This window comes from Euphorbia lathyris, chromosome 9 (assembly GCF_963576675.1).
Source record: "Euphorbia lathyris chromosome 9, ddEupLath1.1, whole genome shotgun sequence".
NCBI classification, from domain to species: domain Eukaryota; kingdom Viridiplantae; phylum Streptophyta; class Magnoliopsida; order Malpighiales; family Euphorbiaceae; genus Euphorbia; species Euphorbia lathyris.
The window spans coordinates 23,941,245-24,013,333 of record NC_088918.1 but is presented as its reverse complement, the minus strand read 5'-3'; the positions used below and the strand labels follow the sequence as shown (position 1 = coordinate 24,013,333).

General features: G+C 39.0%; 3 protein-coding genes across 7 annotated transcripts; 2 read left to right on the top strand and 1 right to left on the bottom strand.

The window, feature by feature from the left end:
• Nucleotides 1–22,262: 22,262 nt before the first annotated feature.
• Nucleotides 22,263–24,471, top strand: LOC136206670 (acyl carrier protein 1, chloroplastic-like). Its single transcript, XM_065997814.1, has 4 exons — nucleotides 22,263–22,422; nucleotides 22,930–23,037; nucleotides 23,630–23,752; nucleotides 24,113–24,471. Exons 1-4 carry the CDS (start codon nucleotides 22,372–22,374, stop codon nucleotides 24,239–24,241), a joined length of 411 nt encoding a protein of 136 aa, XP_065853886.1. The 5' UTR covers nucleotides 22,263–22,371; the 3' UTR covers nucleotides 24,242–24,471.
• Nucleotides 24,472–27,677: 3,206 nt separating this feature from the next.
• Nucleotides 27,678–31,210, bottom strand: LOC136207117 (protein CANDIDATE G-PROTEIN COUPLED RECEPTOR 2). The gene is made up of 6 exons (XM_065998397.1): nucleotides 30,684–31,210; nucleotides 28,956–29,147; nucleotides 28,482–28,644; nucleotides 28,282–28,384; nucleotides 28,111–28,192; nucleotides 27,678–28,001 (listed from the first exon to the last, which is right to left on the bottom strand). The coding sequence occupies exons 1-6, from the start codon at nucleotides 30,987–30,989 to the stop codon at nucleotides 27,924–27,926; spliced, it is 924 nt and encodes a 307-aa protein (XP_065854469.1). The 5' UTR covers nucleotides 30,990–31,210; the 3' UTR covers nucleotides 27,678–27,923.
• Nucleotides 31,211–46,611: 15,401 nt separating this feature from the next.
• Nucleotides 46,612–59,664, top strand: LOC136206598 (coiled-coil domain-containing protein SCD2-like). 5 transcript variants are annotated; one of them, XM_065997713.1, is made up of 16 exons: nucleotides 46,612–46,926; nucleotides 47,025–47,335; nucleotides 47,466–47,774; nucleotides 47,931–48,083; nucleotides 48,168–48,472; nucleotides 48,772–48,847; nucleotides 49,040–49,084; nucleotides 50,662–50,763; nucleotides 50,853–50,913; nucleotides 56,619–56,732; nucleotides 56,894–56,982; nucleotides 57,605–57,665; nucleotides 57,925–57,963; nucleotides 58,076–58,116; nucleotides 58,238–58,364; nucleotides 59,396–59,664. In XM_065997713.1, exons 2-16 carry the CDS (start codon nucleotides 47,030–47,032, stop codon nucleotides 59,467–59,469), a joined length of 1,902 nt encoding a protein of 633 aa, XP_065853785.1. In that variant the 5' UTR covers nucleotides 46,612–46,926; nucleotides 47,025–47,029; the 3' UTR covers nucleotides 59,470–59,664. The 5 variants fall into 5 exon arrangements, with proteins under 5 accessions (XP_065853785.1, XP_065853784.1, XP_065853783.1 ...); XM_065997712.1 differs by having other exon boundaries at nucleotides 47,865–48,083; nucleotides 50,686–50,763; XM_065997711.1 differs by having other exon boundaries at nucleotides 47,865–48,083.
• Nucleotides 59,665–72,089: the final 12,425 nt, after the last annotated feature.

Sequence of the window (72,089 nt, the reverse complement as noted above, 5' to 3'; positions counted from 1 at the left end):
TAACTATCAACTATATTTGGAGTTTTATGTATATTTGGATAATTTGGAGACTCTTAAGTATTGATTATGATCTTTCTATTTCACGTCCGATGCCGCTTGAGGTCGTCTAGGGTCGGGTGTAACACTTGCACCGATGGCGGGACCGAGCTTTCTACTGATTTGCCGGATCGGGTAAGAGATCATCCGGAAATGGTTAAGAGGATGGAAACAAAAATCTCCAAATTCAGGGACTACGTCATGAATTTGTCGGTTCATTCCGATATGATGACCTCCGAGCTAGCGCGGGCGATGGCTCGTGTTGCCAGGGTTCCCGGGGAGCACCAGCGGATGGAAGGGGTGTTAAAAATGAACTTGGGTCTGGAAACCTTATCGGCGCTTGGTGTGGTGGGTTTTTCTATCTCCATTGTTTTGCCTAGGTTTAGCCTTCATTATCGCGGAATTGACTTGTGTTATTTAATGTAGGCTATCCATAATGCAACCAGGGTGTTTGACATATGCGTGAACGACGATCAAATCTTCCGTGGCATGGAAAACGCTTTGCGAAAAACTGTTGACGAGCTGGAGGGTGCGAGCAAGAAATTGGTAACAGCCGGGGAGCTTCTGGAACGTCGCGAGGCCGAGATCACCGTTTTGTTCGAGAAACTGAAAGTAGAGACGGCCGGTCGAGTGGAACTCTCCAAGAAGTCGACACATGATGCCAAGGAGATCCGTGCTTACCGGGTGTTACTTAAGATGGCCGTTGTGTGGACTCGCCGGGTGTCAACACATTTGAAGGAGAAGGTCGGACAGGCGGATATGCTGGTGCTGGATCTACGCGCCCTGGCAGGTCAACGTGAGGAGAAATTGGTCAAGATGGACCCTATGATGCTGATCGCGGCTGCTCATTCTGCCGGGTACGCGGTTCCTCCGGAGGTGATCTTCACTCCGAACGTGTACGATAAGGCTGCTCAATCGAAAGCTGTGGAATTCTGTGCTCGTTTTCAGAAGAAAAAATAGTTGATAGGGTTGGTTTCTAGCTTTTTGCTGTTTTCAAAGTTTGTAATAATTTCCCGTACAATCCGAATCTTTCTTGTGATTTTGTGGTATTCTAATGATTCATTCTGCATTTTGATTTGATTTGAGTTTGTTGTGATATGTCTTTCAGTCTTTTCTATCCTTGCTATAAATGGGGGCCGGCTTTTTGTGAATCTTGCGTCTTTCCTCTTTTTTCTCCTCTTTTGCTTAACTAACCTGTTCGGAGAATGTCGCTTCGGGACGTTGTTGATCCAGCCCGCGTGTTGGAGGTGCAAAAGGCAATATCGGCGATGCCGCATCCCTACGTTTATTGTCCGCCGAGTGAGGATCATGATTTTGAACGGAAGGTTAGATATTCGTCCTCTGTTTGGATGAAACGGGACCCATTCTCTCAAAGAAGGAAAGTGGAGAGTGAGAGCTCCGTTCCACATACTGGATCTGTCACCGATTCCTGTGAGGTAGCTATTAGTGCGCTCTCTTCGACCGAAAAGAAGGTCTGGTCCCATGAAGGTATCGGGTATCTTTAGCCTGATGAGACTGTCGCTCCGGTGCTCAATCCGCATCCCTCCTGGATAAAAAGGCTTCTGGCTGATGAGATGGAAAGGATGATTAACTTGCCTCATGAGACGGAGTACCGGCGAGTAGGGCACCATGCTTCGCCGACGCGTCCGTATGGTCCGACGTTCGTTGATCCTATCAAACCTTGAAGTGTGGTTTTTCTGGAATTTGCTAGGCAAGGTAGCCTCGGTCCCGTTCCTGCTAACCTTAACCACCGTGTTACCCATGTGGGAAAAGCATGCTTGTATCATAGGCAGAACGGCCATAACATGGATGAGTGTATGGACTGGAGAGCTATACATCAAGATTTGATGGATGAGGAAGCTATCCCAAACCCTGACCGTCATTGTTCTTCCTGAATGAATGCTGGATCTCTGTATGTGTTGTTTTAGTCATAGATGTACTTGTAATGGCTATGTTTGTAGCAATGTTATCAGAACCGGACCGGACATCAAACCGGATTGATGACTGGGTCACGGGTCACTTGGTCGGACCGGATGGCTCGGATTGGTTGAACCGGATGACGTAATAAATAAATAAATAATATTTATATACATTAAATATATATAATTAATTTAAAATTATTTTTATATATTATATATATCCAAAATAAATTATAAACAATTTTAGTTTGTTATTTTTTTTAATTTGACTTTTAAATATATAATAAATAAATTAAATTCAGAATAAATGAAATTAAAAAATAAAGGGCTGGGTCGAATTAATTAACACAATGAATGAAAATTATTAAAATTAAAAATATTCATTAAGATTTAAATATGTAGTAATATCTTTTCATATAATAAGTAATTTGTATACTTTTAGAAGGAGTTATTATTTGCATGATAAGTGTGTGTGTTTTTTTTTTTTTTTTTTTTTTTAAAACATGATAAGTGTTTTTAAGTCAGACAAAATAGAGAATGATAAGGATAGGGTCTTATTTAAGTGTTTTTTTTGGTAGATCCCGCCCTAATTAATTCGCCCAGCCCGCCTTTTAAAATTCAAATTCTAAAAATACCCAGCCCGCCTATGTTTCAACACTGGAAATTTTTTTTAAGAGACCCGGGGTCACACCGGGTCCCGGGCTGACCGCCGGATCAACCCCGGGTCTCTCCGGTTATTTCAATATTGAAATAACCGGACAGGCTCGAACCGGTTTCCTGGCCGGTTCCCGGTCGGACCGGCCGGTCCGGTCCGAGCCTGATAACATTGGTTTGTAGTAGGAGCGAGCTTGTTTGATCCCCAAGTTAATGTGTTTGACCTAGTTGCGTGTTTCTGTTTTATTTGATTTGTTTAATAGGACTTTTCCGAAAATTTATTTTGAGATCTTTGATGGTATTATGATGCGGAGAACTTTTGCACAAATAGATAATCGTTATGGATATGGGATGTGCTTAATGACTCTGAAGGCGATCGAGATGCTCGAGGAGCGAAGAGCGTGCTAGAGCTCTATTCGCTGAAAATCATCAACAATATGGGATTTATTAGATGATACCGAGGGCGTTCGAGACGCTCGAAGAGCCTTATGATAACATTTGAATGTTGTATGAGCGGAGAACGTGTTAGCGTTCTTCTCGCTGTGAATCGTTAATAATATGGGATTGTTAGATGATATTAAAGGCGTTCGAGATGCTCGAAGAGCCTTATGATAACATTTGAATGTTATATGAGCGGAGAACGTGTTAGCGTTCCTCTCGCTTTGAATCGTTAACAATATGGGATTGTTAAACGATATCGAAGGCGTTCGAGATGCTCGAAGAGCCTTATGATAACATTTGAATGTTATATGGGCGGAGAACGCGATAGAGTTCTGCTCGCTGAGAATTGTTAACAATATGGGATTGTTAGACGATATCGAAGGCGTTCGAGATGCTCGAAGAGCCTTATGATAACATTTGAATGTTATGTGGGCGGAGAACGCGATAGAGTTCTGCTTGCTGAGAATCGTTTAGACGACAAAACGAAAGCATCTTTATTAATCATAATTCTCCTTACAAGCTATTGATAATACTTCTTCAATGTCTGGATATTCCAGCTATTGTCGTAGACCAAACCGTTTAAAGAGGCGATCTTGTAAGCTCCATTGTGGAGAACAGTGTCGATCTTGTATGGTCCTTCCCATGATTGGCCGAGCTTGCCTTGAGCTAACGGGGACTGTGCTGCTGCGGCGTCTCTAAGCACAAGGTCTCCGACTTGGAAAGTGCGGGGCAGACTCTCCTATCGTGATAACGCGCTATGTTCTGCTTATGGGCCGTGATATGCAATAGAGCATTAAAGCGCTCCTCCACTAGTCGGTCGCTGGCGTCCGCGAGCTCCGCGCTGTTGTCGACTTCTTCGAAACTGGTCTGTCGGGGGGAGCGAAAGATGACCTCAGATGGTGCCATTGCTTCTGCCCCATAAGCGAGGAAAAAAGGAGTGCGTCCTATTCCCGAGTGAGGGGTGGTGCGGTAAGACCATAATATCACCGCAATGTGGTCGGGCCATGCCCTGCCTAGGTCGGATAGGCGCGTTTTGATTCCTCGTAGGAGCGTTCGGTTGTTTACCTCGGTGAGGCTGTTGCTTTGAGGGTGCGCCACCGATGTGTACCATCCTTTGATGCCCCATTCCGCACAAAAATCGCGGAGCTGACTGCAGTCGAACTGCCTCCCATTGTCAGTGATAAAGGAGTGAGGGACCCCGAATCGGTATATGATTGTTTGCTTGAGGAAACCGATTATGTTATCGGCGGTTATCTTGGCAATTGCTTCAGCTTCGATCCATTTGGTAAAGTGATCGACTGCCACTACAACGAAACGCTTTTGTGCTAAAGCCATTGGGAAAGGGCCGAGCAGGTCGATGCCCCATACCGCGAATGGCCAAGGTGTGATAATGCCTTTGAATGGAGCCGCCGGGGCGTGATGAGTATTGGCGTGTAGCTGACATGCCTGACAACTGCGAATTAGACGCATTGCATCGGAATCCATGGTCTGCCAGTAGAGCCACTGGAGTCGGGCCTTCTTCGCAATTGTCCGGGCGCCCTGATGCGAGCTACAGACGCCCTGGTGAATTTCCTTAAGATAGTGATCCCCCTCCTCCTCGGATATACAGCGCAACCAGGGATGTGTGGTGGATTTTCGATAAAGTAGGCCATCATGCAATGCATAACGCCAAGAACGTCGGACCACGAGGGACGCCTCCGTCCGATCTGCAGGGAGTGTTCCATCCTGAAGATATCTTATAATGGGACTTCTCCATCCTCCAGCCACGGCGTTTGTTGAGTCGATCTGCAGCGAGCTTTTGACGTGAATAGCCGGGGCCCCGGCGATCTCGATGAAGATGTGCGGGTCCTTAGACTGTTTGCCTGCTACAAGAGCGGCGATAGCATCCGCCTCCTCGTTCTTCTCTCGCGGCACTAGTATGAGGTCAAGGGTTACTCCTTTGGTCTTTAGGTTATCGATCAAGGATGTGGCGAGGGCCAAATACTGGCACATCGTCGGGTCATTTGCCTTGTAGGTGCCGCTGATGTGGCTGACGACCAGCTTTGAGTCCGAGTATATTATCAGCTGCCCGTTCACTATTGTTTTCGACAGTCGAAGAGCTGCGATCAAGGCCTCATACTCTGTCTGATTATTTATTGTTAGGAAATCGAGCCGGACGGCGTACCGTACGTGGAGATTGTCGGGTCCTTGAATGGCTATGCCAGCGCCCGCTCGTCTTGGAGCGCAGGACCCATCGATGCTCATAGTCCAGATGTCGCTGGCGCGAGATGTTGCTGCCATTGGTTCGGTGATTTGTGAGCCGGTGAACTTGATGATGAAATCGGACAGTACCTGAGCCTTGATCGTCGTGCGGGGCTCAAACCGTATGTCAAATTGGGAGAGTCGAACGGACCAGTTGGTGATTCGATCGGAGACCTCTGGTTTTTGGACGGCCTTTTTCAGTGGATAATTGGTTCTGACCACAATCGTATGTGCTTGGAAGTATGGTCTGAGACGCTCTGAAGCTTGAGTTATGGTGAACAGAGCCTTTTCAACCTCGGAGTATCGGGTTTCAGTTCCTTTCAGCACCTTGCTCAGAAAGTAGATCGGGTAAAGCTCCGTACCCTCTTCCTGAGCTAAAATGACTCCTACTGTTTCATCGGCGATGGTGAAGCATAAGTGAATGTCTCGCTCTGTTTTTGGCCCTGACAGCAGTGGGGGTGTGGCGAGGAAAACTTTGATGGCGTTGAACGTGGCCTGGCAGTCCGTAGACCACCTAAAGGGATGCTCCTTCTTGATTGCTTTATAAAAGGGCAAACACCGATGTGCCGAGCAGGAGATAAAACGTCCCAAAGCGATGATCCTTCCGTTGAGTCTTTGATCCCCCTGCAGGTCGCGCGGGGGTTCCATCGCTAAGATTGCCTCGATCTTTGCGGGGTTAGGCTCGATGCCTATCTCCGATACCACGCAACCCAGGAACCAATGGGATCTGCTGGAAACCAGCGATGGCATCAAACTAAGACAAGATCTTGCGACCAGCAGTTTGATCAAGGAGCTGATCTATGTTAGGCAGCGGATAAGAATCCTTGGGGCAAGCTTTATTAACATTTGTAAAACCTACACACATTCGGTATTTTCCGCTGGCTTTCTTTACAAGTACAACATTAGAAAGCCAGTCCGGATAGTTGACCTCGCGGATAAACTTTACAGCTAGGAGTTTGTCGATTTCTGCTTTTACTGCAACCTGCTTGTCCCTCGCCTGCACCCGCATCTTCTGCTTCAAGGGTTCGACAGAGGGGTTGATGCTCAGTTTGTGTACTGCTTGTTCAGGCGAGACCCCCGTGATGTCTTCGGTGCACCAAGCGAACACATTCGCATGCTCTGTCAAGACAGCCTTGATTTCGTCGGCCAAAGGGGACGCGAGCCAGGTCCCAATTTTCACTGTCTTGTTGTCCCCAAGGACACAGTCATCGACTGGCTCGATGGGCACAGGATTGTAACCCCTCATGTCCATTATGCCATCCTCCAGGTAGAGCGTTGTTCGAGGCTGAGTCGCCTCCCACTGCAATTTTTTGGCCAACATGCGATCTCCCCGGATGGTGATCCTTCCATGCTGAAGGGGCAAAGTCAAGCATAATCCGAAGACATCAATCGTGGCTTTCAGGGCGGCTAGCAGAGGCCTGTCGATGATGGCGTTGTAGGCCAGGGGGATATCGACCACCACCCATTCTGCGGTGTCCTTGATTTCCTCGACCCCTTCGGTGAAGACAGTCGGTAATGCGATAACCCCCTTCACCGGCACTTCAATTTCTGAGAGGCCAACCAAGGGGAAAGTCCCGGTCCGGAGGGCAGTGCGAGTATTCTTCATCGCACGGAGTGCTGTCCAGGTGAGCAAGTTCATCGAACTTCCTGTGTCTACTAACACTCGGTGTGTTTTGAAGCCGGCGATGTTGATGGTGACAACAAGAGCCTCCAAATGGCTGGTCCGGAGTGGTGGGTGTACCGTTAGGGTCTGTCCGACTGCCTTCCTTTTACGGGAGCATTCTGGTGGAGCGGAAAGCGCTGGTGCCCCTTCCCTTATGACGTGTATTTCCCCATGGTACCTTGGTCATTTAGGCTCCTCTGCTCGGCCCGCTTCCCGCCGCTTCGGGCTCTGCTCCCTTTGCCTGATCATCTTTGGTGGCGCGCCCTGCTCCGTGATCCGCTCAATCTCCTTTTGTAGCTGATAGCAGTTTTCCGTGGAATGTCCGGAGGATTTATGATATTTGCAGTATTCTTTTTCCGTACGGGTCTTGCTCTCGTCGCCGGATGGAATTTGCTGTGTGAACCGGCGAGGCTAATTCTGAGCTGCGTAATGCACCTCCTTGCCACGGGATCGATCTCCCCTACGCTCCAAGTTTGCCCGCTCGGTTCGAGCCGAAAAGGGCATTGGGGCCTCCTTGCGGGTTCGGGCCTCCTCTCGTACCTCCGGCATCGGTCTGCCTTTTTCCTGCCTGTGCGTGTCTCCCCTGGCCTTGTCCCTGTCTGACTCCTCGTATCCGGCGGGTCGGTCGCAGTCATCATACCTGACGAAAGTCTGTGCCATGGTCATGAGTTCTTCGAAAGATCTTGGCATCTTCCGGAAACATTTCTGCTTTAGAGGCTCGCATGAGGTCCCTTTTGCCAGGGCGTCGTGTACCACCTCCAGGTTGAGGCCCTTAACTTGCGAGGCCATATGGTGAAACCTTGAGAGGAAATTACGCAGAGGCTCAGTTGCTCGCTGCTTGAGCCCGTTGAGGTCTGAACTGATCTTCTTAACCTTCGCCGCTGCGGCAAACCGGGAGAGGAAAAGATCTTTCAGGAGATCAAAAGAGTCAATTGATTCTGGAGTAAGTCCTCGGTACCACTCTTGCGCACTGGACGAGAGCGTGGTCGGAAAGACCTTGCACATGATGTCCTCGTCCTTCGAGTATAAGTTGATGGTGCTCATGAATGAGGCTACGTGGTCGTTTGGGTCCTCGGTCCCTGAGTACTGGGATAGTCGGGGAGCTTTCCAGTCCCGCGGAACCTTGTCTCGATGATCCTCTGCACCAGTGGCGTTTTGCTGGAGGTGATGCTCCCTCCTATCACGCCCCCGAGGGCCCTTTTGTCTAGAAAACGCTGGATTTTTAGTTCCAACAAGTCTTCGCTATTCGCGGCTGAAGTCTCCTCGCGCCGCGCTCCGCCCTCGCTGGCCGCAACGGCCCCGCCACCTCTTCCCGCGATGACCACTGGCCCCGCGGCCTCCCCTGGCAATGTTCCTTCTTTTTGTACTTCCGCCGCCTCTTTAAGGTATTGCTAGATTTTGGCGTTTTCCTCCTGCAAACTCCTTTGTTGGTCTATGATCTTCATCTGAGCTGCCGTATGAATCGCCTGGGTTGTCTGAAAACCCTGGATTGCACTAAGAAGTTGAGTGGTGTTGTAGGTCTCTTCTTCTTCAGGGCTCACTTCCTCCATCAGTGGTCCTAGGTTTCTGGGGGAAATTGGATTGTTCGGGGTCATACGCTCGGCGTGCGTCATGGAGCTAGTTGCTCTCGTTTCGGGTACTGTAGTCGGGGCAGATTCAATAGGGGTCTGCATTCTGTTTGAAGCTCCGAGGTCACTTGTATTCCACGATCACCGCACCAAATAATTAGGGAATGCGTATACAGTGATCCGAGCCCTTGCCGGAGAGGTCTGATGCTCTGGACTTTTGTCTCTGCGCCGGGAAGGGTCCCTGTGGGCACTCCGACGATCAAGACAATTAGTAGTTCAAGAGGGTATCTTAATCAAATGAATGAGAGTGAGAGTATATTACCGTCCCTATTTCCTTGTCTGAGCTGTGTATTTATAGAGTGTGTTTGGGCCTTGGGCTTCTAGTCACTCTGGGCTCTTGGGCTTTTGGGCCCTTGGGCCTTTCTCGATATCCCGGATCATTTAATATATATTATTTCAAGAAAAACGTGATAATGGTAAAAAAAAAGAAGAAGAATAATGAAAACACGTAAAAAACATGAGAACGATTAAAACGTGAAAAAACGTTAAAAACACGAAAAAATGAAAAAATGTGAAAACACGAAATATGAATTTTAATTATTACCATAAGTTTTTCATGTTTTTTCAATTTTTTGCATTTTTACCATTTTACGTTTTTCAATTTTTTCGTATTTTTACAATTTTCATGTTTTTAACATTTTTCACGTATTTACTATTTTCTTGTTTTTTTCCATTTTCTAGGGTTTTTTTATGTTTTTCGCATTTTTCATGTTTTCGCACTTTTTCCGTTTCCCACCTTTCAATTTTTTACAATTTCACGGGGTTTTTTTTTTTTTTTTTTTGCATTTTTACCGTTTTTCATGTGAAATATGAATAACAAATATGAGAGAGATGCTTTTGGAATTAAGAAAAAAATATTAGTTATGGAATAGCTATTCCTAACTTAAATTATGGAATCTCTATTCTACCGATTATGGAATACGAATTCCATGTAATAGTTATTTCATAAAAAAAAAAAAATGAACCAAATGGTAGAATGTAGATTCTATTCAATAAACCAAACATGTCCCGGAAACTTTAAAATTTATCGATTAGATCCTTAATGTAGAACTGTCAGTTCAACTCCTCTTTCAATTGAAATAAAAAAAAAAAAATTCAGTTTTTTTACATATATTTTTAGTTTAATTTTAATGCTATTTTTTAATTTTTGCCACGGGTTCAGTATGATACGATACAACAATTGAGTTTTATGGACTTAATAAATCTAGTGGATTGCACCTTGGTCCAAAACTTAAACTCACTTCTTAAATTTTCATAAGTTTTAAATAATCTTCTATTTTTATCTAATTAGATTTTGTAACTTTCTAATATTTGTCTTATTTAGTAAATGGTTGTTAGTTTATTACCTTTTTGATTAGCTGATTTGATTAGCCGATTATATAAATTTATTTGGTAAAATTTAACTGATTGTTAATAGGTATTTGTGTAAAATGATAAATAAGAATATGGTAAAGCTTTTATAAGTATATAATCATGACGAGTTGTAGGATAAGCAACCCTAGACAAATATTTGGGTGGTGGAGGTGCCATGTTGAGCACATGTTTGAACAAACGATGAGATTGAAGGATGACACCAATACTCATTCTCCAAGACCTATAATTTTATGGAGACAAGTTGATATGGATATTAATATAAGATGGAGAATGACATAGGAATGAGATAAAATTGGACGGGGTGGTAGAATATATTGCAGATGTAGGTGGAGGACAATTAGACTGTTGAGGGACATGAGATTGATTGTAATAATATTCGTTCAGGGGAACCTAATGGATGGAAATTTGGCCTAGAAATTGTAACAGGTAGAATTGGTCCAGGGTGTGATTATAGAGATAAAACTGGAACACGAGGTAGATACATAGCCTAAGGTGGAGTGTGAGGTCGAGGATAAGAGGAAGGAAGCTGCAAGATAAGAGGTAATGACACTCGGGACGAGTCTATAACCGTGACTGAGTCTACCATATAAACTTAAAGACTCTTTTAGACAGTGATCGATACTTCCTTGATTAATATCTATATATCATTGAGTATAAATATACGACTATCATAACAGTCAACTATTATTGAATTTCTAAGAGATAATTACAGAAAATGTCCTGAAATCTAAAAGGACTAGAGGATAATAATAAGACATACATAAAACATATTAACAAGATATTAAGAATATTAGTTCCATGCTTAAAAGAAAAAATATTATCTCCAACAGTTTTTGCATGCATCAGCCAAGGGAGGAACAGTTCTAAGGGGCAATTTTTTAAAGTCCCTAGAAGGATTGGACTTTTTTTTCATTTAACACGCTAAAACGGTGTTGTTTTAGCAATGCTAGAAAATTAAAAGTGTTCAGTTAAATGCTATTTTTTTTTTAGTTATCAATTTAATATAATACTAGTTTTTGGCCCGTGCGATGCACGGATTCATCTTAACATATAAATATTAACAAAAAATATAATCTAATAATTACAATTAATGATATAAAGGTGCTATATAAATTAAATATTATTATTTTATTTTCAAATTTACTTTAAATTAACTTTTTATAGATAAATATAATAATATAATATAATTAAAATTAGGGTAATTAATTTATTAGTCCCTATATTTTGACAAAACACACTGTTTAGTCCCTGTATTTTAAAAAACACATGGTAAGGTCCCTAACCTTTTTCTCAGTGAACTGTTTAGTAATTCCATCTGTTTGTTAGATTTTTTACCGCTTATGACTTTGAAAATGACTAAATTACCCTTTACTATTTACCTTCAAACTTCAGAAGAGGAAATCCAATTTAGAAGAAGAAGCTATTTGTATGGAGAACAAGAAAAAGAACAGACCCAATGCTTACGAATTTGAACGTTTAAGAAGAAAATCAAGAAGAATAACACTCAAAGTTGATTTCAGATTCATTAGAGTTTAAAGGAAAGGAAAATAAAGGAAAAGAAGAACGCAAATCCAATTGACTAACAAAATCTTCATGAGAGTCTAACGACAGGGACTAAACAGTTCAAAGATAAAAACGTTAGGGACTAAACAGTTCACCGAGAAAAACGTTAGGGACTTTACCGTGTGTTTTTGAAAATACAGGGACTAAACAGTGTGTTTTGTTAAAATATAGGGACTAATAAATTAATTACCTTTAAAATTAATATATTATATATTATATTATATTTTTTATCAGTAAAAAATAAGGAAGTGACACCTCAACATTAGAGAGATTTTAGGGATTAATTTAAATTCTGTAGAACTCTTAGATATAGTACGGATAAAATAATCTTTTTTATAGATAAATATAATAATATAATTAAAATCAATATATTATATTATATTTTTTATCAGTAAAAATGGAGGAAGTGACACCTCAGCTCCATCGTTACTGTTTTATATTATATATAGATAGATACACAGAGAATTAGAGAGATTTTAGGAATTAATTTAAATTCTGTAGAACTCTTAGATATAGTACGGATAAAATAATCTTTTTATAGATAAATATAATAATATAATTAAAATTAATATATTATATATTATATATTATTTTATATTTTTTATCAGTAAAAAAGGAGGAAGTGACATTTCAACTCCATCGTTACTGTTTCTTTCAATAATAAAAAAAAACTCCATCGTTACTGTTTTATATTATATATAGATATAGATATGCGGAGAATTAGAGAGATTTTAGGGAGTAATTTAAATTCTGTAGAACTCTTAGATATAGTACGGATAAAATAATCTTTTATAGATAAATATAATAATATAATTAAAATTAATATATTATATTTTTTTATCAGTAAAAAATGAGGAAGTGACACCTTAGCTCCATCGTTACTGTTTTATATTATATATAGATTTTTAAGGGATGAAGATCAAATTTAACACTTACGTGTTTTAAGAGAAGTGAGGATTTAGTATTAATGTATAAAATGGTGCAAATTTAACAACAACGTTTCCAAACAAGATAAAATTTAGTCATACGTTATCGAAAATTAGAAAAAAACCGGTTTTTATTTAAGTATTACTTCAGACCTTCAAAATATCAATTGTGTTTAAGATATTCAGTAAATTTTAATCACAATTTTTTTTGTCAAACTGTTTAAACTAGTTACGGCGTTATTAATATAATTATAAAAAACCAATAAGAAAATGTATGAAACTGCTTCAACTTATCGACAAACTTGTTTGAAAGGTCCACAGTTAAATAACAACTAAACCAGTCTTTTCAAATTTTCGATAGTGCAAGGCTAAAATTGATATTGGTTGGAAACGTTAGGATTAAATTTGTACCGTTTCATACGTTACAGTTAAATCTGCACTTCGTTTAAAACGTTAGGGTTAAATTTGACCCTTATCCCTATTCCTAAAATTAATTTAAATACTAAACTTTTGAATCTTAAAATTAAAAATTTGATTTTGATAAAAAAGTTAATAAGATAAAAAAAATCAATTAAAGTAATTAACAAAGGGAGTGTAAATATATACCTAGTAGCCAATAGTAATTTTATTTTTAACATCCAAAATAATGCAATTTTATTTCTAACGTTAGCAACAAAGAGAAAATTTATCTCTAACATTAACAAATTAGATCAATTTGAGAAATAAGTCATTAAACTATCTTGTTATCTACACTTTATATATACGTCATTTCATTAATTAGTAACATAACACAAACGTATAAATAAAGTGAAAACAAATTAAAAGAAAAACTATTGTATTTTGTACAAATACGATAAAAATATATTTCATTAAATTTAAAAGTATTAATCTCCAATTTAAATACTAAATCACAAAAAAAAAGTGAAATCTTTTAATTGGTGCAGAATAAATACATGTGCTTTATAATGACGTCTGACCAACTTGTCAATATTATGAGTTACTCTTAACCGCCAACATTAAGATTAAAATTGTACTATTTATTAAGAATAGCAACGGGTAGGGTCCCCGTGGGTAGTGTCAATCCCAAACTCTTACCCGTTTATTTTTTAATTATCCGTACACGTCCCATTACCCTAACGGGTATACTTTTTGCATCTTATACCCGTCTCATTTAATTCGCGGGTACCCTTACCTGTTAAGAATCAATAAATAAAACAAAAAATATTACAAATTTAACAAAATATAAACCTAATAAATCATTAATCTAAAAATTGAACAAATTGAAACTTAATTAATAAGAATAAAGTAATTTAGTGATATCACTCAATGGTTGAAGAACAAAAGGTTGAGGTTCAAATCTCACATTTACATAAAAAAAAAAACAATTATATCTTTTAAATATAAAAGAATGATGACGGGTAACAGGTACCGAGTATCCTGGGGGTATTTCCATCCGTCTCATTACTCTAACAGGTAATGGTTTTGATCTCATATCAATCTCATATCCTTTTATACACGGTATAAGTAGTCCCATTAGGGTTTTGTAGTGCCAGGTACCCACGGGTACAGTATTACATCCCTACTATTTATATATCATGGACAAAATTACTCCTACCCATCAATGTTAGAAATATTTTTATATTTTATCCTTTAATAATAATAATAAAAAAATTCAAACAAATAAAAACTTTTTAAAAAAAAAACTCCATAAAATTCAAACCCATGAATTTTTACACCAAAACATTCACCTTAGACCAATTAAACAATCTTAAAATCTTACAATGAATCTACATCTTCATTAAGACCCTTTATGAAGCCACTAATTTTGGACCACAATTTCCTCCGCCGCCGCCGCCAGTACCGGTGGTTAGGCTTAATTAGCCTTACACCGACACCCCTATTCCATCTCTCAATTTCTACCCATTTTCTACTTCTTTTGGATTAACAAATCACTACCAGTTTTAGTCATCAATTCTTAGTTAGGATGTCATTTTCAACTAGTACAGTATTCACTGATAGTCATATTTTGTATTATTTTTTTTTTTTAATTATCTGTGCTATCCTAGTATCCTGATGGATATATAATCTTTAACTTTTTCGATTTTGAATTATTTGAGACTAAATTAGTATAATTTTATAAATGTTGAGATGTGAAGTTTCATTATCCAAAACTAAATTGGTATCATTTTATAAATATTAATATTAAAATAATGTTACTTTATTCGTTGTGATTAAATTGATACTTCCCAAAAAAAAAAACATTAAAGTTATTTTGATATTTATTTCTAATTTAATTGACTTTTTATTTTTCTTTTTATAAGAAAAGAGAATCACAAGGATATAAAAGCCCATGCCCAATGAAAGCCCATAACGAATCAACGATGATATAAAAGCCCATGCTCAATGGACACAAAAAGAAGAAAGAAAGGGAAGGGCCGAAAGAACCTGGTTGAACATAGCTCAATAAATGAAGATGTTATGTTATGTTATATATATATATATATATAATAAAATGATAATCGTGTCGTTCGTATTGAGTTGGTTGGATTATCTCTATAAATAGTGTTGTCGTGTTTAAAAGTATTGCCCCTACGTGAATCTATAAGGTTCAAATACTATGATCCTGTTTGGGAATTAGCTGTTAGCTGATTACATTAGCTGATTTGACCAGCTGATTCGACTACCTGTTTGTGTAGACCTGTTTGATAAAAATTAGCTGATTGATAATAGCGGTTTGTGTAAAAAGACGAATAAGGGCATTAATTTTAATATTGCAAAAATATATTTAAAATAATTAGGGTTAAAGAAGTCCATTAATTTTAATATTGCAAAACGCTAATTGAAAAAGCTCCTAAAAGAAGCTTTTTCTTAATTAGTGTTTTCATCCCAAAACTCTCTCCCAAACCTCTCTCCACCAAACACTCCAATCAGCGGTTTCAGTGGTCAAACCGCTAAAGTTTGTCAAAACCGCTCTTTTTATCCCAAAACGCTCTTTCCCAAACAGAGCCATATTTTCATACAATTTAAAAAGGGTTGTCAAATCATAAAAGTTTACTTAGGTATTAGAGCTGGTTAGTCGAATTCTGACCTCTCTTTTGACCCTGCTTTTGTCTTATTACATGATTTGATTGATACTTTTCAGGTATAAAATTAACTTGTGAGAATGACTTTGTCTCTTTAAGAATATTAGTAACAATCACATCCATCCAGTTGTGAAAAGTTTCTTCTCTGCAAAGAAGACGGATAGCAGATAGAGAATCTGATGCAATCTGAACTGAATGAAACACAGCTTTACGAACAATACGAATTGATGATAGAATTGCCAATAATTCTCCATGCAAGGCAGATATCACCAGTGTTTTGGAAATCGGACCGGACCGACCGGTCGAACCGCGAACAGTCAAGTGTCCGGTCCGGTTTTAGCTATACAGGTTCAACTATATTAAACCACATCAAACCAGGGTTGAACTGCGAACCGGTGTTGAACCAGTGAACCGGATTGACCCTGGTTTTTTGCCATTTTTTGAAAAAAATATTGAATTAAGGAAAAAATTTAAAAATTAGGTAGAGAACAACCTCTTTAATAATTGGTGTTAATTAATTTAATTTTAATCTTAATATTGTGTTAAACTATGGGTTTGATTTTAGATGTCTGAATTTTTAATTAATGTGTTAAATTAAGGATTGGTTACCGATGTGTTAATTTTTATATTATCTATATGATTTTTAATTTTTAATTAATATGTAACTTAAGAATTGTTTATTATATGTATGAAATTTTTAATTTTATGTTCAATGAAACATCATTTTATTTTTTTTATATATATTTATTTATTTTTTTATCCGGTTGAACCATTCCGATTGAACCGGTTGAACCTATTGAACCTTGAACCAGTTATCTCACCGGTTCAACGTCCGGTCCGATTTTCAAAACATTGGATATCACCACACTCAAAGGTCCTCCATCCGATAGAGCTACGTAACTTGTAGAATCACGAACAATTAAATCAAAAGCGTTCTTATTAGACCCGCAAAAGTAAGATGCATGACAATTAAACATAATTGTCTTTTTCAACCATAATAAAGTTTTTCAACCATAAATATAATATCTTTTTCAACCACATTTTGAAACCATTTTAGTCGCATTATGAAATTGAAGGTATCATTATCTCGAACACTATTTAAGACCATAATTTCTATAACTTAAAAAAATGAATTGGTTGCTTATAAAAGATTAATATAATAAACTAATTAATTAAGATTGACTTAAGGGGGCGTTTGGTTCGGGGTCTTTAGGAATGAGAATGGGAATGGGAGGGTTTCATTCCCTTTGTTCTTGTTTGTTTAATAAAAAAATCCATTCCCTTTACCCATTTTAGATTATAGGATTACCCCACTTTAGGTTAACCCATTACCCCAAATCTTGTAGGGAATTGGATTCCCTTTCCCAATTTTTTTTGTTCTTTTTATTTTATCGAACCACAAATCTCTGAAATTTATGAAATTACAGAATTTCTGAATTTTTGAAATTTTTGAAATTCTAGAATTTTCAAAAAGTCCAAAATTTCTGGAATTTCTAAAATTTCAGAATTCCCGAAATTCCAGAATTTCTGGATTCTGGAATTCTAGAATTTCTGGATTCTAGAATTTCTGAAATTCTATAATTTTCAAAATTCCAGAAATTTTTGAACTTCCAAAATTTCTAGAATTTCAGAATATCTGAAATTTCAGCATTTCTAAAATTCCAGAAATTCTAGATTATGGAATTTCTGAATTTCCAAAATTCTAGAATTTCCGGATTCTGGAAATTCAAAATATTTGAAATTCCAGAATTTTCGGATTCTGGAATTTTAAAAATTCCAAAATTTCAAAATTTTTAAATTCAAGTTCCAAAATTTCCAGAATTTAATAATTTTTGAAGTTCAAGAATTTTTTGAAATTCTAGAAATCTGAAAGTTCAAAAATTCCAAAGGTTTGAAATTGCATTCCCTTTCCTAAACATAACCAAACACATAGGGGAATGCTTATTCTTTTCCTTTCCTTTGGTTTCCCTTTCTTCATTCCTTTTCCCTTACCTCATGTGAACCAAACGCCCCCTAAATTGTAAGGATTGTTTAAGTTAGAGATCTCAAGTTCGAGTTGTACTATACGTATAATCTACTCTAATTACAAAATAAACCATTAAAAAGTGTCTGAATAATCTCGAATCGATTAATCAGACTTAATTACTCTAAGAAAACAGACAATAAAACTTACAACTGTATTTATTTAAAAATAAAAATAATATTATGTTTTCATAAGTACTATCATTAAGTATATCTCGATATAAAAAAATTAAAAAATTACAATGTATAAGTATATTAGAATAGTTTGAATATGCATCTTCAATATCATATAGTATACAGTGTTTGAAGTTGTTTTTGGCACAATAACAGGAAACGCATTCTATCCAGAATCGACTTCACAGTATTTTCTATATGAACGACTTCGTGATCTTTGAATGAATCAAATTTATATGATAGTAGACAAAATTCTTCTAATTTCTCATTAAAGAAAACATGATAACACTTATATAAAGAAACAAATCATAACCACTGATACATGGAGACAAACTACGACCATTCATATAGAGAAAAATATGAAAAATAACAAAAAAAAAAAAAAAAAAAAAAACCTTCAAATAGAAATAATTACACCTACCATAATAGTACATCGGTGAAAAAAATTATTCAATAAAAAAAGCAAATTAAAAAAAAAAAAAAAAAAAGGGTTTAGGTGAAAATTTGACAAAATATTTATTAAAAAAAAGGTGTATTTATTTAATAAAATTTGGTCCATTTAATTTCCTAGTACCTTGTAAGTATCGAAGTCCAACTGTTGCATTAAGCACATGCTCTCACCTCTCATCATGCGAACAATAATAAGTTACTCCATCAACGACATTTTTTGACTTACACGTCCATGTATAGCTGTAAACACATCAAATTCTGTTCCCTTTTATTTCATTCTATAATAATAATAATAATAAAATTTTAAAATTATTTACAATTACATCCCTTCATTTATTTAAATAGCTTATTACTAAAGTTAGATATAAATATTAAGCCATTTTCTTCAAATAAGCCTAACACCAATTTTATTAAAATTGTTACTTGTATTTAACAAGTCTTATATTAATATTTTCAATATTTTGTTTTACTTTCGTCAAAAAAAAAAAATATTTTGTTTTACTAAAATTGTTAGTATTATTTTATTATTTCATCTAATAACCGAATTAACATCTAATGAATATTTGGTAGAAACGTCATTTATACGTGGATCAATGTTACTATTTAGATCTGGAGGATTTATGGAAGCAGTCCGATCTAAAGAAAAAAATATTATCTGAAAATACGAATGACACCTTTTGACCAAGTGGAAGAATCCTCACTGTCCATTCCAGCAGTCATATGATTAGGAAGAGGTAACCGTTGGATCGATATAGATTGTTGCGTAAAGGACATAAGAGAAAGGACATATCACGTCGCCTGATACTCTAGAGGTCTGAAAGCTGCAGACTCAATGAAACTAAGACGCTTGGCAGAATGCTTGCTACATAGTAGGGTGCACCACTTGACAGCGCAGTCTGGACCTAACAGAGCCAACTGAAGACCGATACGTATTTGGTGACCCATTAGGGCGAATTCCCAGAATGACGAAGGTTATTCTTGGTAGCTACTATAAATAGAAAATGTATAATGACCCATATGAAGTACGTAAATATAAACATTATCAATATTTTAATATTTTCAACCTTCCTCCAACCCTTGCTAATTTAAACATCGAATTAGGTTTGCCAGACCAACCCCTCTCTGACCTACTGTTATTCTTGTCTCAGGCCAATGGAAGAAGGATATAGAAGACTATTCATATACAACGATATCACTTATTAAGGTTGACTTGAATGGTGAGACTGTTAGGTCCCGTTTGTTTGTCGAAAAATATTGTGCAAAAAAAATATTTTCTTGATTTTTCGGTATTTGTTGCTTATGAAAATAAGTCAACGGAAAATTTTAGGATAGTTATAACAAATTTTTTTTTATAAAAAAGCGAGCAAATTTTGTTATTATTTTGAAAAGAGTAAGGATCTGTTTGCTTTACCTGCTATTTTTCGTTATTGTTTGCTGTTGGAAAAGCCGAGATTCTCTACTGTTGGAAAAAATTGTTTTTCATGTGTAAAACAACAACAGCAATTCCCTAATCAAACACCTAAAACTATTATTTTTAATATAAAAAGGCAATGGGAGAAAATGGAATAAACAAACACACCTTAAAACATTTTCCTAAGCTTTTAGAATGCTACTTTATTTCTTTTTACCTTTTTGAAAATAGTAGTCACTTACCAATTCTTTCACTACTTCTTTTCGTTTTTTGGTGTTGTAGCCGAACGTCGAAAAATATTTATTTTCCAACACAATATTTTCGCTTACTAATATTTTTCAAAACACAATATTTTCCGCTAAACAAAACGGGGCCTTAATTTTAAAAAATGACAGAAACTCTTTCAAAATTGGGTTTTAGCATATACAAAAATGGGTCAAATACATGAATATCATAATTAAGTACAAAATTACAACTAAATCATATCATCAAACTTAATTCTTAATATGCCATTATTCTCTATATATTATGATTTTACACCATAATTTAAAAATTCTAGACTCCGATTCATAAATCATAAACTCTAAAAAATATATTCTAGTTTTTTAATTTATAAATTATAATTCTTAAAATATATTAAAAGTACTGATTTTACTAGATTGATATAATCTAAAATTAGAACTTGACATAGTTGTAAATAATTTTTTAAAGATGAATTTCTGTGTAATTTTCCCTACAAAAATTAATGATCTGTTTGGTTCACGTGTTCCTGTTTGCTATTTGCTTTTGTTGTTGATAGATAATGGACATTAATTGAATTTTCTACTAAAAGTCGTTGTTCCCAAATTTTAACAAACATTTTTTATAATCTAAAAAAACACTTTTTATTTCATATTTATAATTAAAAGATAAAAAGTAGTTCCGAAAAATGGAACCAAACGGATACTAAAGGGGAGTTTGTGTACTCCATTTTCTTCTCATGTTTGCCTTTTCACTTACCTGTTTGCTATTTGTTGTTGTGGATATACAATGGATATTAATTGAATTTTCTACTAAAACTCGTTGTTTCGGAATTTTAACACATGTTCATAATTGAAAGGCAAAAAGTAGTTCCAAAAAATGGAACCAAAGGAGTGTATTTACTCAATTTTCTCCTCATGTTTACATTTTTATTTTAAAAGAGAAAGTTTTAGGTGTTTGATTAGAGATTTTTTGTTTGCATTTTATACATGAAAAATAGTTTTTTTTTTATAAAAGTATGAAATCTCTACTTTTTGAAAAAGCCAATTTTTTCAACAACAAACTATAATGACAAACAACAACATCAAATAACACTTAAATAATAAACAATTAACAATACCATCAATTTTTTTTATTTAAATGAAAGAAACTTCCAAATACTTCAATCAGCAATCTATTAATTTGCTGTTATTTATCTTTAAAAAGAACTGAAATTACGGTTCAAAACCAAGGCCGTATAAGCTATATATAGGTGCTCAAAATAAAAAATATGTCCCGATTTTTTCCGATTAGTTTTTCTAGGTGTTTTTTTAGACAATATTTTGTTGCCTAGGCTCTGTCTAGACCGCTTGGACACTATCTAGACTGCTTAAGCGACGATGAGCAGTAACATTTTTTATTGTGATTTTTTTGTTCTATTATAATTCACTTTTGAGTTGTTTCAATGATATTACTATTGAAATGTTGATGTTTGTATACTTTAAAAGATACATGGTTCAAATATACATGTTTTTATATATTAAATAATTTTATATTGTTATTTTTTAGATAATATAAACATATTTTAATTGAATTTATACAATAATTTGTTTATTAGCAAATAAAAAATATAAAAACACATATCCGATTAATCCCGACTAATTCCCGATTAATTCTCGAGACTCATTTCTACCCGACTAGCGCCTAACGTTATTTACAATCTTGATTGAAATAATTTATTTTTCTCAATACATCAGGTGGCCCTTCAACTTAACTAAAAAAATCAATTGATCCTCTAAATTTCAAATGTGTCTCTTAAATCCTATGGAGTTATTTACAATGACCTATTAACTTCTTAAATTTGTTTAAAATAACATACTGGTCTAATGAAGTAGTTACAATTATCCATTAGTTTTCTGAAATCATTTAAAGTGATGTACATTTTCACTTGTATAAACCTCCTCTTGGCTTGCCACGTGGATTTATAAAGCTAATAACGAGCAGTGTTTTTCACCTGGTCAGTGACTGACCAAGTGAATTTGATCAGTCACCGTTAGATCTAGACTTGTTAAAATCATAAGGTGAAGATTAAAACAATCGTATGACTTAGATTTACACCTCTTAGATCTAACGGTGACTGACCAAATTCACTTGGTCAGTTACTGACCAGATGAAAACTACTGAATAACGAGATATTGTTAAAGTTTAGAGAATGAATTCAATTTTCTCGATAAATATAATTTCATTGTGTGGAGGATGTCAAAATTTAATTTTAGCATTTTTGGATTTGATTTAAAATAAAAATCCATATTTTAATTATTTAAGAAATACTAATAACATATGACGAGGTATTAATTAATTATATGATTAGTGAAAAAAATAAACGTTTTCATAATTTGGCAAAAAAAAAAAAAAAAGTCTTAAAAAAAAAGTTAAATGGAAAGGGGAAGCAAACGCAAATAGGCCACCTATAAATCTCTAAAACGACCCTCCCATTTCGTTCACCTCGTTTTCGCCGTCTCTTAGCACACTCTTCACGCTTTAGACTTTAGAGCAGCATTCTTTCCATGGCAGCCGCCGCAGGTTCATCCGTCTCTATGCAGTCTCGGCCGCGCGTGGTATTCTTCTTCTTCTTGTTTATTTTGTATTTCATCATTTTCTTATAGATCTCTTTACGCTTGCATTTGATCTCTAACTCTTTCTTCCACTGATTATTGATATTGTTTATGCTAGTTATAATTGGATTGGATCTGGAAAATCCCGGTTCGAATTTGATTTACAGAGTTCTGTTTATTGCTTTTTGTTGATTTAGTTGTTTCGAGATTTTGGATGAGATCCAGTTGTATTTAATTGGTTTTTGAAGATTTGAATTTCGTGATCAGTGTTTTTAAGTGATTTTCAAAGCTCAAATCCTCTGATCTGCGTAATTAAATGTTTTGGAATTATCTGTAGAGTCTTAACATAACAAGGCTTTTAGACAAGCTTACATGTCTTTTTCCCTATCTCTCACCTGGAAAGATGGTGGTTTGGTTGGAGATGTGATTTGATGTTGCTTTCTTTACTTTTTTCTTTTTGGATTTTCATTGTGGATTGAATTAATTTCTTCATTGTTTGATGTTAAACAGGCTGCCGCCAGATTATCTAGTCTGAATTCGATTTCACTCGGTAGTCAGAGAAGCTTCCTGTCTTTTAGAGTGCGACCATTTTCAGCTCGTCTTCAGATTTCTTGCGCTGTATGTTTCCCCTTCGATGATATTCTTCTTTAGCATTTATGGTTGTCTTTTGTTTTTTATTTGAAGAAATATATGTCAGCATCTTGCAAAAAAAAAACCCTGAATTTTGGCTGAATTAGTTTTGATGCATGGCTTTATCTTGCTTATCGTCACACAGAAGTATCTCCATATAAATTTTAAACAATAGACTTCATTTTGATGTGCAATACTGATGTTGTTTTTGATTCGTACCACTCTGGAAGGTAAATTAAGTGAACTTTAATTGGAAAGAGAAACCACTTAAAAGTGCCTTATCAGTCACAAAGTGAGTAAGGAATTTATTTACTAAAAAAGGGGATAATAATTGCTATATACATGCATGATAAAAACATCTATATTTAATCTATTTTTGTCAATGTGGTGTTGTACAATCCATGTGAACGCCAGGAGGAAAAGTTTGAGTTAAATAAGTTTGGACATAATTACTATGTTTGTTAGATGCATCCTATCAAGCAATTTTACTGTCTTATAGACGATGATAATTTCATGAATTGCAATTTTCATAGCTGAGCGTTGATTTTCTTCTTGTATTTTTTCATCTGATCTTGAGCAGGCCAAGCCAGAAACAGTAGATAAAGTGTGTCAAATAGTGAAGAAGCAGTTAGCATTAGCACCAGAAACTGCCATCTCCGGAGAGTCAAAATTTGCAGCACTTGGAGCAGATTCTCTTGATACTGTATGAAACAAACCCTTCTCTTTGTTGATGTTTTTCCTCCTGTGGTTATTGGTTGATATCACACCTAGCACATTTTTCCCGTACATCTACATTATTCATAGAGTTTTGTCATTCAATTAACTAGTGGATGCTGCTTTGTAATCACCATTTTAACCTCCTAAGAGTTGGCATGACATGGTGATTGCCTTTTGAACCTTGTTATGTTTAGAGACATTGTTTGACACGACTATCATTTTTGTTGCATTTATATAGATCACATGACAATCCATTTTGACGCCACTAATTAGCCGGGTTGCATTCTCTTGTTAAACACAACTAACATTGATACTGACTTGTTGGCATGTATTATCTTGATCGCAGGTTGAGATTGTGATGGGACTAGAGGAAGAATTCGGTATCAGTGTGGAAGAAGACAGTGCCCAGAGTATTGCAACAGTTCAGGATGCTGCAGATCTTATTGAATCACTTGTTGAGAAGAAGGGTGCTTAGAAGAAATGTTGATCAGAATTAGAACTCCCTTTGCCTTGAGTTATGTTCTTTATTAGCCTGTTATAGGAGTGATTGAACTGTGTCTTGATGTTTTTGTCAGTTTCTCCTACAGAACGTACGTCTTAAATGTTAGAACTCTTGAGCCTTTATATCGTTAACTTATGAAATTGTGCTGCTGTAATTTTCTTTTTTCCTTTTTTGAGAAAATGTTCTAGTTTTTATTTGGTTTATTTCTGGTTTGGCTGCTCAATTCCAATGTGCGCTCGTGTCCTATTGGGGCTTAAGTCTGAACTTAGCTACCCTATAGGATTCAGAAACAGAAACACCTGATCTTATAGACACATATGAATAGGGCTGTAGGGCTTTAATCGAGCCAAGCCAAAACTGCTCATGCTCGGGTTGCTAGAAAATGACGAGTTCAAGTTCGAGCTCAACATTTTAATCGTGAGCTGCTCGTTCATTTATATTTGTTCACAGGTTGTTAGAAAATGATGAGTTCGAGTTTGAACTCAACATTTTGTTTGTGAGCTGCTCAATTATTTATTCATGAGGTTTATTCGTGAGCAGCTTGCGGATTCTATTCATGAACTCAGAGTTCTGAAACTTACAAAACTAAGGTTTCACGTAAAATTATGCAGTTTACCTTTCCTCTTTTATAGAAGTGCTATTATTAAAAAAAATAATAATAATTCAAGTAAGCTTGCTAACCAGTGTGTTCATGAATATTATATTCGAGCTTATTTATGAACATATAATTGAGTCTGCTCGTAAGATTTTTAGTAGAGTTTCATTGTTTAAGCTCGGATCGTTTATAAATTTAACCGAACATGGTTGACATTTTATTGAGAACGATTCGGTTCATTTATAACCTTAGATATAAACAAGCTATAAATTTTGCTCTACCATTTTAATTTTACAGCATAAGATAGAGAGGCCAATTGTATATATTGACAATTTAGCCAGGACTCATAAAATCCATAAATTTTAATTTCAACTCAAATTCATAAGATATATTGACAATTTAGTCAGGATTCATAGAAACAATAAATTTTAATTTCACCTCGAATGCATATATAATCAAATATTGCTGAAATTCGGTATTATATTTGGATTTTACTGTAATGCTAATCTATTTAGCATTTTGGTGTTGCTAATAGTAGCAAATTGTTTATGTTATCTTTGAAAGATCTACTAGTCTTTGCTTTAGTGGTACTACTTTTGTACTTTTGACTAGAAAATGTCGTAAAAGTATTAGTGGTACTACTTGAGTGTAAGTCCAAAAAATGTCCTTCACTTTCTACATCTAAACTACACCATGATCATCAAATGTTGTACACCATGATCATCAAATGTTGTCAGATCCGGATCTGATAAGCCAGTCCAACCGGTTGAATCGAAAAATTGTCAGATCTTTTGGTTCGAGTCATATTAAGTTTTCTAATTATTAATAATTCAGCAAGAATCAAAGTAACTCGACGGTTCAACCGGGATCCAAATTGACACAATCTTTTAATTATTTAAAAAATATGGAAAAAGTAAAAAAAAAATCATTACATTTAGAAAACTTTAAATATTAAGTCTTATTATTTTCATAATTCAATGATTTTTTTTTTCTACCTAAATAATAATAACGGGTAAATAATTATAAAATCTCTGCGTTTTTACCTAATACACTACTTAGTCCTTCTGTTTTTAAAAATAATTATATAGTCCCACTTTTTTTCCCCTAAACCCTTAGTCTTTATGCTTGAGTCAATGGTCAAATTATACTAAATAAATTTTAAAATACCAAAATTACCCTTTACTTTATGTTTTAATAATAAAACATCTATTTTTCTTATTTTATATATTTTTACTTTTTTCTTACATAATCACAATCTCTCCAATATAAAGTAATTGATTTATTAATTTTTATATAATTATAGAATTTAATTTAGCAACATAAAATTTATTGACTAAAAAATAAATGAAAAATATTTTAAAAATTATTAAAATAGGAATAAGACTGTAATTGTAAAAGGTGTTTTTTTTTTACAATTCTAATAATTTTATCTAATGAAGAAAAAATATATGATTTTTAAAAATCATAAAAGTTTATGATAATAGTTGATGTTAGTTTAAAGATATTATATTAAAAAATAAAGAAAAAAATAATTAAAATTTAAGAAAATTAATAATAAAAAATTTCAAGTATATTAATTTTGGTATATATACGTAGTTCAAAAAATTATTAAATTTGAAATTAAAAGATAAATTTTTTTTTATGTAATAACTAGGGGCAATTTTGGACTTTTATTTATAAAAACAAATTGAAGGACTAAAGAATTTATCAAGATAAAATTTAAGGACCTTATAATAATATGATGGACTTATTAGTGTGTTAAGTAAAAACAAAAAGACCTTATAATTGTTTACCCAATAATAAAAGGCTTAACTTTTAACTACGAGCAGGTTAATGCGAAAATTACTATCAAATAGAAACATGATGGTGATGATTTTATAGAGTATTAAATTCCAATTGAAAAAAACTATTACATCATCTAGTCTAAATAATCCGAATCATTTGGTTGAACCAAATGACCTATGACCCAATTGTAAATTCGATTTTATGTACGTTTCGATTCTGACAACATTAATCAGTTAAGAGAATTTACTCGTCAGGTTATAAATGGTATAATTGAGGTTTAATATTAGCAAATTGAGTTAATTACACATGTAAGTCAAACATTCCAACTCAAAACTTATTCTGAACTGCAAAAAAAAAAAACACACTTAACCTACTGATATGTAACTCTAATACATAAAAATATGATTTCTAAAATTGACCTAGTTTGTCAATGTTAGGTAGTGTAAATAAATCGAGCAGCTCGACGTTCAACTCGATTTATAAATATCCTGAGTTTGAGCACAACAAAACTCGAGTCAAAAGCTCACGAGCATGCTCGATTATAGGTTCATGAACAAACCCGATTATAATATTCATGAACACACTCGTGAGCAAGCTTAATTCTATAACGGGAAAAGTAAAATAACATAGTTTTATGTAAACTTTAATTTATAGATTTCAAAATTATGCATTAAAAAAATTTCAAATGAATATAATTAATGAGTTATTCGCAAACGAAATTTATAAACAGAATTAACGAGCTACTCCGAAGCAGCACATGAGCAAGATGTCAAGTATTAAGCTCTTAATTGTACCATATATAACATTATGGTAAAATTATTCTTACCTAACTATAAAACTATTTTTTACAACTTATCCCAAAAAAGTTAAATTAAAACATTCCAAAGCTAAACACGCTTCAAATTTCGGTCATTTTTGTGAGTTTTTCGGCAACAAAACTGGACTTGAACGTTTAAACACCGTCTGTGTAATTTAACAGAAAATTCAAATACTGTATATGCAATCTAATTACCTGTAAGACTCATAACATGACACTAGAAAAAGCAAGGACACTATTATCTGGATAACTTTATTCAGTATTACTTACAGAGTTAATGTCAAATGCTGCTAAAAGCCTTGGGCAACATGAAAGATCACAAGTACTACAACTACATTGTACATAAAGCAGCATATCTGATACGGTTTTGACTAAAGATGTCTTCTACTGCAGCAATGTTTCCATCAAGAACCATTTCCGCTTCTATCTACAGACTGCGATTCAGACCTCTCTCGGCATCACTCCCAATCAGCATCAAAGAAACCAGCATCTTTCATCTCCGAATAGTATACGTTCTCCAGATGCAAATCTTCCTCCTACACTCATAACAAAAGCAACCACCGATCAAAACCTGAACAGTTTGCGAAACTAAGAAGTAAAATTGTGGTTTTGAAAAATCTAGAAAATCCAACACTTGATGGTGACCTGGAAAAAGTCTGCTAAAAATGTTACGTATAAAAGAGGCAGGTAGAAGCTATGGTAGCAAACGATTGTGGTGCCGTATAACCTGCAAAGGAAGATCGAGGGGGAAATATAAAATAACAAATTTTATATGATTGCTGCAACATTTATAGTGAGAATCTGATCCGGAATTACCAGAAACCAAAACCAGCCCCATTGCCGGTAAAGGCACATGCGAATAGAGCTAGTGCATTCAAGATGCACATAATAACAATGTACTTGTAGAATGCAGGCCTTGCTGCAAAGAAAAAGAAAGACAACACGAGTTCATTATAAACTGCTCCGGAAATAGCAGGAAAGACCTAGTGCCAACATTTTGTGCTTGATAAACTTACCGGGTAACCTTTCCCTCCATTTGGAATGGTACATGAATAATATGAAGCCATAAACTGCAGTTAGTACTAGCCTGTGGATAACCCACAAGTTCCACTTCGTTTTTTGTGGTTCTTCTTTGCTATCAATGAACAAAGGGATCCCAAGTCCAAACATATAAATTGCCTGTAAAAGACAAACCATCAAATCCAAGGTCCACCCCATATCATCTAGCATACACACTTTGGGTACAGTACAAATATACGAGGGAGAAGCGTCATCATGCATGCTTCAGGGTGTAGATTAGATATGAGTTTGCATTTTTTACATGCTAAAATTTTAAATCTGGGAATAACAAGTTAATACCACATTTTGCAATGCAAGGTAAGTGTCCGCAAACTCTAGCCTACGAGATTTTAATGCTTGTTGCCACATGCCAGTATCTGAAAAAGCTAGTTACAAGAATAAAAAAAAGGCTTTCAACAACGCAGAAATACCTTTAGCAGTATATCCAAACCCACAATGATTGCTGAGACAGCAAATGTCCGTGTCAAAGCTTCCAATCCACTTGCATAATTGCCTTGGAGTAAAAAGGCAATCAAGCTTACTTCCAGAAATAGCATTCCAGATGTGGTAAACAAAGATAATATATTCCACGTCAGTTCTTTTCCAGGAGTGCATTCCCATGCCTGCATTGATGATGAGAAAATCTTAGTTCATTGTAGACAAACGGCCCAATGGTATTATTAAGAAGTAACATAGAAAAATAAAATAAATCTTCAAACAGATAGATTCTCCCAAATCATAAAAGACAATTTTCGATCAGTTAAGTACAAGTGAAAGCGAAGATACACTACAAACTTGTTCATATGACAGAAGAATATAATAAGAGGCTTAGCAGATGTTGATTCAAGATTTGCAATGAAACAAACTAAGAAAGGTATCTACTTATTAAGAAAGAGAATGATACTAAAACTGCTAATGGGCATGATAAGCAATGCAATAAGTCCCCATTATCCGAACAAGTGGTTACAAACAACCTGGGTAAACAATGAAAAACCGACCAGCATCCCATCTTAATCTATTGTCTAATCAGGCCATGACATTGCTAGTAACTAGTAAGACCCTAGAAAGATGCTCTGAATCTTAAACTGAATAAATAGAAAGTCATAAGACATAGGAAGGGCAGTATGCCAATATCCTCTTAACCGTGTTATTGACTGTAACAACTAGACTCCTGCAAGGTAGTTGATAAGCAATTCCGAACCCAACTTTAATGTGTTTCTTTGTAAGAAAGAACAAAATACAAAAGCCTAAATCCCGAAATGGCTGCACAAAAGCCTAAATCCAAGACACACAAATCTTAAGCCCCTTGAACAGAGATAACTAAGACTAGTACTCCCACTTAAAGTTCAGTATATGTGTTCTGTAAAACATAACCTTTATAAGTAAAGTAAGCTTAAGCCCTTGAACAGAGATAACTAAAACTAGCACAGTTGACCAATGTAAGTATACGTGTTCTATAAAACGTGGCCTGTATAAGTAAATTAAGCATTAGAAATTCCAGTGCAATATGCAACAACAAAAAAAAAAAAAGTTCCCAAGCATCAGTAAGATCATAGACAACTCCACATATTATTTCTATGGAAGAATCTGCACAAAATGCACTTAACCATTTAAAAACTGTCACTATTGTGTAAAGAAACCATTATTTCAATATAACAAAGCTAACTTAGGATAACCCAGGTTGAAGTAGAAGAGAAAAAAGGATAAAATGGAGTGAAGGAAAAAGTTTGGACATGGCAGACCATAAAGAAGACCACATAACTAACTATCTTATTGATCATAAGATATTCTGTAGCAATTAATTGTTGACATCATTTCAAGAATCCAAAGTTTTCAAGTACATGAAAGTTTCAAGTAGGGTATAAGAGTAACAAACTTGGGAGTTACAAAGATGAAAGGGGAGACTCAATTTTCATTTATACACCCTGCAGATAAAACATCCATGATATACATTTAAGAATTCAAATCCCACAATAATATATGTACATTTAACAATCAACCCCAATATAACAGAACAATTCGAACTAAAAGCTCAATCAATGGGCCCATGAACGTAACTGAAATTAAAAAAAGAAAATTGATAAAGAGTGGAGCTGTATACATTCAACATAGACAACTAACAAGCCAATCATCTAGATTCCAACTTGAAATTCACTAACCTGAAAGCAGCACCAAGCAAGATTGAGCAAACTAACAAGCCAAAGAGTCCCATAATAAGCGATCATTATATACGATCTTCCATGAGACAACTTAGTAACGCTCTTCTTAGCCTGAAAAGCCAAGTACGATATAAACGCAAGAGAAGCCAGAATGAGAATCACATTATGCAAGAACCCGTGACACTCAAACAGCCAATTAAACGATCCGGACCCGTGAAAGCCTCCCTCTGTCAGAGTAGAATTAGGTTCTTGCGATAGAGGTAGTGAAAGCGACGATAAAGACGCTACTCGGCGGTTAGGTTGCATTTTCTTAGGATACGAAAGGAGTGGAAAACCCTAACCCTAGACTATACAATGTTGGCTCATCTATCTGAATGGCAGAACTGTGGATGAAATTAGTGGATTTTGAGCTGTAGTAGTGAAGACGACGTTTGACGGAGCGATACTGGAGATCCGATGGCAACAGACTTACCGGTGAAAATCTATCAGATAGGAATTTTGTACAATATTTCAGATAGATGTGGGAGGATTTGCTAATCAACATTTTTTAATGGCTTAATACATCATTTGTCCTCAGTTTGTCCAAAAAATTTGATAGGTTACCAGAACTTTCCAAGTATTCCGATAGTTCCTCGAACTTACATAAAATACTCAGTTAGTCTTTTAAATTTGTATAAAATGTAATCATTTAATTACTCGATTGTAAAAAAGCAAGTTTAATATGGAATATGTATTTTACGTGTCTTAGAATGTTATTACATATTTCAAAAACTAAGTAAAAATAAAGTTATTACTTGCTCAACTATAAATCTTGTATTTTCTAATATTACAACCGCAATACTCCGATCTTAATTGTTTTACTTTTTTTTAAGACACATGCAAAATATTTTCCGCATTTAACTTACTTTTTTTTTGTGCAACCGAATGATCAATTGATTACATTTTATGCAAGTTCAGGGGACTGACTGAATATTTTATGCAAGTTCAAAGTTCAGGGATCAATCAACCTTTTTGGACAAGTTTAGAAAATATTAAGCATTTTTTTAATTATTTAAACATATATTATTCTCTAATTAAAAATTCTTTTTGTATGCTTTTTTGTATTTATTAGCTAAAACATAATTTTTGGATGCTTATATACAATTCCACAATACGAAATTATATTTGTACATCATTCTTAATAAAATTAATAAAATTACATGTCACTTGTAAATATCTTAACACAATTTCAATATGACATTAACAAATTAAAAGTATGAAGGAGCTAAATACACTTTGGATGAGGCTGCCATATAGGAAATATAAGGATGAGATGTTTGGAGATACCAAAGGTAGTGTGAAATATTGCTCTTACATTTCGAAAAGTTTTCACGATACTTTTCAAGAGTTCTGTAAGGGTGTCTTATGGGATATTGGAAATGGTAAATTTGTTAAGTTTTTGGACAGATAAATGGCTTAATGGCTCTACTTTAATTGAGGCAGCTTTTCGTCCTCTGCCTTCTTCCATTTTGAACTTTACTGTGGCGGATTGTATCAGTTTTGATTGCAATTGGAGATGGTCGTTTTTTTGATTAATTTTTGGACAATCAGTGGTTACTCCGTATTTGCCAAATTCATGTTAGTGTGGAGGATGATAATTTGGATAAGAGGTGTTGGAGCCTCACTAAAAATGAAAGTTTAAGCTATAAGTCTGCCTATCAACTTGTTCACGGTCTCGATGATCCTATTTGGTAGAAATTACAGTCTATTAAGGCTCCTCACCATCTCTATAGCTTCGTGTGATTGTGTGCAAATCACAAACTCCTCGCGAACGGTGAACGTCTTCGCCACCACCTTCCCTAGAGTTCATGGTGTCCCCGGTGCAACCTCTTCACCGAATCAGACCCTTATGTCCTTAGAGACCACTGGTTAGAGACTGCTGGTACTGTTGCGATTTGGAAAAAAAGATATTCCAACTATTAAGACATTGATTTTTTTTACTATCCGGAGACATACTGGTTTCTTTGGTGTTTATTTATTATGAAGGTTGGGGATGATTGGCCGTTAAAATTCTTGACTACGTGCTGGCTGTGTTGGAAATGGAGAAATTTTTGGACTTGTGGTCGAAAGGATGAGATCTCGTTTAATCTTATTCACTCCATTCGGGTTACTGTTACGAGCTTTCGAGAGGCTTGGAAAACTGAGGATAATGTTGTCTATGGGATTGAGAAGACTAATCAATTCATTGGGTGGTCTAAACCGAAAAGTGGTTGGTCTAAGCTTAATAAGCATGATTGAGGCTTGTTAGAGGGTCCTGCACAATAATTTGACATTTTGGATTGTTGGTTCTGGCATCACATTAGTTGCAGTGGATTTTTTGAGCCTGAATTTGGGGGGAGGGGGGGGCTCTATTTTGGTATAATATCTGTTTCTTGGAGTTGGAATCAGACAACCAAAGGTTATCCACTGCATTGGTCCCTTAGTGGACGTCGCGAGGTCTCACAAGAATCTAGTGGTTGATATTTGAAACTTCATTATTTCTTTTGATCAAGTGGAAGTTCGTCATATTTTTCGAGAACAGAACCACGTGACAGATTCTCTCACATCTGGTACTCATGGCTCGAGTCTTGGTTATACTAAGATTGTTCATCCTTCGGTTTTTACTCTTCGAATTTTACAAGATGATATGATTTGACTTTGTTTTCCCCCGTCTTATATTGTGATATGCTTGGTTTTGCTTGTTTTCTTTTCTTTTTCTATGCTTCTATCTTCTTTGTTTCCTTATAAAAAAAAAATTAAAGTTTTGTTATATAGGTTGTAGGTCAGATTTTGGATGGTGAGGGTTAAATTATTATACAAAAATGAACAAAAATGAGATAAATATTTGGAAGAGAAAAGTAGAAAAAATGTATATGATTTACTATATTTATAAACACTAGTTTACAAATAGAGATTTGTGATATTACGATGTTAAGTTCTAATAATGTGTGCAATTGATATATCAAGAGGTCAGTAAAAATTTAGGCATACAATTTAGGCTTATCAAAATTGGCTAAATCTCAACCAATGTGGTAATAAGTTAACATTTCTATTAAATTGTCCAACTTGACATGATTTTTGACATGCTGCATAATATATGTGGCAATACATCAATAAGAATCTGACATATACACAAAATATATAAAATAATTTCATTCATTAAAAATATAATAAAATCTTAACCTAAACTTACAGAAACTCAATCCATACAATGTTTGCAAAACCGTATTTTTTTTAATATAATTGTTAACTTACCAGTGTTACCAAATAATAGGTAGCGATTAAAGACCAAACTTTCAGATATATCAAGGGACTAATAGTGCTTTAAGTTGATATTTTATCTATTTTTACCCTTTAATTCTTATGAATTATTTGGATATTTATGACTATTAATGAGAATTTTGATTCATTTTCATTTAGATCCAAGAAAGATGGTATTGGTAGATCATTTATGCTTAATTAGAGTACAATTGACATTTTGGAGGAGTAAAAAGATCCAATTGGAGAATTAAAAAGTGAAGTTTGGATTTTTTTTTATCTAGGTGTGGACTAGTTATCTATCATTCATGGATTGGCCGTCCACTTTTAAAAATCTGCATTACAGAGCATAGTTTTTAGATTCAAGCAATGAAACAAAAAACTTCAACTTTTGGATTACAGCCACTCTTGATTGATAGTACGAAAACTATAAGATCCAATTGCGTGGTTAGGGTGAAATATAAGTATGATGGCACTATAGAGAAATATAAGGCTAGATTGGTTTCAAGGGGTTATATCCAATAATCTGGGATGCGAACACAGTGATCCTGGCCTTCGGTGATGATGTCTGGTTGCCGATGGCTCATCCCTGCGCCGGGAAAGGTCCCTGCGGATACTCCGACGAGCAAGATAATTAGTAGCTCAAGAGTGTCTATTAATCAATTGTGTAAGAGATAGAAAGAGTTACCCGCCCGGATTCCCAAGATGAGCTGTGTATTTATAGAGGGTGCCTGGGCTTTGGGCCCTCCTGGGCCTTGGGCCTTTCTGGGCCTTCAGGCCCTGATTCATATCCCGAATCAAGTAGTCCCCCCCCCCCCCCCCGCCGAAGAGCTAAGCCGAGTATTTAATGCGAGAAGATATGGGGCGGCATCTGTTTCTTGCCCAGATAAATGGTGGACAACTGTAAGAAGAGCTCTTCGGACTAATCTGGAAGAAACCTTTGGGATTACTGCATGCGCTTTTTGTTTGTAGCGCCGCATTAATGACGTTTGTAATTAAATCCCCCGCATGCGCCGTAAGAATTTATTGAAAAAATGAGCTGTGCCGGCGCCTATTACCCTCCCCAGCTATAAATACTAGAAGAGGTAAGATGAAATCTCTTTATTTCATTCTCCAATTTTCTTTGAGAAAAAATTTTCTGTCTGCTTTCGTTTCCTGTGGGCTTTGTCTTTCTTCTGTGATCGTGTCGGCCTACCCTCATTTGTCCGTGCACTGAGTATTTGGCGGTCACCCGATAATTGTTGCTCTTCGGGAGATTCCTTGCGTCAGAGTTTGTCGTAACTTTTGCTAAGGTTAGTAGTATAATCTCTTGGCCTTGGTTTTTGCGTTTTTCTTTGCTTTATTTCGACTTTTCTGGGGAGGGGTATTATGTCTGAGGGTTCTTCACAGGGAGCCCTAAGCAGACTGCCGCCGATTTCCCCTGGTGACTTCACGCTTCGAGATTCTTCACGGACGCGAACGGTATCGCGAAAAAGGCGAGCGGAAAAGGATAGTGAAAATAGCACAGTGACCGGTGCGGCGAAGAAAAGGAAGAAATCCATTGTTCGCCCGCCGCCTACCATCGAGCGTCCTGCCGGAGGCGTTGCTGCCGGCGTTCTAGAGGTGGTAGTTGTTGTGCCGGAGGGTCTGATTACTGTGGAGCGGCCCCTTGCCGCGATTTATGAGGAAATGCGTGAGAGGGTGTGGACTCGATCTCTTAGGACTTCTAGTATTGAGGGTAAGCGCTTTGAGAGAGCCGAGCGTCCTAAGAGGCCGGAATCCCTTTCGGTCGAAGATGCCTATAGTATAATCGTCTCAGCAGACCTGCCAGCGATATCTGCGGTGTACCGACTCGGAGAGCCCTACGAACTGGTAGCGTTGGGCGAAGAAAATAGAGCCCATTCTGCGGGTGGCGTAAATGAGCTCATCGTTTACGAAGAGCAATTAGAATCGGGGATGAGGTTGCCGCTCCTGCCCTTTTTCGTAGAAGTGCTGAAGGAATATGATCTGTGTCCTGGGCAAATACATCCGAACGGCTGGAGAATGATGGTCGCCTTCTACTCCCTGTGTCGATCTGCCAGGTATCGAGCAATAGGTCTAGTCTTTCACGAGTTTTTTAAACCGAGCAAGGGGCAACGATCTCAACATGTCACGTTCTCACACCAGAAGTTCAAAGTGATGGGTGGTTTGAAAGATAAATCATCCGAATACTGTCACCGCTACTTCTTGGTGAGGAAGCTTGATGGGGACTTTCCTTTTCGGGTCGTATGGAACGATGACCCCATGGACTCCAGTCGATGGCTGAAAACCCGCCCGAAGCTTCCTTTCGAGGAGAATTTGGTGACGTATTTGAAAGGTCTTCCATCGGATAAGGATCATAAGCAGGATGTAGATGAGTTAGTTCGTCATTTTCTGGCCGCTGGTTACTACATTTGGAATAAATGGCGGATGGCCCAACTTAGAGGGTGGTCGGCTGCGGATTTCGAGAAATGGAAATGGGGATATAACTTCAAAGCTGGAGAATTGGCGGAATTGGAGGCGATCTCCGTGAATGTTGCCGTTGTAGGTGAGGGGCTGGGATTTTATTTTGCCTTGTGAATTATGTCGCATGTAATATGTTGTTGGGTATTCGAAATGTCTTATTCTTTCCCCCTTCTGTATGTGCAGGTCCAGGAGATCCCCGTGTCAGCATGGACTTTGACACCAATGAATTCAGTGTTGGTCTGGAGACCGCCGATGAGGCGTTCGGAGGAGCTTCAGGTTCATTGGCTTCGTTTTCCTCGCTCGAGGATGCGAACCAAGTGGTGCAAAGCATGGGAGGGGTTATCGATGTGCGAGAAGATGTTGACGGAGTAGTTGATGTCCCGCAAGGAAAACCCGTGAATGATCCAGCTACCAATGAGCCTGAGGGCGATGTGGGGATGATCGTCCTTGAAGAAGAAACAGGCGGTAGTCCGACTCATGGGGTGCTTGCTCGGAAGCGAAAAAGGGATACGGGGAAAGCTGTTGATGAGTATGTGGCCGGGGAAGAGCCTGCTAGGGAAAATGCAGCTGGGGCCAGTGAGGGTGCCAAGAAACCATGCTCTGACGGCGGGACCAAGCTGTCTGCTGACGTGCCGGATCGAGTAGGAGATCATCCGGAAATGGTTAAGAGGATGGAAATGAAAATCTCCAAGTTCAGGGATTATGTTATGAACTTGTCAGTGCACTCGGATATGATGACTTCCGATCTAGCTCGCGCGGTGGCTCATGTTGCCAGGGTCCCCGGGGAGCATCAGCGGATGGAGGGGGCTTCAAAAATGAACCTGGGCCTGGAGACCTTATCGGCCCTTGGTGTGGTGGGTTCTCCTATTCGCACTGTTAGCCTTGTTTTTCCTTTCATGATTTTCGTCTTTTAACTTTTGTTACTTTATGTAGGCTATCCAGAATGCAACCCGGGTTTTCGACATGTGCGTTAATGATGATTAAGTTTTTCGTGATATGGAAGACGGTTTGCGGAGATCTATCAGCGATCTCGAGGAAACAAATAAGAACTTGGTGGCTGCACGGGAGCTTCTGGATCGCCGTGCGGCTGAGATTACCGTTTTATCCGAGAAGCTGAAAGTAGAGACGGCCGGTCGAGTGGAGCTCTCCCAGAGGTTGAAACAAGATGTCGAGGAGATTTGTGCGTACAGGGTGTTGCTCAGGATGGCAGTTGGGTGGACTCATCGAGTAGCGGAGACTTTGAAGGAGAAAATGGGACGGGCGGCAGTGCTGGCCGAGGAGAACGAATCTCTTAGGCAACAACTGGAAGCTGCGCGGAAAGAGGCTGCTGATCTTCGTGCTCTCGCTGGCCAGCGCGAGGAGAAACTCATAAAGTTGGATCGTATGATGCTGATCACCGTTGCTCATTCCGCAGGTTACCACGTTCCCCCGGAGGTGATCTTTGCTCCGAATGTATATGACAAAGCTGCCCAGGCGAAGGCTATCGAATTTTGTGGTCGTTTCAAGAAGCAGTAGGCAGTTTGTACTTTGTCCATTTTGTTTTCAAAGATGTAATGATGATTCGTACAATCTGAATCTTTTTTGTGATATTGTATTGTTCTAATTATGTCCTGCATGTTGATTTGATTGTAGTTCATTGTGATGTCTTTCATGTCTTTTCCCCGTTGCGCTATAAATAGGAGCCGGATTTTTCGTTGTGGACTTGCAATTCTTCTTTCACCATTTCCTTTCCTTCTTTAGCTAATTTTCTCAGGGAAATGTCGCTTCGGGACGTCGTCAATCCAGCCCGCGTGTTGGAGGTGCAAAAGGCAATATCGGCAATGCCACATCCCTATGTTTATTGTCCCCCGTCTGAGGAGAACGATCTGGAAAGAAAGGTGAGGTATTCGTCCCCTGTTTGGATGAACCGGGACTGGGCCTCTCAAAGGAGGAAAGTGGAGAGTGAGAATTCCGTTCTTTATACCGGATCCGTCACCGATTCCTGTGAGGTTGTTGTCAGCGCGCTTTCTACAACAGAAAAGAAAATATGGTCTCATGAGGGCATCGGGTATCTCCACCCCGATGAGACCGTCGCTCCGGTGCTCAATCCGCATCCTTCCTGGATAAAAAGGCTTCTAGCCGACGAGATGGAAAGGGTGATAAACTTGCCTCATGAGATGGAGTACCATCGGGTAGGGCGCCATGCCTCGCCAACGTGTCCATATGGACCGACGTTCGTCGATCCCATCAAACCTCGAAGTGCGGTCTTCTTGGAGTTTGCGAGGCAGGGTAGTCTTGGTCCCGTTCCCGCTAACCCTAACCATCGTGTGACCCAAGTGGGCAAAGCCTGTTTGTATCATCGGCAGAACGGCCATAATACCGATGAGTGCGTGGACTGGAGAGCGATGCACCAAGATTTGATGGATGAGGAGGCTATCCCGAACCCTGATCGTCCTCAATCTACCTGAATGTGTCAGGGTTGCTTATTCGTTTGCTGTAGCCATATGAATGTTTGTAATGGCTCTTTGTAGCAGGAGTGACCTTGTTTGTAGTTTGATATCGTAGTTGATCTTGTAGTTTGCGAGTTTATTTTAATCTATGCGTCTTTCATGTGAGATGACTTGAATATTATGGAGAGTCTCGAACGATAACATTCGGATGTTATACTCAGATGCTCGAGGAGTTTTATTATTTTATTTATAAATGAAATGGAGCGAAGAAAGGGGCGGAGCTCTGCGTACTCCAAATCGTTCATTATGTGGGATTGTGAGATGACGTATTAGGCATTCGAGATGTTCGAAGAGCCTGATGTTAACATTTGAATGTTTATTTGGCGGAGAATGCGATAGGGTTCTGCTCGCTCAAAATCGTTAATAAAATGATAGTTAGATGATGTAGGAGGCGTTCGATATGATCGAAGAGCCTGGCGCTAGCATTTGAATGCTTAGTTGGCGGAGAATGCGATAGGGTTCTGCTCGCTCAAAATCGTTAACAAAATGATAGTTAGACGACGTAGGAGGCGTTCGATATGATTGAAGAGCCTGGCGCTAGCATTTGAATGCTTAGTTGGCGGAGAACGCGATAGGGTTCTGCTCGCTCAAAATCGTTAACAAAATGATAGACGATGTAACCAAAACATCTCTATGAATCGTGATTCGTGTACAAGTTATTGATAATATCTCTTTAACGTTTGGATATTCCAGCTATTATCGTAAACCATCCTATCTAAAGAGGCGATTTTGTAAGCTCCATTGTGGAGAACAGTATCAATCTTGTACGATCCCTCCCATGATTGGTCGAGCTTTCCTTGAGCTAAAGGGGATTGGGTAGCCGCGGCGTCTCTGAGCACAAGGTCTCCGACCTGAAAAGTGCGGGAGCGAACTCTTCTATCGTGATAGCGTGCGACGTTCTGCTTATGGGCCGTGATATGCAAAAGAGCATTAAGGCGCTCTTCCTCGAGTCGGTCGCTGGCTTCCCTGAGCTCCGCGCTATTGTCGACCTCTTCGAAACTGGTCTGTCGGGGGGAGCGAAGAATGACTTCAGATGGTGCCATTGCTTCTGCCCCATAGGCGAGGAAAAAGGGGGTACGTCCTGTTCCCGTATGAGGGGTGGTGCGGTATGACCATAAGATTGCCGCAATGTGATCGGGCCATGCCCTGCCTTGGTCGGTTAAACGTGCTTTGATCCCTCGAAGGAGCGTTCGGTTGCTTACCTCCGTGAGGCCGTTGCTCTGAGGGTGAGCTACCGACGTGTACCGTCCTTTGATACCCCAATCTACGCAGAAATCGCGAAACTGACTTCAGTCAAACTGCCTCCCATTATCAGTGATAAAGGAGTGAGGGACCCCGAATCGGTAAATAATTGTTCATTTGAGAAAACTGATAATGTTGTCAGCGGTTATCTTGGCAAGGGCTTCAGCTTCGATCCACTTGGTAAAGTGGTCGACTGCCACGACCACGAAATGCTTTTGTGCTAAAGCCATTGGGAAAGGGCCTAGCAGGTCGATACCCCATACCGCGAATGGCCATGGTGTGATGATACCTTTGAATGGAGCCGCCGGGGCGTGATGGGTATTGGCGTGTAGTGGACATGCCTGACAACTGCGGACCAGATGCGTTGCGTCGGAATCCATGGTCTGCCAGTAGAAACCCTAGAGCCGGGCCTTCTTTGCAATTGTTCGGGCGCCTTGATTCGAGCCACATACGCCCTAGTGAATTTCCTTAAGACAGTGATCTCCCTCTTCCTCGGATACACAACGCAACCAGGGATGCGTGGCAGATTTGCGATAAATTAAGCCATCATGTAATGCATAACGCCAAGAACGCCGAACGACGAGGGATGCCGCTGTCCGATCTGCTAGGAGTGTCCCATCCCGAAGGTATCCGATAATTGGGCTTCTCCATCCTCCTGCCGCGGCGTCTGCTGAGTCGATCTGTAGTGAACTCTCGGTGCGAATAGCTGGGGCGCTTGCAATTTCGATTAAGGTGAGCGGGTCACTAGACTGTTCGCCTGCTGCAAGAGTAGCGATAGCGTCTGCTTCCTCGTTCTCCTCTCGCGGCACTAACACCAGGTCAAGGGCTACTCCTTTTGTTTTGAGATCATTGAGTAGGGATGTGGCGAGGGCCAGGTATTGGCACATTGTCGGGTCCTTTGCCTGGTAAGCGCCGCTGACATGGCTGACGACAAGCTTCGAGTCCGAGCATATTATCAGCCGTCCGCTCACTATTGTTTTCGATAGCCGAAGGGCGGCGATCAAGGCCTCATATTCGGCCTGATTATTAGTGGTCGGGAAATTTAACCGGACGGCGTACCGCATGTGGAGATTGCCGGGTCCTTGATTGGCTATACCAGCGCCTGCCCGTCCGGGAGCGCAGGACCCGTCAATGCTCATAGTCCAGATATCGTCAGTGCGAGCTGCCGTTGTCGTAGGCTTGGTGCTAGCACAGCCGGTAAATTCGACAATAAAATCAGATAACGCCTGAGCCTTGATCGTCGTGCGGGGCTCAAAATGGACGTCAAACTGGGAGAGACGAACGGACCAGTTGGTGATACGCCCAGAAACCTCTGGTCTTTGTACGACCTTTTTTAGCGGATAATTGGTCCTGACCACGATTGTGTGCGCTTGGAAATATGGTCTCAGACGTTCTGAAGCTTGGGTGATGGCGAATAGGGCTTTTTCCACCTCGGAGTATCAGATTTCGGCTCCCTTCAGCACTCTGCTCAGGAAGTAGATTGGAAAAAGCTCCGTCCCCTCTTCTTGAGTTAAAACGACCCCTACCGTTTCATCCGTGATGGTGAAATATAAGTGAATGTCCTGCTCTGGTTTCGGCACCGAGAGCAGAGGGGGTGTTGCGAGGAAAGTTTTTATGGCGTTGAACGCGGCCTGGCAATCCGTAGACCACCTAAAGGGGTGCTCCTTCTTGATTGCTTTATAGAATGGGAGACATCGCTGCGCCGAGCAGGAGATGAAACGTCCCAGAGCGATGATTCTTCCATTGAGCCTTTGTACCCCTTGCAGATCGCGTGGTGGTTCCATTGCTAGAATTGCTTCGATTTTTGCGGGGTTAGGCTCGATGCCCTTTTCTGATACCACGCAACCCAGAAATTTGCCACTGCGAATTCCGAAGAAACATTTTTCCGGATTCAGCTTGAGGTTATAGGCTCTGAAGATTTTAAAAACTTCTGCTAAATCTCGCGAATGGTCGCCCTTTTTAGTGCTTAGGACCACCATGTTGTCGATGTACACCTGTACTGTCTTACCAATGAGATGGGCGAACATCCTATCTACCAAACGCTGGTACGTGGCACCTGCATTCTTTAACCCGAAAGGCATGACATTATAACAATATGTGCCTTCGTGTGTAATGAAAGAGGTTTTCTCGGCGTCGGCATGGTCCAAAGGGATCTGCTGGAAACCGGCGATGGCGTCAAACTGAGACAAGATCTTGCGACCAGCAGTTTGATCGAGGAGTTGATCTATGTTAGGCAGCGGATAAGAATCTTTGGGGCAAGCTTTATTGACATTCGTGAAATCTACACACACGCGGTACTTTCTGCTGGCTTTCTTTACAAGTACAACGTTAGAAAGCTAGTCCGGATAGTTGACCTCGCGGATAAATGTTACAGCTAGGAGTTTGTCGAGCTCCGCTTTTACTGCGGCCTGCTTGTCTTTCGCCTGCACTCGCATCCTTTGCCTCATTGGTTCGACAGAGGGGTCGATATTCAGCTTGTGCATTGCTTTCTCAGGTGCGACCCCCGTGATGTCCCCGGTGCACCACGCGAACACATCCGAAAGCGAGTTTCGTTCCCATTTTCACTATCTTGTTATCCCCGAGGATACAGTCATCGACTGGTTCAATGGGCACGGGATTGTAACCCCTCATGTCCATCAGACCGTCCTCTAGGTAGAGCGCTGTTCGAGGTTGAGTCGCCTCCCATTGCAACATTTTGGCCAGCATACGATCTCCCTGGATGGTGATCTTTCCACGCGGAAGGGGCAAAGTTAAGCATAGTCCGGAGATATCCACCGTGGCCCTTAGGGCGGCCAGAAGAGGCCTTCCGATAATAGCATTGTAAGCCAGGGGGATATCGACCACCACCCACTCTGCGGTATTCTCAATTTCCTCGACCCCTTCGGCCAAAATAGTCGGTAGTGTAATAACTCCTTTTACCGGCACTTCGATTTCTGAGAGGCCAACCAAAGGGAAAGTCCCGGCCTGGAGGGCGGTGCGAGTATTCTTCATTGTGCGGAGTGCTGCCCAGGTGAGCAAGTTCACCGAACTTCCGGTGTCTACAAGCACTCGGTGAGTTTTAAAACCTACGATGCTAATGGTGACAACAAGGGCCTCCGAGTGGCTGGTACGGAGTGGAGGTTGCACCGTTAGCGTCTGCCCGATCGCCTTTCTCTTACGGGAGCACTCGGGCGGTGCGGAAAGTGCCGGTGCTCCTTCCCTTATGACGTGTATTTCCCCATGGTACCTTGGCCTCTTTGGCTCCTCTGCTCGCCCCGCTTCCCTCTGCTTCGAGCTTTGCTCCCTTTGCCTGCTCGCCTTGGGTGGTGCTCCCTGCTCCGTGATCCGCTCGATCTCCTTTTGTAGTTGATATCAGTTCTCCGTGGAGTGTCCAGAGGATCTGTGATACTTGCAGTATTCTTTTTCTGCCCGGGTTTTGCCCTTGTCTTCGGCTGGGACCTGCTGTGTGAATCGGCGAGGTGGATTCTGAATGGCGTAATGCACTTCCTTGCCCCGGGATCGATCCTCCTCTTCGCTTCGGGTTGGCGCGCTCGGCTCGGGCCGGAAAAGGCATCAGAGCCTCCTTGCGGACTCGGGCCTCCTCACGCGGTTCCGGGATCATCCTGCCTCTATCCTGTTTGTGCGTGTCACCCTTGGCCTTGTCCCTTTCTGTCTCCTCGTAGCCGGCGGGTCGGTCACAATCATCGTATCGGACAAACGTCTGTGTCATGGTCATCAGCTCTTCGAAAGATCTTGGGATCTTTCGGAAACACTTCTGCTTTAGAGGCTCGCAAGTGGTCCCCTTTGCTAAGGCGTCGTGGGCCACCTCCAGGTTGAGGCCTTTAACTTGCGAGGCCATGTGATGAAACCTTGATAGGAAATTGCGCAGAGGCTCGGTTGTTCGTTGTTTGAGCCCGTTGAGGTCCGAACTGATTTTCCTGACCTTTGCCGCTGCGGCAAAGCGGGAGAGGAAAAGGTCCTTTAGGAGATCAAAAGAATCAATGGATTCCGGGGCAAGTCCCCGATACCATTCCTGCGCACTGGATGAGAGAGTGGTGGGGAAGACCTTGCACATGATGTCCTCATCCTTTGAGTATAAATTTATGGTGCTCATGAACGATGCCACATGGTCGTTAGGATCCTCGGTCCCTGAATATTGGGCTAGTCGAGGAGCTTTCCAGTCGCGCGGGAACCTCTTCTCGATAATCCTTTGCACCAGTGGTGTTTTGCTGGAGGTGATGCTTCCTCCCATTACGCCCCCGAGGGCCCTTTTGTCGAGAAAACGTTGAATCTTCAGTTCCAACAACTCTTCGCTATTCGCGACTGTAGTCCCCTCTCGCCGCTCCTCGCCTTCTCTGGTCGCAACGGCCCCGGCTCCTCTTCCCGCGATGACCACCGCTTCTGGGGCCTGTTCTGGCAAGGCTCCCTCCTTCTGTAACTCTGTCGCCTCTTTAAGGTATTGCCAAATTTTGGCATTCTCCTCCTTCAGGCTTCTCTGCTGGTCTATGATCTTCATCTGAGCCGCCGTGTGTACGGCCTGGGTCGTCTGAAAACCTTGGATTGCGCTGAGGAGTTGAGTGGTGTTAAAGGTCTCCTCCTCTTCAGGGCTTACCTCCTCCATCAAAGGCCCAAGGTTTCTGGGGGAGATCGGAAGGTTTTGGATCACGCCTCCGGCGTGCGTCATGGAGCTGGTTGCTCCAGCTTCGGGTACTATAGTTGGAGCCGAGTCATCAGGGGTTTGCATCTCGTTTAAAGTTCTGGAGTCACTTGTAGTCCACGTTCACCGCACCAAATAATCTGGGATGCGAACACAGTGATCCTGGCCTTCGGTGATGATGTCTGGTTGCCGATGGCTCGTCCCTGCGCCGGGAAAGGTCCCTGCGGATACTCCGACGAGCAAGATAATTAGTAGCTCAATAGTGTCTATTAATCAATTGTGTAAGAGATAGAAAGAGTTACCCGCCCGGATTCCCAAGATGAGCTGTGTATTTATAGAGGGTGCCTGGGCTTTGGGCCCTCCTGGGCCTTGGGCCTTTCTGGGCCTTCAGGCCCTGATTCATATCCCGAATCATCCAATAATTTGGGGTTGGGTACCATAATATTTTATTCTTTCCTTTTTGCCATTCAATTCAAATTTAATTTTATTAATTGTGGTTATACTATGATAAATGCTAAGAAGATGGAGAAAGAATATAATAAATTTTATATATATATTACAAGAAATATAATGAAACGAGAACAAAACTATTTCGTTTAGGTTTCGGGAATAGAGACAAAAAATCTCTGATAGGTCGTGAAATAGGAATGGGGAATCTAGTTCTCGCTTCGCCCAGTTCATATCCCTAACTACTAACTTATTGTTAAAAGAAATAGAAAAAAAATATTTGCATTCGGAGATCTACAAATAAAAGAAAAGTGTTTATATATAAAAAAAAAAGAGTAAAAGAAATTGGGTGTTGTTATACGTAGCCTCAAATTTCCACCCCTAGCCCCGTGAAAGGACGAAAATGCCCTTTCATTGGTTAAGGGTGGGAAAAGGCTATTTTTTTTTTGCTCTCCCGATACCCGGGCGGGTGGCTATCACGCCTCACCGTGTGGTCGGGCGTGTGGCTATCACGCCCGACCTCACGGTGGGGCGTGATAGCCACACGCCCACGTGTCGGGAGGGCAAAAAAAATTAGTCCGCTATTAAATTAAACCCGTAAAAAAATTAGTCCGCTATTGAATTAAACCCGTAAATACCTGAATTAACAAAATAAAAATTTAACTAAAATTAACAAAATAAAGATTTAGTTAAACTAAATTAAACAAAATAAAATTTACAACAACTACACTTAACTAAAATTTACAACATAAAAATTTAGTTAAACTAAATTAAGCAATCTAAAAATTACAAAAATTTAACTAAATTAAAAAAAAGTAAATAAATAATTGCCCATACGCCACACGGGCGTATGAACATCACGCCATCACCTCTGGTGTGGCGTATGAACATCACGCCGCACCACAGGTGACAGCGTATGAATATCACGACGTCGCTATGGTGAGGCGTGATGTTCATACGCCGCACCAGAGGTGACGGCGTGATCTCCACACGCCCCCATATCCCAATTCTGATTTCGAATAACAGAAAAATCCGATGCAAAAAACATCAAAAAAACATCAAAATCAAACGAGAATACGTATCATAGGTCCCTTTCGCTGATAAATTAGTCCGGATCCATGTTTTCGTTGATAAATTAGTCCGGATTAGATTAAAGTGAGTTTAAGTTGTTTGAGATGATTTGAAAATTCTAAAAATTGTGTAAAGGGTATTTCGGTCTTTTCACGGGCTAGGGGTGAGAATTCAAGGCTGGGTATAGAAATTCACAAGAAATTTGAAGAAGGTTAAATCTGTAATTAGCATCCATATTAGTGTCAATATAAATAAAGAAGTTGTCCAAAAAAACTGACCGTTAAAACCTCCAATTTCCCGTCCATTCCCTCCCTCCTTTCCCTCACAATCGGATCATACCATTTCCCTCACTAAAATTCATCCATTACATTCCTATTTCAACCTACATTTTAGCCTTACAATCTCTTTTGTTCAATTTTATTTCCTAAATTACCCGTAAAATCAGTATCACTACCTGCTTGATTGACTTCAAATTCATAATTTCTTGCCATCATTTGCTTTGTTTTCCAATTTATTTTTGTTCGATTCTCCAAATCGAAGTCAGTCAATTTTCCCTTCTCAATCCATCATCAGTTGATACACAATGTAATCTTTTCAGTTCAGCGTTCTCTCTGATCCGGTAAATTAATGACTTCAATTTGTTTCGCTTCTCTATATAGAATTCAATCTGTTTGTATTTTTCACATTTTTTGAATTTAATATCTTCGCCCTCCGTAGAAAGTATGAGTCGTAGAGTGAATCCAGTGGTTCTAAGGCAGGAGAGCAGCATGGATTCACCGCAGAGTCAATCACCGCTTATGTCACCCTTGCATCCACACCATGTCCGTACTGGATCAACGGGGGTGTCTATCGCGAAGAAACCACATGCAAAAGCGGCGGCGGCGAGGCTTGCTCAAGTGATGTCAAGCCAACAAGGCGATGACGATGAAGACGAAGAGGATGAACTTGCACTTGATTTAAGTACAAGTGCTAGAGGTGGAATTGGCCTTGCTGGTGGAAGAAGAATGCCACGCCCTAAATCTCCTGTGGTATTGTTTTTTTTTTTCTCTCTCTTTTGAATCGATTGGCCTCGAGTTCGATGAATTGTATTTTTAAATCTGAAATGAAATTTGTGTAATGGTTATGTGCTAATATAGAATTGTATTTAATTAAGTGCAGGTGAGAGTTCCGGCCGCTAATCCTGTACAAATGAGAAGACCACAATCGGCGGATGCTTTACAAATTAAAAAACCACATCCGATTGATGCTTTTAGTCCTGTACAAATGCAGAAATCACCAGTAGATGCTGCTAGTCCTTCACAACTGAGGAAATTGCAACCAATAGATGCTACTAGTTCTTTACCGAACAAGAAATTACAACCAGTAGATGTTGAAGATGATGATTTAGAAAATGATTATGGCCTACTGACTGGTCCAGTAAGCATAGGAAGGGCTGGTGGAAAGTCGATGAGAAACCGTTCTCCTATGGTGAATAATCTAAAACTGTTTGTGATATTGTATTTGTGTATTCCAATTCTATTGTTATTGATGAATTTGTTGCTTCATTGTCTCTCTTAGTCCAAGCAAGATCAATCTGTCCAAATGAAGAAATCACAGCCAATTGATGCTTTTAATCCTATACAGGGTCAGAAATCATTACCAGTAGTTTCTTTACAAATGAAGAAATCACAACCCGTAGATGACGACGACGAGGATGATATTGCCAATGAGTTAATCACTGGTCCAGTAAGCATAGGGCGTGCTGGTGGAAGATCAATGCGAAACCGTTCTCCAATGGTGATTAAGCTATAACTGTTTATTATATTGCCTTTCTGCTTTTCAACCCTACTGTTATTGATGAATGATTATTGCCTAGTTTAGATGGTTCGTACCAAGCAGGATCAATTTGCCAATTCTGCAGAACAGCCAACACAGCCAATTCGTTCCATGTCACCAACTCCCCCATCTCAGACTACAAACAGCATGGAACAGCCCTCATCCGCTCGTTCTTTATTTTCTTTTCGATCTTCTCCCCACTCCATTGAAAATCCTTCTGCTCATTCGGTTTCAGCTGGCCGTTCTAACATCAAGACGGTTCCCATGCCCTCCAGTGTCCCTATATCATTAAGGCCAATCTCTCCTGCTGTTGCATCAGAGCCTTTGGTGAATAACAGGAGACATATAAGGTACCTTTTTTTCACTTCAAGGAACCATATCAGACTTGAATGTCTTTGTTTAAACATGCTGGAGCTGTAACCTTGCATGCTATATAAAGCCTTCCTTTTAATCTGACCTTATATCCCACAAACTTTACTGAGGAGTACAATAAACTTAAAAACTACAACATGTAGCAGTAAGGAAAGTATATTTTTCATTTTCACAAATCGCGATCTTGATGACAATTCAAAATAAGGATGTGCACTCTGACTTGATTGTCAATTTCATATTCATTTTAGCAATTTCTATATTCAACTATCTGTTGCAGATCATCAACAGATTTTGGGGGTGGACACCTGAGAGATGTTGGCAGGCATAATTCAGCGTCTGCTTCACAATATGAGGTATGGCAACTTGAGTATAAAGGCCTGTAAGTCTAGCTGTTTCAGTGTCATTAGTTGTATATCTTGGCTTCTTTATTAAATTTATGTTTCACTCTTTTTTTCCTTCATAACTATCTATTGAGGTGTGAATTGTTCTGAAAGAAATTCATTCCCACTAGTATTCTCATACATAATTTAAGAATTAAATTGCAGGCTGATATGCTACACGAGGAAGCAAATGAAAATGTAACTGGAAAGGTGGGTCAAAATTCCTTTTCTTATAATTCTAGACTATTATTATGCAATTGTTAAATACATGCTTAGTCCATGGATGATCCTATTAAGGACGAGGATAGGTTCATGTTCACATTGATCTGGTATCTTAGATGACAAAGCACCAATATCATTGTAAATGGTTGTGTTGAATTCTAGCTATAAGTAAACAAGTATCAGCCTCTGATATTGCAATGATAATACACACATTATAAAAAAATTGGGTTTTCTAGCTTTGAATAGATAGTACATGATTTAAAATTGGTTTAATACATTTGTTGCCCACTGTACTTGGCCCAAAACATCAACTGCCCCTGAACTTTGACTCCCTATTCTTGTCAAATTGCATTCAATAACCCCTATTCCTCAATAGAATTTCTTGGATGCAGAAAATGCTCGCACGCTCTGCCACCCGTCAAAATGCTCGCCACGTGTCAAATAGACAAATAATTAAGAACTTTTGAAAGTTCACGGGGAAATTGAAGTTTTGGGGTTGAATGCAATTGGACAAGAATATGGGTCATTGAATGCCACTAGACAAGAATAGGGTGTTATTGAATGCAATTGGACAAATACAGCCCTGCTAGCTCCACTTTCTTCCCTTCTGCTACCTCAAATAGTTGGAAGTACTTCTGACATTTACTAACCCAACTTGCCACATCAGATCCATCAAAATGAGGAAGATCACACTTCGGCAACATTTTGTTGAAATAAGGACTCTTAGCACTAGGTTCTTCTGGTTGAGTCATTGTGGGACCATGGCCTAAGATGCCTCTGGTTTCAGGAGAATGACAAGTTCCAGGTCTTTGAAAGGCTGTGCATGTTTCTGGGTTTGTTTGGATCACTTTAGCGATGGCTGCTACTGACTTATTGAGCTCCAACAGGGTTTGCTGGGTAGTGAACTGATCCTTACGAAGCTGGGCATGATCCGAACAAATGGAGTCCATACGTTGTTGTTGAGCTGCTTGAATATCTAGCAGCTGAGCCTACATAGATTGTAGTTTTTTTGCTGGGTAGTGAACTTATTGGAACTGTTGTTCAAGCGTAGCCATCGTTTCTTGGTAAGCTCTAGTAGCTGCTTGGGTTTTCTTGTAATGATTATTTGCCATACAAGAACATAGGCCAAGGAAATGGAATCTGTGATACCTCTAAGTAAGAAAATTAGGGAGAAAGAGAAAAGAAGGAATAGGTTTCATTAAAATTCTACATGAGGAAACAGTGCCACGCTCAACCTCTAGATAGGCAAGTAAAAACAAATAGCTGTTAGCAGCAGGTACAGCTGTACTAACAAACTCACTACCAAACAAAATAGTAGCAATGCAGTTAGTCCATGAACTCTTTTAGTATACGTGACATTATCAATGTAATACAGACATATTGATTAACTAATTTATGGTAGTTATTTTAATCTCCAGAAAGGGGGCAGCTCTGCAACAAAGAGAGGTTTTTTCTATCAAGAGCATAATGTGTTTGTATTGATTGTCTATTTCTGTCACCTCTATTACAAGATGTCTGTCATTTTATTGACACTTATTTTTTGAATTGTGATTTATGCTACTAAGGGTGAGGCAGTATCTGCATTGCAGCGGCTACATGAAGCTGAGCTTGAACTGAGATCACTTCGGAGTATGACGAAGAGGATGACTTTAACTCAAGAAGAGATGGTTTTTCCTCAATCTTGGTGCTTTGCTTTTACTTTGCTTGAAGTAATCTTTTTATGCCATAGTAACGTGATTTGCAGTTTTCATCTTAGGAAGAAGTTGTTCTAAAGAGGTGTTGGCTTGCTCGGTATTGGAAGCTATGCATACGACATGGTAAATTCATTTAAATATTTCATTCGTTTAGGATAAAAATTCTCAAAGAAAATGCGGAAACCTTTTTCACACTCTCATTGGTTAGTCGATGAGATAAATATCAATCAGAAAAATATATGCCATTCATATAACTGTGTAAGTTTGCAGCTGCTAATCTGTTTACTGTTTTTTAGTATAGTTTAATGATGAACAAGTATTAGGTTTTTGGGTACTATCTTGATTGAAAAGGTTCTGTTTCCTGGCCAAAATACAAGAATATTAATCTGCCTAACTCCCTCACTTACTCCTACGGCCTATATAACTAACCTGCCCACTTTCCCAAAATCTGTAACTAACTTGGTGCCACATCCTGTAACTGACTTGGTGCCACATCAGCAGGACCAGCTGTATCATATTTCTTCCTTCTAGAATAAATATTCATAATTCTGGGTCCCTTAGTCAAATGGGCCAGAACCTGTTCTCTATAAGTACCTCCTCCTGTAATAACAGTCTTGTCCTCAAGAGGGATGTGAGGGAATTGGCTTCGAATAACAAGAACATCTTCCCAAGTAGCCTCTTCGGCTGGTTTCCCTTTCCGCAAAATCACTCACTGACATACTGTATCACCTGATTTGCTGATGGAACGTTGTCAAAGAATAGCTTTAGGCACATAGAAATCAGAAATTGCCAGTTCTAATTTAGAGGGAAGTGACGCTTCGATTGTTGGGGTGAGAGAAGCCTTCTTAAGTTGAGAAATGTGAAAGACGGGATGGACTTTGGAAGAGTCCGGTAATTGGAGGCGATATGCAACGAGGCTGTTTTTTTCCACAATCTGAAAGGGCCCATAGAACTTGGCTGATAACTTTTGGTTGATGCGTTGAGACACGAAAATCTGTCGATAGGGACGCAACTTGAGGTATACCCAATCTTATACAGAAAAACTGATATCCCTTCGATGCTTGTCTGCCTGCGCTTTCATCTGCTCTTGTGCCTGTTGTAAATGATACTTAAGTTGGTGTAATGCCTCATCGCGATCCCGTAATTCTTGGCGAACAGATTCAACCTTAACTTCCCCAGGAAAAAAGTGCATCACTGAAGGAGGTTGTCTTCCATAAACGATTTTGAGAGCTAAAATTCGAGTGGAGCTATGAAAAGTTGAGTTAAACCAAAGCTCAGCCCAAGGACCCACAATGACCACGACCGCGCTGGTCTACAGCAAAACAGCTCAAGTATGCCTCTAAACAACGGTTAGTGACCTCTGTTTGTCCGTCAGATTCCGGGTGATAGAAGGAGCTCACGTTGAGCTGTGTCCCCTGTAATTTGAATAGCTCCTCCCAGAAATTACTAACAAAAATCGGATCCCGATCACTAAGAATGGACTTAGGAATCTCGTGATGTCGAACCACCTCACGAACAAAAACCTCAGCAATCGTCTTGGCTGAATAAGGATGTTTCAGCAAGATAAAGTGACTATACTTTGATAGTCGATCGACCACTACCAAAAGAGCATCAAATCCCCTTGACTTTGGTAATCCCAAGATAAAATCCATGGAAACGTGTTTCCATATCACTGCTGGGATATCTAACGGTTGTAAAAGACCACTCGGGACAAGTGAGCTAGCTTTACAGCGTTGACAAGTATCACAAGACTGAACATATTGCTGAACTGCAGCCGCCATCCCTACCCAATATAAATTTGTAGCCAATCTTCTAATATGTTTTGTAATTTCAGGAATTGCCCCCTTGTTTTGGTATTATGAAACTCTCCAATCAATTTTGGAAGCCAAGCATATGTGTGAGAAAGAACTAACCGATTCTTATAATAGAGAATCTCGTTACGAATAGAATAACCAGGGTGTGTCGCTGAATCAAGTTGCAAATCACTTATAATTTTTTGTAAAGAAGAATCTTGTTTCACCTCCTATAATAACTGAGCTCCCTGAACCCAATGAGGGACTGAAGTAATGGCAAATAATTCTGCTTCCTCATTGCGGCGAGATAAGGCATCAACAACTCTATTTTTGGTACCTGATTTGTAATGGATGGAAAAGTTGTAGCCCAATAACTTTGCCACCCAATTCTGCTGATCCGGAGTGGTAATTCGTTGTAGCAAGAGATGTTTAAGGTTCTTCTGATCCGTATATACTGAAAATTCAGCACCCAGTAGATAAGGACGCCAATGTTGCACCGCTAAGGCTACGGCCATAATTTCTCTCTCATACGCTGATTTAGCAAAATTGCGGGCCGAAAGAGCTTTGCTAAAAAAAAGCAATTGGGTGACGATTTTACATCGAAACAACCCCTATACACCAACCTGAAGCATCACATTCTACTATGAAAGGATACGAGAAGTCTGGCAGGGCTAAAATCGGTGTTGTAGCTATAGCTAATTTCAGTTGTTCAAAAGCAGATTGAGCGTCACCAGACCATGTAAAAGCATTTTTCTTTGTGAGCTCGGTCAAAGGGCGTGCAATGCTGCCATAATGACGAATGAACTTGCGATAATAGCCCGTGAGACCCAAAAAACAACGTACCCCCTTAACGTGCTTAGGAATCGGCCATTCCTAAACCGCACTAACCTTTTTGGGATCCATGGAGACTCCCTAACTAGTAATGATATGGCCTAAATATTCAACAGAGAACCTTCCAAATTCACACTTCTACCTGTTGACAAAGAATTGGTTGTCACTAAGCAAGTTGAGAACCGTCGAAAGATGATCCTCCCAATGGCTGTTGTAAATCAGGATATCATCAAAGAAAACAAGTACGAACTTGCGCAGTAAAGGGTGAAAAAGATCGTTCATAACAACTTAAAATGTCGACGGAGCATTAGTTGGCTCGAAAGGCATTACTAAGTACTCGTAGTGTCCGTCATGAGTACGAAAGGCAGTCTTTTCTATACTATCATCCTTCATTCGAATATAATTAAATCCCGACGTTAGATCCAACTTAGTGAAAAACTTAGCTCCCTTCAATTCATCAAGTAACTCATCCACAACAGGAATTGGGAACTTATCCGGAATAGTGACCTTATTCAAGGCACGATAGTCGACGCACATTCTCCAGGAGTTATCCTTTTTCTTTACCAAAATAACAAGGCTTAAGAATGCACTTTTGCTAGGCCTGATCACCCCAATGCGCAACAATTCCTGAACTTGGTTTTGAATTTCAGCCTTTTGATGATAAGGGTATCGATACGGGCAGACACTTACAGGACCCTGTCCCGGTACGAGATGAATTCCATGATCATATAATCTCTGAGGAGGCAAACCTATAGGTCTTTGAAATAACAGCCAGAATAGCACATCCAATTCCGCCTGTTGATCAGGTTCCAATTCATGGTCTCCTAACTTAGACCGTTGTTTCTCAATTCCCAGCACTTGTAGTGTCTCCACATGATCAGTAGAACAAGCTAACCATCCACGCAAAGAGGAACTAGTGTCACTGATTTCCTTGTTGGTGCCCTGTAAAATAAATTATGTGGCTCCAGAGACAAATTTCATATATTGCGGATCCCAATGGTGAGTTACTTCTCCCAAAGTCTTCAACCCTTCAATGCCCAACACCGTATCCAAATTTCCCATATAAAAAACCAGAGCGTCTACGGAACAAGGAAAAGAGCCCAAATGAAGGGGAAGAGAGCGACACTGTTCTGAAATTGTAACACGGTGCCCATCACCCAACTTGACAGTCATGCCAGCGAAATTCTCGATCGGAATTCCCAAAACTAACGCCAACTTTCGAGACAGAAAATTGACAGTTGCGCCACTATCGATCAAAACCTCTAGGAATGCCCAATAATTCCCCACTCAACTTTAGAGTCTTCAATTGTGGTGATGCTAAACCATGTAATTCAAGGATTTGGTACTCACCTTCTATGGTAGGAGCAGCAGTGTCATCTTCTTCCTCAACCCGAAAAATTTACCCATCATCGGTCATCATCTCATCATTGGCCAAAAGTAAGACCCTAAGCCTCCCTTCTGGGCATTTATGATTGGGTCCATAGGTTTGGCCACATCTATAACAGAGGCCTTTTTTATGTCGCTCCTCCCACTCGGTGTGAGTTAGGGATCAAAATCCCCTATTGCGATTTGAGGACAACTCAGAACGATTGTTCTTGCTGGAACCACAAGTATCGCGAGTTGAAAGAAAATGGGGATCGCGATTTGCAGTAGGAGAATAATTACCTGTCAAAACGGTGCGTGGAGGGTTTGGTTTAGTTGCATCTTTGGATTCGGGTCGGTTATTATAGATAGGAGCCCCATGACCTTTTTGTTGATACTCATCACTATACTCTTGTTGACGCAACCGCCGAGAAGATAACTCCTCCATCGGATACATCATGGTTTCCACATCTTTGGCCACATACATCGCCAGCAACCGCGGCGATCTGGCCGATGAGGACGCACCCTTCGTTTGATGTCACTTTGTAGACCTCTCAAAAAATAGCCTAAGGCTTGTTTTTCTGACAATCTTGGAACCAACAAAAGGAGATACTCAAAATCTTCTATATATTCTTGAACCGATCCTGATTGGCGAAGGGTTGAAAGCTGCTCATAGGGATTCCGGATATCTAAACCGCTAAACCGTTGGAGAAGCTCAATGGTGAATTCCTCCCAAGTAAAAGAGTCGTGAACCTCCTGAACCACTGCAAACCAGTGTTGTGCAATGCCACACATGCTAAGTTTAGCCAGACGGATTTGCATATTTGGCGGAGTCTCGTGAATCTCGAAATAAGTCTCTGCTTTGGAAATCCACCCACGAGGATCATACCAGTTGAATTCAAGGAGCTTGACCTTCTTTGCCGCTAGATGGAACTCAGCTTTCCCTCCATTCAGACCATCGTTCCCAGAAGACTTGTGCCTAGAATGGCCTTCATCATCATCAGTGGAATGTGTTCCTTGCTTCTTAACCCAACCCATCATGTAAGCCCTGAATTCTTCTTGTTTTAATTTCTTTGCCTCAATTGATTTTTTTATTTCTTGAATCTGTTCGTCTTGAGCATCCAAATGGGCCTGAGTTCTTGTTTCCATCGGTACGCCGGTTCATCCCGTTCTTCGAATCCGACAGGTCGGCCCAATGATAGAAATCCTCAAAAAAAGAAAAAGATTAACCAAGAAAATTAAGAGAAGAAAACCAAAACGAAGATTGATGTATTAAAAGTAGAAAGATTTAAGAACAGATAGATTGAAAATAGGGACCCTGAACAGAACCCTCCAGGAAATACTCCCTCTCTCACAAAGAGCCAAAATAGAAGAATATTAATATGCCTAACTCCCTCACTTGCTCCTACGGCCTATATAACTAACCTGCCCACTTTCCCAAAATCTGTAACTAACTTGGTCCCACATCCTGTAACTGACTTGGTGCCACATCAGCAGGACCAGCTATAGCATCTTTCTTCCTTCTAGAATAAACAGTCATAATTCTGGGTCCCTTAGGCAAATGGGCCAGAACCTGTTCTCTATAACCTAACTAATGTAGAACTCTTTGCTGCAGATGTATATTATCTTATGATTGTGGGCGATTTGGTTTATCAATGTCTATAGATGGTGGTGGGGATTTAGTGGTGTTATTTCCTTTCTTAATTATCAAATTTTCATATCCGTATCATAATGGAGTCAATGAAGTTGCTTTCATGCTACCAGTAACTACAGATTTGAGTATGCAGACCATAGCAGCAAACTCCTGTAACATTTTGTAGCATGCTACAATGCTTTTTTCAGGGATACATGCAGATATCGCGGGAGAAAAATACGAATACTGGTCATCCCTTGCTCCTCTTCCTACTGAAGTTGTAATAGGTGCTGGTCAACGGGCCAGAGAAGATAACTCATCAGGTGAGGTATCATTTGGTCGCATGCCCTTTTTGCTTAGATCCCCGACAAGGATTTTAATATTTTTATATTAGTTGTGTTACAGAATTATTTTCTGTACTACATTAAGGTTAGTAAATGCCTGAGTTTTATTTAGTAAGTTCCGTTTGCACTACTTGGAGCAGCACATGATATGAATGAGCTTTCTGGAGAAGGAAACATAGAGAGCATGCTTGATGTTGAGAAAGGTCTGCGGGAACTAGCTTCATTGAAGGTTTCTTTCCTTTATACCTTTTCTCTTACCATTTCTCTGATTGTATATTTTTCTGAAGTATGAGTGCTCTTATAAAGAGGGCGAGCCTTGGCGCAACGGTAAACGTTGTTGTCGTGTGACTGAGAGGTCAAGGGTTCGAGTCTTAGGAGCGGTCTCTTGCCAAAATATTGGTAGGGGAAGGCTTGCCCCCAGTACACCCTTGTGGTGGGACCCCTCCTCGGACCCTCGCTTAAGCGGGGACGCGTAATGCACCGGGCCGCCCTTTTCTTTTATGATTGCTCTTATAAAATAGTTAGTATGCTTTCCATTCCACTGGGGTCTCTTTGAAATCCCCTGTGCTGTATTTTTCTTTTCCTTTTTCTGAAGTAGAGCTGCATAACAAAGTTTAACTCCTTTTACTAAAAGTCTAAAACACATACCGCATTCTTTCCATTTGAAATTTTCACTTGCTAAAGATTTTCATTTCCAAGAAAAATTATGGTTATAATTTGGAATTTTAAGAAAATAACTGGACATGACCATTGCTTATATGCAGAGCTATATAAGATGAGTAACTGTTGTATTTTCTGATCATTAGGGTTTATAACTTTCTTTAATGATTTATATTTCTATTTACTTATAGATAGAGGAGGCTGTAGCACTTGCCATGGCTCGGTATAGACGACCATTGTCAGTGAAAAGAGGTGTAAATTAAATTTTCCTTCTAAGATGTTTTTCATTACTTAATCAGTTGTATATTTGCTGTATGCTTTATTTGCACAAAATAGTTATAATTTCCATGAAATGAAAATACCATCTAATGAGTTTAATAAGATAGTTGTGATTCCTATAATATCAGTTTAATTTTTTCATACATCTCATGACCGTATTAGTAAAAAGAGTCGATGATTCTGACTGCTTAGTTTTGTCTGTTATTTTGGTTTCCCACATTCATGGTTGAAGATGGAGACTCACCTGTTGAAGGACAGATGGATGCTTTTGGTAAGCTCATTTTTCAACTCACAGTTACATCTGAATAAACTATTGTATATTTCCTTTTAGAATTAAAGCATAGATGAAAAAAACTCAAGCCTCTGAAATTTAATGCTTTCAGAATTGAGCCAAGAAGAGTCTGAAGATGTGCGATTTAAGCAGGTCTGATTACCTTTTTTTTTTTATTACCATTTGCTTGATGAAAAGAAAAGGGTCAATTCTGTTGAACTTCAATGCAGCCAGTCTTGAAAACTCTAATTTTTGGATGTTTCAAACCGAACAGGCCTGGCTAACTTACTTTTGGAGAAGAGCAAGTGACCATAGACTGGAACCAGACATAGGAGAAGAGCGTTTGGAGTTCTGGGCCAGCCATACCAATAGGCCTTCCACATCTCATGATGTAGTTGAAGGTAATCTCTATCTCATCATGCTCTCTTATATACAACACAGGTAGAATCAGCAATGTTCACGTGCACCTTAATGACCAAGTGAATTACAGTTAGATACAGACTTATTAAATCTAAGCCTTAAAATGCTTTGAATCTCCACCTCAGGTAGGATAGTCCATTTCTGACACAATAATACAAGTTAAAATGCCAACCCTATTAACACAACACAATTGATATTATTATCATTCTTGTTGCATTTATACCATATATAATTGGCAAAAAGTAACTTGAGGCCCTTTATCATTTCGATTTTGGATGGAATCTTTTATTTCATCATATCAGATTCCTAATCATTTGTTTTTTTTTCTGTCACATTAAGCTCATGCTTGCTAATTAGTTAGTTGTGAACATCTAATTCAAATGAAATGAATAACGTTCTCTGTTGACCTAGTTTTATTTTCAAAGCTGACTTTTCTAGTCATACAACCCTGACCAAAAATAAAAAAATATGTTGAAATAAAAGATTAAAGGCCTAGTCAACTAAAATCAGAATAATCAGGTTCTCATGGTTTTTTGTGTAAATGAAATATATAAATACCATGATATAATTATAAGTCATGCTATGACAACCCAACATACAATCATCTATCTATCCTACTTTCTTTCATTGGATAAGATACAAATTTAGTCTTATGGTTATTAAGAGAGAAGTTATTTAGCCTCGATGTATAAATCGGTACAATCTTTAGCCTAACGTTTGACCAAAAAAAATGAGTTTTTTTTTCCTCACATGCAATTTCATGTTCTGTGCGTGCTCAAACCTTCAGCGTTCTCCACCCAGTTTTCAAGATTCTGGCCACCCAATAAATCTTGGAATTGCACTGTTTTGTAACTAAATCTGCTCTCCCAATTAACGTATATGTGTAAATTTGTATCTTATCATTTTTCTTTAACATTGTTAATCAGCACTAATTACCTCTAATAAATCGTTGAAAAGATGAGTTTAAAAGATTATAGTTTGGTGTGATGTCTCTAAAGTCTAACATGAACAGTTGAGCGGGGGCTATTGGAGCTGAAGAAGTTAAGCATTGAAAACCAGCTATGGCAACTAAGGGCTTCAGACTGACTCATCTGAATTTTGATACACTGGATTATTTTTCCTGTTATTTTTTATTTTAATATCATAAGCTTATTTCATATAATAATTGAGAAAGCTTATATTATATTATGTAGCATTCAGGCTATGTTGGGTAAAGATATAATAAAATAAAATGTAATCTAATCTAATATTATAATGATATTAAAGAAAAACGTTTCTACCTTTTCTCATTGTATATAGAAAGTAGGCTGATGCAGGCTGTATTTTCCGCAATAATCGGATGAAGCATTTTTCTTATTTCCTATATAACAACTAATGTGCCATAAGAAGAACATGACGACCTGCGTTGAAGCTACCAACCAACTTTAAAATTGGCCAGATCAGCAAATAAAGGTATCGGAACTCTAAAATCGATAAGTTTAGATGTGTGATAAATCCTAGTATAAATTTAGTGTTCCAAATGGTAAAAAAAATGTCTCAAACAGTTAAAAGTGACGAAATTTATAGGATTTCTTTTCATGTACTTGCATAGATGACTCATGAGTACAACATTATCTCGGTTTCTATTGGAATGCGAATGAGAATTACCATATATGAGTCGTCCATATCTTTTTCTTTCTTTTTGGGGCTTCCTGACCCTTACGGCTTCTCCTTATCTCCTATTCATCTTGTATGTCCTTACCTACAATCTAGTTCCACCTTCACATGCTTGCTGGGTTACAGGTTGACTTGATAGCATTTTGTTATTGGCTTTCTAACTAATATGGCTTGGAGCTAAGGTGAAATTGTTCAATCAGAACTTATACCTTTAAGACTTGAAGAGAGAAGATACCTTTGCCACCCACCATGCTACGGAACGATGAACTTCAATAAGAATAAGTAGTGGCTCTCCTCTTTTACTTTAGTACCTGACACCAACTATGAATGCTAGTAATCGTAGTTGTGGTTGTGGCCTAGCTAAGAAGCATGTAGGAAAAGGCTTTCTTTAACGAAATTTATATATATATATATATATATATATATTCTTCTCCTTAGAAATCACTTTGATATAAAAAAATTTGAATATCTATCTTTTGAAAAATTGCCTAGGAAGGCAAAAAAAAAAAAAAAAAAAACCAATAGTTGACTACCCACAAGAGGTTGTCCGGACGAAGGTTCGTCTTCTTTCAACGCATTCTGAACCTGAAGACTAAATTGAATGCCCTTGAATTGAAATTAAAGCAAACAATACAAACAAAATCAATTGATTGCAGAAACATATGTTGGAAATAAAGCAAAAAATATTTCGTGAAAATAAGGACGAGCAAAATAATCAATAAAAATGACATTAATAATTTAACGTGGTTCACCCTTATGAGCTATGTCTACGACAAGTTCGAGATTAAATTCTTCCACTATAAAATAGTAGGCGTACAAAGTGGACGTTCTTTAGACAATTTCTAGAGTTACAATGAGATAAAATTGATCTCTTAATTTTCTTACACTTTATATAATCGTGAGAATATATATATATCCAAAATGGATGACATAATATATGTGTTGCATTCAATATAAAATATTGAATGCATATGTAATTATAAATAATTTGACCACCAAATTCGGTGGTCTTAATTGTTTACAATTTTTTTTTTAAATAATCATTTGTTTTTTCTCATTAATTGGGATAACAACCAGCTACCACCTAACCATTCTCTCCCTTATGATTATACGAGAGTCTTATCACTCCTGCAATCATTCGACATAATTCAAACTTTTTCCTTATAGAATCTTCATTAACATGTTTGATTCATTTTCATATGTATGGATCTTTTTAAACTGTAATAACTCCGTCTCCAGCACATCCTCGATCCAATGATATTTCACATCAATATGCTTTGATCTGGAATGAAAAGGTGAATTTTTTTCAAGGTGAATAACATTTTGACTGTCACGAAATAGTTGATACTTTTCTTGACGGAAACCAAGTTCATTGAAAAACTTCTTCATCCATAACAACTCATTGCACACGTCCGTTGCTGCAATGAATTCTATTTCAGTTGTGGAAAGTGTAAGACATTTCTGTAGTGTTAACTGCTTTAGTTATGATATCATCAAATTTTGTGGTATTTAAAAAGAAAACATATGTTTAACTGCTTCAGTTGTGATCCCTCTTTAACCTTTTTTCTATCTTATTATCGTCACCCAGGAATTTTTACATGCACCTTAATGAGTAAGTGAATTTGCTCATTCACCGTTAGATCTAGGCTTATTAAATCTAAGCCTCAAGATGCTTTGAATCTCCACATTAGGATTCTAATAAACCCAGATCTAATGGTGAATGAACAAATTCTACATGTTCATTAAGGTACATGTGATTAAAACTGGAGATAATTACTAATCTGACCCAATCAAGGACCCCAATTTACATATCTAACCCACCTTGCTTCCATTTTACCAAATTAGACATTTAAACCCATTTTGGACAAAACTACCCTTATTTTAGTTTGAAGGTTCATCTCCTACCTCCCGCTGCTTCCACTTCGACTTCCTCACCTGGCCTTTCCCATTCAACTTCATTGTGGTTCATCTTCTTCAATTTTAGTGTGTTTCAACTGCATTTTACGTTTTGAATTCATCACTATATATAATCCGGGCCGTTCTTCTCTGCATTTTCATTTTGATTTTCATCTCCTACCTCGCGGCCCGTTTTCATTTGCTGCGCACGGCGAGGATGGCGAGAAAACGAAAGGCGACGGCGGCGGCAAGCGAAGAGGAAGGACGGACGAAGCATAAGGTAAGCATGCATCATCTTCTTCCCTGTTGTTACCGCCATTAATGAAGATTAAATGCGCTCGAATGCGACAAGCTACACCCTTAAACATTGTCGCATTTGAGCGCATTTAGGGACGAATGCGACAAAATTGTAAGTGAGACAAGGAATTATACATAGAATATGTCAGATTTGTTAGTGAATTTAATATGTGTATGTTTAAAATTGTTACAGCATGATCCCAGGGAATCCAAAAAGGGCAGAGATAGTTCCATTTTCAAATATCCCAAGGTGGTTCATTCGGATGCTCAAGTAACAGTGAGGTTTAATGTGGATTCTGGGGTTATGATAAAGAAGTATTTGAGTGAAAAGCAGTTAGAAATGTATAGGAAAACATGTTTTGGTCAATATTTGGATATGAAGGTTGCTGGTTTCTCTTCTAGAATAGTTCATCATGTCCTATCGCGGGAGATTAAACATAAAGAAAGTAAACACAAGGAGATGTGGTTCAGGGTGAGGGGAGTTGATATGCGGTTTGGAGATTGGGAGTTTGGCCTGATAAGTGGTTTAAGGTTTGGGGTAAACATGGGAGAATTCATGGAAAGAATGTATGAATTAGAGATGTCGCATAGGTTGCGAAATAAGTACTTCAAGCAATACGAGACAATAACGACCATTAACTTCTTGGAAGTTTTGCAAAGTATACAATGGAAGAAGAAGGATGCGACTGACAGATTTAACCAAGATGCTGTGATGATTGCCATGTTGTACTTTGTGCATGGCAATGTACTGGATAATGCTAACGATAGGCATGAAAAGGATTGGGTTTTGGATCTTGCAGATTATCCAAGACTGTTTAATGAGTTTTCATGGGGGACGTTGGCTTGGGAGGAGACATATAGGTTCTTGGACTGGGCCATTAGCAAAAGATTGACGAAATTAGAGGCAAATGCAGCGGGAAAGAGGAAACGTGTTCCATATCAACTGATCGGATTTGCACACGTATTCCAGGTATGATTTGTGTTGTGTACATATGTTTGGTGTATGAATGCGCCCGAATGCGATCACTAAACTTACATCTGTGTCGCATTTAGTGTTGAATGCGCTCAAATGCGACAAGATTGGGTTGCTAACCTTGTCACATTCGAGCGCATTCAAATATAATGCGACAAGGTTGGGTTGCTAACCTTGTCGCATTCGAGCGCATTCAAATGGAATGCGACAAGGTTGGGTTGCTAACCTTGTCGCATTCGAGCGCATTCAAATGGAATGCGACAAGGTTATAATTCTTATCAAGGGATACCTCTTATTTGCAGAGTTGGATTCTTGAGTTGTGGAATGTGACTCGTGCATATTACACAAGGAGAAGTGGCAACCCACTTCCACGTTTGCTGAGATGGACCCAGAGAATAGTCCCCTCAAACAAAGTAGTCAGAGAAACGTTTTCTGTAAGTGGAATGAGATTTGTATGTTTAAATTTATTTTGTATTTGTTTACCAATACATTGCTATTTTTTTTGCAATGTAAGGTTGTTGATCCTCCAGACGCGCGTCTTGTGGTCGAGAAGGAAGAGAAAGAGTTCGATTGGTACACGTATTTGGTGGACCATGTTGAAGGACGGGAAGCTGATATAGATGCAATATTTGCCCAAATAAAGAAAGGTAAAGAGAAGGTTAAAGATGAGGAGGAGGAAAGTGATGAGGAGGAGGGGGATGATGAGGAGGGTGATGGTGAGAAGGGACATGTTGAAGAGAGAGGTGATGATGAAGAGGGAGGTGATGATGAAGAGGGAGGTGATGATGAAGATGATGAGGAAGGGGATGATAAAGTTGATAGATATATCATTGCATCACGGTCACAAACGACCGAGATAAATCAACTTCAGAAAGTTATGACGGATGTACTTGATAGGCATCATAGGTGGTGCAAGGGAGAATTTAGCAAGTTCGGTAGTAGGTTGGGCAGCCTAGAGGACCGAGTATCATTGATTGAGGGGGATATAAAAGACTTAAAGGCGATGGGTCAACCCAATACCAATCGGGAGAATGAGGAGGCTGAGCCCAGTATTGTTCGGGAGGAGGTAGGCGTGGTCCAAGAGGTGCCAAGTAAAGATGGAAAGGAGCAAGAGGCAGCTGTTATGGTTCAGGAGGAGTCTAGTAAAGATGGAAAGGAGCAGGAGGCAGCTGTTATGGTTCAGGAGGAGTCAAGTAAAGATGGAAACGTTCAGAAGGAGGGCGATGAGGTTATTGTCATATTAGATGATTCTGTGCCCGATGAAGTTGTCCATCTTGATGATTCTGTTCCTGAGGAAGTTGCCCAAGTAGGGGAGGTTGTCCATGAAGTGCCAAAAGAGGTTGAACCAAAGTTGCAGCAAGTCCAAGAAGTCCAAAAGGTAGAAGTTGGTTGAATTTATACATGAAATCGTATCTCTGGGTCCCATTTTGTTATGGAATGCGCTCAAATGCGACAAGCTATTACATGAAAGCTTGTCGCATTGGAGCGCATTCAAATGGAATGCGATAAGATATTACCTGAATGCTTGTCGCATTGGAGCGCATTCACCTCCAATGCGACATGCTATTACCTGAATGTTTGTCGCATTGGAGCGCATTCACCTCCAATGCGACAGGCTATTACCTGAAACTTCAAGGAGATAAGCTCATTACCATGTTTTTCCTTTTGTAGGTGGTTGCCATAAAAGGTGAAGATAAGGTTCCAACCCGAGGAGGTAAAGTTCCAACCCGGGGTGGAGGCAGAGTTAGAGGTAGAGGGAGAGCAGGTGGAAAAGGTAAACGGGTTCCTAAGATGAGCAAGTATTTGAATTCACCGTTCATCGATCCATTACAGTACACCGATCCATTAGCCTTATATGGTGGCCAATACATTGGCGGGTTTGAGGAAAGACCAGTTATTTATAATGTTGATGATCAGCGCCACCGAATAGATGCATGTTTGATAGAGGAGCTAGATGCGTGGCTCAACGGGCCTGAATCAACTGAGGGAATACGTTTGGGTGGTTTAGATATGTACTTGCTTGATGCAAAGTTTTTCAATACCCTTCGGGCCGTTGGGACGTATATATGCAACGAGGTAACATTCATCTATCCAATATTCCCTTTTCATTTGTAATTAGGTGTCCTTTACTATAGTATTAAAGGTTTACATAATCAATGTTGCAGCATATCACTGGTTGGTTCTATTTACTGAGACGACAGTCAGAACAAACTGAGGTGGATACAGAATGGACTACAGTTGATACAGATTTTGTTGGATTAATGGGCCAATCCATGTATGTGAAGGGGTTTAATGAGCCAAACTGGGATAGTGAAGACTATTTCGTACAAAGAGTAAAAGGTGATACAAATAATTTTGTTCGCCCTTGGCACACAGTGAAAAGAGTGTTCATTCCGATCAACTACAAGCAAGAGCACTGGATCCTAGGAGTGTTAGAGTTGCGGTCTATGCACATGCACATATATGACAGCCTTATCTCAAACATGTCAGAGCAACCTTTGGATGCGTTCCTCCAAACACCCTTACAAGTCATTGTTAGAGTCATGGAATTGAGCGGCTATTTTGTAGATGGACGTGAAAATGTGAGACGGATGATCACTTGGAGTAGAGTTCCAGGGGTGCCACAATAAATGTCCGGCTCAAATGACTGTGGTGTTTGGACTTGCATAAATGCATAAGTCTTAAGTGGATTACATGATCTCCCGCACGATGACTCATATGTATATCCATACAACTCTACGGATGGCACTTTCTTCCGTTTGCGCCTTGCAGTTGAGTTGTTTCATGGACGATTGTTAGATTTCAAATGATAGTGTAATAGCATGTTTTTTGTTGTATATTATGTTTTATTTATGTAAGTCTATTGTGTTCTATGGTCTCATTTAAAAACCTTATCGCATTTGACTGGAATGCGCTCAAATGCGACAAGTAATATTCATAAAGGAATTTTCTGAACTGCATTTGAGCGCATTCAACACTCAAATGTGATGAGGTTTGTTGCTAACCTTGTCGCATTTGACTGGAATGCGCTCAAATGCGACAGTAATATTCCAAAAGGGAATTTTCTGAACCGCATTTGAGCGCATTCAACACTCAAATGCGATGAGGTTTGTTGCTAACCTTGTCGCATTTGACTGGAATGCGCTCAAATGCGACAGTAATATTCCAAAAGGGAATTTTTTGAACCGCATTTGAGCGCATTCAACACTCAAATACGACGATTTTTCTGAAAAACAAGGTAAAGTTGGCTGCCCCATAGAATCATAAAGTCTTAAAACAAGCACAATGTTAATGACAAATGATATTAATCAACTGGGTCATAGATGCTTTGAGGTAGTAGTGTTAGAACAACTTGCTGAACTTGAGATTACACTAGGAAGCCATGTAGTATTTGGAAGCATGGATGGACAATTCAAACGATTATGACCGATGCTCCCGCATCTGCTACACCTTGTGCGAATTACATCTTCACCCACGGATGGCCTTCTTTTCTGACCTTTTGGTCGACCAGCAGACCGCCCCTCCTTCTTAGGAGGAAGCACCTTCATAGGATTCTCGTTCACTTTCCATTCCAATTGGTGACCAAGTGGATATATCGAGTCACCCCATGCCAACTTAAGTGACAAGTTAGTGTAGTAACGATGCACCCACCTATAGGCGTTGTCCATCCTATGTTTGGAAGCAACTTTGCATACGTGTTCACATGGAAATTGTGCTAGTTGCCATTTCCTGCATGTACATGTTCCTGCATTTAAATCAACAAGTCCCCCCTTTACCCGATCACCGATTTGAAAGGTGTGATTATCCACAGGGAAATACGAACAACGTACTACTGCCCCTACACGCTTTATCATCTTTTTTTCCGGCAACTTAGCCAAATACCCCACACGTTCTTCTGCAGAAACATATTAATCTCATAAATAGTTATGTATGATAAAAATAAAATAAAATAAAATAAAAGACACGTTTATAACCTGCTTCTGTACGCCTCTCGTAAAACCATTTCTGTAGTGTCATGTGTATGAACTCAACCAACATTGTTATTGGTAGACGTCTAGCCTCCACCATTAACGCGTTGAATGATTCTGCAACATTCGTGGTGATAATATTATACCGACGACCACAGAAGAATGCACGTGACCATTTCTCTTTTCCAGCTTGCAGTAAATAGTCGGCAGCACCAGAATGTAGTGAACGAAGTGTCGCAAAGTTTTCCTCAAAATCAGATACCCGATAGGATTTTGCACATTTCCAAAACGCCTCATCTATCTTACGAATTCCACGAAATTTGGCCTTCACATTTTGTTGCAGGTGACGAGCGCATGCCCCATGTACAGCATTAGGAAAAACCAAATTAACTGCATGTATAATGCTCTGATTTCGATCTGATATAATGGCTAGATCTTCAACATCGTGCAGACACTCTTTCAATTTATTCATAAACCAAAGCCATGATTCATTACTTTCTTTCGGGCCAACACCAAATGCAATAGGAAAGATCATTTTGTTCCCATCAATGACAACTGCAATGTATAATATGCCGGGATATTTACCTTTTAGAAAAGTTCCATCAACGGCTAAGACAGGTCGAATATGTTGTTTAAAACCTCTCAATGAAGCACCCATAGTCATAAAGAAAAATTTAAATTGATCATCATCATCTGTCTCTATATGTGTCACGGTTCCCGGATTTGTACTCTTCAACATCTCATAGTAGTCCGGTAACAACATGAACGATTCTTCCGGCGAACCACTCTGCGCTTCCAATGCCCAGTGTCTTGCTCTCCAAGCTTGCATATAAGAGAGATTAACAGAAAAATCTCGTTCAAAATCAAAAACAATATCCTTTGGTCGATGCACCCGATTTTCCAAATCAAACCTATTTCGGAGTAGTATCCCTGCAACACGTTTCTCCGCTTGCCTATGGTGCGGACATATCTGATCTCTCCCACAAGTGTGTATGTCCATACCATCCATTCTTGAAAGCCTGAACAAATTGGAACCTGGAATGACGATCCCTCTAGCCCTCCATTTACATTTGTCCACATTCTTACATTTCACCTCAAACAAAGACTTGTTTGATTTGTAAACCTTCCATTCAAACGAATTTTCAATTGCATATTTTCCAAGTGAATCTTGCAATTCAACTTTGTTTGAAAATATATCATTGACCCTCAAAGTAGTCCCTCCGTTTGATTGCTTAGGTGCAATCATATTCACGGGCGCATCACATGGTTTTGGACACCATCGAAATGGATCAGTCATCCTTTTCATTCTATCTTCATCACCATCCTCATATGGGATACGTTCGACGCATGCAGATTGCTTAGCTGTTTCATGAACACTTTTAACAGGAATTTCATTCAGAGTGATATCTTCATTCTCCACATTGTCACCATTATCGTAAAAATAATCATTATCATAATGCTCATCATAATGATCATGATTATCATTATTCAGATAATCATCATTATTGTAGTTCTGATAATCGATACCATTTCCACCATCGTTGTCATCCTTACCATGTATAGGAGCATCTAGTTCGATGGTGGGATCATTACTTACTACTTCCGTTGGTTTGCTTTGACCAACATGTCCATCCTTGTTAACATGTCCATCCTTGTTAGGTCGCAATGCTGAAGCTTCTGTTGTTCGCATGTTTAGAGTAACATACAATGGAATCAAATCGGTCGGATTCATTCGGCAATACTCTATGAATCCCATGACATCTTCATCGTCATCAATATGTGCTATCCCACCACGCAGTTTATTTGGACCATATGTCGCCTGCATGGAGATTTGGAGATCATACGAATTTGAATCAACGCGAAGTGCACCATAAACTTTCTCTTTCAACTTTTGCAAGTCAATATCTATTGGCAAAACCAACAACTTCGCTTTACCACCCACGTATGTCATCACAGTTCCTTCTGTGGTCCACAGTCCGTTCCAAGATAAAAAACACGTACACCTCTCTTTGGTTGACATACTTCTACATTTAGTAAAATGGACCGAGATAAATCAACTTCAGAAAGTTATGACGGATGTACTTGATAGGCATCATAGGTGGTGCAAGGGAGAATTTAGCAAGTTCGGTAGTAGGTTGGGCAGCCTAGAGGACCGAGTATCATTGATTGAGGGGGATATAAAAGACTTAAAGGCGATGGGTCAACCCAATACCAATCGGGAGAATGAGGAGGCTGAGCCCAGTATTGTTCGGGAGGAGGTAGGCGTGGTCCAAGAGGTGCCAAGTAAAGATGGAAAGGAGCAAGAGGCAGCTGTTATGGTTCAGGAGGAGTCTAGTAAAGATGGAAAGGAGCAGGAGGCAGCTGTTATGGTTCAGGAGGAGTCAAGTAAAGATGGAAACGTTCAGAAGGAGGGCGATGAGGTTATTGTCATATTAGATGATTCTGTGCCCGATGAAGTTGTCCATCTTGATGATTCTGTTCCTGAGGAAGTTGCCCAAGTAGGGGAGGTTGTCCATGAAGTGCCAAAAGAGGTTGAACCAAAGTTGCAGCAAGTCCAAGAAGTCCAAAAGGTAGAAGTTGGTTGAATTTATACATGAAATCGTATCTCTGGGTCGCATTTTGTTATGGAATGCGCTCAAATGCGACAAGCTATTACATGAAAGCTTGTCGCATTGGAGCGCATTCAAATGGAATGCGATAAGATATTACCTGAATGCTTGTCGCATTGGAGCGCATTCACCTCCAATGCGACATGCTATTACCTGAATGTTTGTCGCATTGGAGCGCATTCACCTCCAATGCGACAGGCTATTACCTGAAACTTCAAGGAGATAAGCTCATTACCATGTTTTTCCTTTTGTAGGTGGTTGCCATAAAAGGTGAAGATAAGGTTCCAACCCGAGGAGGTAAAGTTCCAACCCGGGGTGGAGGCAGAGTTAGAGGTAGAGGGAGAGCAGGTGGAAAAGGTAAACGGGTTCCTAAGATGAGCAAGTATTTGAATTCACCGTTCATCGATCCATTACAGTACACCGATCCATTAGCCTTATATGGTGGCCAATACATTGGCGGGTTTGAGGAAAGACCAGTTATTTATAATGTTGATGATCAGCGCCACCGAATAGATGCATGTTTGATAGAGGAGCTAGATGCGTGGCTCAACGGGCCTGAATCAACTGAGGGAATACGTTTGGGTGGTTTAGATATGTACTTGCTTGATGCAAAGTTTTTCAATACCCTTCGGGCCGTTGGGACGTATATATGCAACGAGGTAACATTCATCTATCCAATATTCCCTTTTCATTTGTAATTAGGTGTCCTTTACTATAGTATTAAAGGTTTACATAATCAATGTTGCAGCATATCACTGGTTGGTTCTATTTACTGAGACGACAGTCAGAACAAACTGAGGTGGATACAGAATGGACTACAGTTGATACAGATTTTGTTGGATTAATGGGCCAATCCATGTATGTGAAGGGGTTTAATGAGCCAAACTGGGATAGTGAAGACTATTTCGTACAAAGAGTAAAAGGTGATACAAATAATTTTGTTCGCCCTTGGCACACAGTGAAAAGAGTGTTCATTCCGATCAACTACAAGCAAGAGCACTGGATCCTAGGAGTGTTAGAGTTGCGGTCTATGCACATGCACATATATGACAGCCTTATCTCAAACATGTCAGAGCAACCTTTGGATGCGTTCCTCCAAACACCCTTACAAGTCATTGTTAGAGTCATGGAATTGAGCGGCTATTTTGTAGATGGACGTGAAAATGTGAGACGGATGATCACTTGGAGTAGAGTTCCAGGGGTGCCACAATAAATGTCCGGCTCAAATGACTGTGGTGTTTGGACTTGCATAAATGCATAAGTCTTAAGTGGATTACATGATCTCCCGCACGATGACTCATATGTATATCCATACAACTCTACGGATGGCACTTTCTTCCGTTTGCGCCTTGCAGTTGAGTTGTTTCATGGACGATTGTTAGATTTCAAATGATAGTGTAATAGCATGTTTTTTGTTGTATATTATGTTTTATTTATGTAAGTCTATTGTGTTCTATGGTCTCATTTAAAAACCTTATCGCATTTGACTGGAATGCGCTCAAATGCGACAAGTAATATTCATAAAGGAATTTTCTGAACTGCATTTGAGCGCATTCAACACTCAAATGTGATGAGGTTTGTTGCTAACCTTGTCGCATTTGACTGGAATGCGCTCAAATGCGACAGTAATATTCCAAAAGGGAATTTTCTGAACCGCATTTGAGCGCATTCAACACTCAAATGCGATGAGGTTTGTTGCTAACCTTGTCGCATTTGACTGGAATGCGCTCAAATGCGACAGTAATATTCCAAAAGGGAATTTTTTGAACCGCATTTGAGCGCATTCAACACTCAAATACGACGATTTTTCTGAAAAACAAGGTAAAGTTGGCTGCCCCATAGAATCATAAAGTCTTAAAACAAGCACAATGTTAATGACAAATGATATTAATCAACTGGGTCATAGATGCTTTGAGGTAGTAGTGTTAGAACAACTTGCTGAACTTGAGATTACACTAGGAAGCCATGTAGTATTTGGAAGCATGGATGGACAATTCAAACGATTATGACCGATGCTCCCGCATCTGCTACACCTTGTGCGAATTACATCTTCACCCACGGATGGCCTTCTTTTCTGACCTTTTGGTCGACCAGCAGACCGCCCCTCCTTCTTAGGAGGAAGCACCTTCATAGGATTCTCGTTCACTTTCCATTCCAATTGGTGACCAAGTGGATATATCGAGTCACCCCATGCCAACTTAAGTGACAAGTTAGTGTAGTAACGATGCACCCACCTATAGGCGTTGTCCATCCTATGTTTGGAAGCAACTTTGCATACGTGTTCACATGGAAATTGTGCTAGTTGCC

Excerpts from the sequence above, each read along its gene's own strand:
- LOC136207117 (XM_065998397.1), bottom strand. The coding sequence starts at position 30,989 with ATGCAACCTAACCGCCGAGTAGCGTCTTTATCGTCGCTTTCACTACCT. Across the intron at positions 28,193-28,281 it reads GGGGCTGGTTTTGGTTTCTG|GTTATACGGCACCACAATCG; the intron begins GTAATTCCGGAT and ends CTTCCTTTGCAG. Across the intron at positions 28,002-28,110 it reads TTTTAGCAGACTTTTTCCAG|GAGGAAGATTTGCATCTGGA; the intron begins GTCACCATCAAG and ends TTATGAGTGTAG.
- LOC136206598 (XM_065997711.1), top strand. The coding sequence starts at position 47,030 with ATGAGTCGTAGAGTGAATCCAGTGGTTCTAAGGCAGGAGAGCAGCATG. Across the intron at positions 47,775-47,864 it reads TGAGAAACCGTTCTCCTATG|TCCAAGCAAGATCAATCTGT; the intron begins GTGAATAATCTA and ends TGTCTCTCTTAG. Across the intron at positions 48,848-49,039 it reads CGTCTGCTTCACAATATGAG|GCTGATATGCTACACGAGGA; the intron begins GTATGGCAACTT and ends ATTAAATTGCAG.
- LOC136206670 (XM_065997814.1), top strand. The coding sequence starts at position 22,372 with ATGGCAGCCGCCGCAGGTTCATCCGTCTCTATGCAGTCTCGGCCGCGC. Across the intron at positions 22,423-22,929 it reads TGCAGTCTCGGCCGCGCGTG|GCTGCCGCCAGATTATCTAG; the intron begins GTATTCTTCTTC and ends GATGTTAAACAG. Across the intron at positions 23,038-23,629 it reads GTCTTCAGATTTCTTGCGCT|GCCAAGCCAGAAACAGTAGA; the intron begins GTATGTTTCCCC and ends GATCTTGAGCAG.